General features: G+C 42.5%; 1 protein-coding gene across 3 annotated transcripts; it reads left to right on the top strand.

The window, feature by feature from the left end:
* Window positions 1-16,045: 16,045 nt before the first annotated feature.
* WDR35 (WD repeat domain 35) lies at window positions 16,046-67,169 on the top strand. 3 transcript variants are annotated; one of them, XM_048498993.1, is made up of 28 exons: window positions 16,046-16,195; window positions 18,206-18,323; window positions 20,281-20,352; window positions 22,146-22,238; window positions 24,092-24,220; window positions 25,631-25,764; window positions 28,132-28,297; window positions 28,425-28,456; window positions 32,066-32,191; window positions 33,724-33,909; window positions 36,135-36,167; window positions 38,269-38,329; window positions 39,714-39,858; window positions 40,627-40,696; window positions 40,916-40,969; window positions 42,230-42,339; window positions 45,898-46,108; window positions 47,419-47,499; window positions 47,610-47,746; window positions 49,086-49,289; window positions 50,139-50,285; window positions 50,698-50,830; window positions 52,580-52,690; window positions 53,758-53,922; window positions 55,350-55,490; window positions 59,954-60,110; window positions 65,413-65,653; window positions 66,189-67,169. In XM_048498993.1, exons 1-28 carry the CDS (start codon window positions 16,172-16,174, stop codon window positions 66,337-66,339), a joined length of 3,432 nt encoding a protein of 1,143 aa, XP_048354950.1. In that variant the 5' UTR covers window positions 16,046-16,171; the 3' UTR covers window positions 66,340-67,169. The 3 variants fall into 3 exon arrangements, with proteins under 3 accessions (XP_048354950.1, XP_048354934.1, XP_048354942.1); XM_048498977.1 differs by having other exon boundaries at window positions 28,425-28,570; XM_048498985.1 differs by lacking the exon at window positions 36,135-36,167 and having other exon boundaries at window positions 28,425-28,570.
* Window positions 67,170-72,089: the final 4,920 nt, after the last annotated feature.

The following is a 72,089-nucleotide window of genomic DNA, read 5'->3' as shown; positions in this document are numbered from 1 at the left end:
CTGTGGCAGTTCTGATGAAAGACCACCATCAACCAGTCAGATATGGATTGTTAATGTGCATTTGACAGAAAGTTCTATCTGTTTGCCCCCAAAGAAGCCACAGATTGATGAATCAAAGCAACGCAATATCTTCTTTTCTTGAAACACTTTTCAGAGAGTGATTTCTAGGAGTCAGCACACAATACCTGGGAGGGCTGTGATGTGATCTCCCCACCTTCACATTAAGGCTGAGAAGAAGAAGAGTTTGGATTTATATCTCCCCTTTCTCTCCTGTAGAAGACTCAAAGGGGATTACAATCTCCTTGCCTTCCTTCCTCACAACAAACATCCTGTGAGGTAGGTGGGGCTGAGAGAGCTCCGGAAAGCTGTGACTAGCCCAAGGTCACCCAGCTGGCATGTGTGGGAGTGCACAGGCTAATCTGAATTCCCCAGATAAGCCTCCGCAGCTCAGGCAGCAGAGCGGGGATTCAAACCCGGTTCCTCCAGATTAGAATGCACCTGCTCTTAACCACTACTCCACTGCTGCTGCATGAAGCAAATACTTCTTCATGGACTTTACAAAGGAACGCATGAACATGTCAGTTAGCATTATGCAATGATAATCATGGTGCAATCATATGTACAACCACATCATGCTTTCTAATTTCAGTGTTTTTTGTGCACATTGGTAGCAGAGAGGAAAGGAAAATACAAATTAACTGTAGGAATGGAATGTTGTGGCTAATTTCTCACTTGCACAATGCTCTTTGTATAAATCTTAATTGTTAAAAAATGGAACAATGAAGATTCCTTATGCAAACAGATTATTTAAAACTCCCAGATCCAGGGAGAATTGCACATCATTAATGCAGAGATATCCAAATGAATTTGAAGCAGCTGCAAACTATGTATTCATTGCTTCTGGAATTAATTTTAGAAATTATTGTAATAGCACCAAAATTAATGAGAAGTAAAATGCAGAACATGGCAAAAAAAAAAAAACCAAAGGAACAGAACAGGGGAAACTTGCTCATCCCTAGCATCAAGCACCAGTGTGATATGTCAACTAGGACCTGGGAAATCCAAGGCTGTTTCCACACATGCACAGAAGTGCAGCTCCACCAGCATGAATTGTGCCAGTGGAGGCTCAAGGACCGTTCTCACGCTATCGTGTGAGCGGCCCCGACTTCCCCCCCAGCCAGAGAGGCGGCTTTGCATGGAGCCGCCTCTCGGACGGCCCCCTCCACTGACCTTCCTGTCCAGCGTTGCTCTAGAGGGCTGCAGGGACCTGCCCATGCTGCCCTTCGACCTCCAGGGGTTGGAGGGCAGCGTGGACAGGTCTCTGCAGCTCTCCAGAGCAGCGTGGACAGGAAGGTCAGTGGAGGCGACAGGAAAAGCGGTGGCGTCCCACTGGTGCAGTTCGCACCGCACCGACAGGAAGTCGGCGCTTTGCAAAAACCTCACTCAACGAGCGAAATTTAAAGCGGCGGCTTCACGCCGCTCCTGGGCAGCCAGTACGGCACTTGTGCAAACAGCACCCCAGGGACAGCGTTTTTGCTGTCCCTGGGGCGCTGTATTCTGCCTGTGCGGAAAGGACCTAAGTTCAAATCCCCACACTGCATGGAACTCATGGGACAAGACATATGCAATCAGCTTAAGCTGCCTCACAGGGCTGTTGTTGTGAGGATGAGGAGAATGTTGTAAGCAGCTTTGGGTACCCACTGGGGAGGAATAAATGAAGTAAATAAATTATAAAGTGGAGAAAGTTCAAAAAAATTGCTGCCATTCATATAAATGAATATGGAGTGGTGGTACAAGAATTAGGCACTACTTACCCCATAGCTGTTTGCTTGACAGTAAGTTTTTCCCATGGTTTTTTGTTTACATGAGGATTCTCCTTCTGCATAGTGTCCCTAGCCAAGTAAATCTACCATTTTGCTCACCTGCCATGTTCTTGTTCTTTCTGTGCAACTTGCAGAGATAGATCTGTTGTGTAAATTTAAAAAAAAAATCCCTTCTAATCACTTTCAAATGGTGGCCTTAAGAGTGGGTAGGATTGCTATGGTGTAGGCAGAAGGAGGTGGGGAGGAATGAGAAGACCCGAAGAAAGCCAAACACACAAGGATTTCCGTCACTTTCCTGAAAAGGAGGAGAAAAAGATGTACTTAAACAAGTTTTGGAAACCGTGGGGATTATCTGATCTGAGGATGAGGCAAAATGTGCACGTAACCAAGAATCAAACCCAGTGGAAATGTACATTCAATGCAAAGGAGACCATAAGTGTATAAATGTCCTTAATATAGTGAAAAGGGCAATCTTTAAAGAGTGGCATTAGTGGGAATATAATTTCTTTATCTGCATCTGCAGATCTGCACTGGCTGATTTTCACCCATTGAGGCTAAATCCATTGTTGCTGTTTATGGTTGTCACTTCAAGCATGAAATAATATGTGTTAGCTTGTGCCAGAAAGCATGTGCTATGGGAGGGTTTTAGAAGTCTCAGGTCATAGTACCTGATCCCTATGGAGACTTCTCATCAAGACATTCTGCTTTCTACCAAGTAGGAAGAAGTTCTTGCATCAGCTCTGGTCATTGATAATCTATTCAGCTTCCCATAGAAGACCACTTTGCATGGAGTCAACAGGCACAGACTGATTTCCCACTACAATATGATCATAAGCTTACCAACAGTGAGAGGAAAACAAGGCAACTCTACCCATGATGCCAGAGTCCCAATTAAGATTAAGCCCTTGCAACATTTTAAAATGGCCAGTGTTAGATGGCGGTAGTGTCCCTAGTTGATCTCTCAGTCTATGTGGCAGGGGAGTATTGCCTCTTGCTGGAAAAGAGATTGCCTGAACCAGCTTGCTTCCTATTCATTCTGTGTCAGGTGCAAATTCTCCACAAAACTCCTTCATGTCGCTCTTCCCCACGTAGCTTTCTTTGGATTTTTCTTGTGCTGGCTTTGCCCTGCATCAGCAGTCCACTTCTCCCCACCACTGTGGGGATCAAACTCAAACTTTGGTTGCAGTACTGCACCGCAGGGCTCCCTTGAGCCAGGTTACAATAATTCAATCAGACAGTTAAGGATATCCAAAGCATAGTGCAGTGGAACTTGGATTTCACAACTGTAAAACCATCAAACAAGCAAGCAACTATCCAAGGTATGGCATACCATAATAGTGGTGTGGCAGAAGTGCATGCTTCTGCAGTAGAAAATAGTCCCGAAGGACAATGAGCAGTCATGCAAGCAAGCGAGTGATGAGTTGGGGGGGGGAGGTGGTCCTGGCTTGGTTCTTAGGGTAGGGGGAGGGTCCTTTATCTCCCACTGCTTTTCTTGCTCTCCTGCTACGGCTTCGCTCATTCTCCTGCCACTGCCACTGTTGCTCTCCTGCTACCACTTCTCTCATTCTCCTGCCACTGCCACTGTTGCTCTCCTGCTGCTGCTTCTCTCATTCTCCTGCCACTGCCATTGTTGCTCTCCTGCTGCCGCTTCTCTCATTCTCCTGCCACTGCCATTGTTGCTCTCCTGCTACCGCTTCGCTCATTCTCCTGCCACTGCCACTGTTGCTCTCCTGCTGCTGCTTCTCTCATTCTCCTGCCACTGCCACTGTTGCTCTCCTGCTGCTGCTTCTCTCATTCTCCTGCCACTGCCACTGTTGCTCTCCTGCTACCACTTCTCTCATTCTCCTGCCACTGCCACTGTTGCTCTCCTGCTGCTGCTTCTCTCATTCTCCTGCCACCTGCCACTGTTGCTCTCCTGCTGCTGCTTCTCTCATTCTCCTGCCACTGCCACTGTTGCTCTCCTGCTGCTGCTTCTCTCATTCTCTTGCTGCCACTTCTCTAGCTCTTTTGCCATCACTTCTCTCATCCTCCTGCTGCTTCTCTCACCACCACTTCTCTTGCTTTCTCACTGCCACTTCTCTCATTCTCCTGCTGCTTCTCCCATCCGCCCCAATTTTGGGGTGGGGCAAATTTTCATTGGAGCCTGGGTGCCATTTTCCTCAGGTGCACTGGCCCCACTGGACCTGGTTTGGTGCTTGGGGCAGGGGGAATATTGCAGGGGCCTTGGGAGGGCTAGTGCTGGGTCAGCAGGGCAGTAAGTTACTCACCGCCATTGCCCCACCAGGCCTGGCTTGGTGCTTGAGTTGCGGGGAGGATTGGGGGACGAAGTGGTGTTGGATGAATTCACAATTCTCCTTAGATCTTACAGTAGGACAGTAAGCCCCAAACTTGAATTTCAGTCTTTTATTTAATCATGGACACCTTTTAAAAAGCTCCTCTTCCTTTCTTGTTACCTAGAAAAATGTCCCATTGAATCCCAGCGTGCTTGAGAGCAAATGCAGACCTAGAATGCTGTAACTCCTCTCTCTAAGGTATATATTTTCTCTCTATCTTCTTGATGTATTTCTCTATTTAGAAAAGATATTGCTTTTTGAGTTTATATGAAAAATAATGAGGAATGACTGTCATTTTGACACTAGGTGACAAACCGAAGTTGTTCTTATTAATCGTTATTCTGTCAGCTTTAGTCCTTGCAGAAATTTTTTACTGTATATATATGTACGTAATGGAATGGTCTGTTCTTCCCCAATTATCTCTGTGATTGAGGCCCTTCCCACACAAGTCACCTGGGACATTTCCAAACTTTTTCGACCCCCTCCCTTTACCATGATGTTTGTCCGCAGTTATCTCCTCCAAACACTTCATGGCTACTGTGAGAAGGGTTTTTAATAATTTATTTATTTACTGCTTATTCATTGAAACAATGGCCCCTTCCGCACACGCAAAATAATGCATTTTCAAACCACTTTCACAACTGTTTGCAAGTGGATTTTGCTATTCCGCCCAGCTTAAAGAGCACTGAAAGCAGTTTGAAAGTGCATTATTCTGCATGTGCGGAATGAGCCAATGCTTCATTGATTCACTGCTTTAATGCTCTGTAGCTCCGTTTAATCAATGTTTCAGATTCACCCAAAACGGGGGGGGGGGGGGCGGGGGGGGCAAAATGACAAAAATGAAGAGGCAAGGGGGAAAGGAGAAAATTGAAGGATGCAAAAAAAGTGTGGAGGGTAAAATTGGGCGATGGCACAGAGGCATGGAAAATGGCAGCGGGAAAGATAAAACATTGTAATTATGACCTCACTGAGAGGGAAACTGGCTCCGAAGTATTTCAGACAAAAGAATAATTGTAAAAGGGCTTTTAAAAATGGAGAAAAAGCTGCTTGGGGAAACTTGGGCAGAACCAAAGATAGGAAAAACAATGCGGAACTCAACAGAGGAAACTTTTCTTTTCCAGCCCGAAAAAGTAAGTTTCTTGCAGAAAGTTTGGCTCCATTGCGTCTAGCTCTTGGTTTCAGTGGTTCCCAGTGTTTGGATGTAGGCTAAAGCTAATGGTTGCAAGAGTTCCCCTTCTTGAAGATAAAAAGCTGTCGTTTTGAACCAGCTTGTCTCTGCTGAATGGACTTGTGAACCAGTGCCTGAGTGAACACTATATCCAAGGGATACTACACCATAAGGGCATCAAGACCCTTTCAGTCACTTGCTGCTGAAGCTCAGGCCTCTTCCACACATGCAGAATAATGCACTTTCAATCCACTCTCACAATTGCTTGCAAGTGGATTTTTCTATTTCGCACAGTAAAATCCAGCTGCAAAGTGCATTGAAAGTGGATTGAAAGAGCATTATTCTGCATGTTTTTCATTTCATTTGACCTTTATTGGCATAAGATTATTCTGCCTGTGCAGAAATATGAACAATTTTCCTCCATGTTCACCCCCCAGCCCCCAATACACTTCCTTTTCATTATAGAATTCTGGCCTGGCAAAGCTTATGGCCACATCTTTATCATGTGTACATCACATTTGCAAAAGAAATAGCGATCAGCTAGCTGCAGAAAAAAACACTCTAATTTTCAACCAGCTAGCAATGAAAAACAATCACATCCACTTGGACTCTATGCCATGGGCACTCCTAATACCATTGCTAGCCTTCATAAAGTCAGAATCAGACATCTCATTCTAAAACAAAAAAGATTTCTCCAGTCTTAAATAAAAAGGGGCAAGATAAACAGTGGAAGGGAATTAATTTTAATTAGTACCAGAATTGCTCAAATTCATGTGAACGATTTTTTTTTTTGCATCGGCCATTTCAAGCCAGTAATTCTTGGTCAGCTTTGCTACATGACTGTGAATGCATTAAAATGTGTTCTGTGCAGGGAAAATTAGGTACTGCAGACTGGCAAATCATTTGTCCATTGTTAAAGTTCAAGTAACATCTGGCCAGACAGAAAACTCAGCATATGGGCCACATTATATAAGCATCTTGAGCCCCAATTCAGTCTCTTCCACCTGCTAGATGGAAAGATGAACATTTAAAAGTTAAAAAGCGAATGAAATCATCTCAATCATGAGGCCAAAAATACAGAACATTACAAATTATGAAATGATGCAAAAATATAACCATATGTGGAAGAAAAGGACCAGGAGAGTGATTTTTAAACACCTCCCTGGAATACTGCTCAAGAAGTAAATCAGTCAAGCTGTAAACATATAAGTATTTCCTGAAAATAAGCTCTGTTATACTCAGCAGAACTTTGTTTTGAATAAAAGTGCACAGGATTGACAAGAGGAGTTCGGCATGCTATTGCCAACCTTAACAGTTGCCAAACTAACCCTACATCAGGGCTATCTCCAAGTCAGTCAAAGGCCAACTCGCATGGGCCAATAAACACGGGTTTAGAACAGGAAAAAAACCATTGGGGGGGGGGCACTTCGCACAGATCCGCCCCTAAAGCGAGTCTCCCCTGTGTTATTTCCCCCAAACCGGTCTTTTTGAGAATCGTGCTATTTGTGAGTCTTTTGAAAAATCCCGGGTTGCAGCAACTTGTGAGCGAACGGCCGGGCAGGAGGCACTTTATTCGCCTCCCTTTTCCTTTTTAAACAAATTTTGTGGTTTACATCTGCATAGCCACACAGGTGCAGATGGTCGTACCATGGTATCGTGAGACGTCAGAATGGCTGCGGTGCTTGGGGCAGGGGGAGGTACGCATTGGTGGGAGGTAAATAAAAAAATAGACATTCCTCTGTGCGAAGGCACAACAGCAACCTGCATGGTTTCCGTGGCCTCCCATCGCTGACTGCACGGATGCATGCGAACACAAGAACAGGAAAATGAGTTGCTTTATCCTGACTGCAACCTACTGTACGTTTGCTGTGCAGACTGGGCCAAAGTCTTCCCAGAACAATCCTTGGACCTCTTTTTAACATTGTGAATTAATTGTCAGGAATGTAATGGAGCCTGCCAGATCAGGGTTTAAAAAATATATATATATATCATTCCATTCCTTGGAAAACTGCATTTTTCCCAGTCAATCTTAGCCCTGGAATTGGTCAGAAAGGTTGCCTTGACCAATAACAGTCTTTTTTGGTGAGGAGGGAAATTTTAAACTGCAGCCACCCATTATGTGGCCAATTTTGTGCCACATGTTAGCTGCATGTGTATTTTGGGAGAGATACCTTGCTTGGATTTTGCTAGGCACCAGCTGGCCAAACCCTTGGCAGACTGCACTATCCTTTAGTACAGTGGTGGTGAACCTATGGCACTCCAGATGTTCATGGACTACAATTCCCATCAGCCCCTGCCAGCAGTGCCACAGGTTCACCACCACTGCTTTAGCACAACAGGGGAGTGTTAATGAGAGTGGGATCATTTGGCCACTGGTGGGAGTTCAGGAGAGGTTTTTCATTGAAGCGGAACAAACCAATCCCTTTGTCCCCATTCTTCAGGCACATTAGCATGAATTCCTTTATTACTGTCCACATGGACTTCTCAGCTGGGTCTTTCAGTTGGGTCTTTCAGGGGAAAGATACTGCCACAATATGAGGAAGAGAAACAGAAAGTTATGGTCTTCAAAAGAGGACCCGGTTGTTCAAGAAGGGAGAACAATTTCCCCCTTATTGCTTCTCTAGGGCCAGCAGTGATCTTGAAACACCAATGTGATCAAACAGTACCATCACGATGTCGTACAGTTCCCCAGTAATGAATAATCTAAGTATTTTATATTGTCATATCCGCCTTGAGTTTTTGGAAAAGAAACAGAAGGAATATAACCATTGTAAAAATAGTAATATTGTAAAGGACATGCATGTATTTTCTTATTCCCTGATGAAAGGCCTGTAGAACTTAAAATATGCTGCATATTTTAAAGCAAAGTTGCATTTATTTTGAAAAGCAGTAGGAGATATTTCCTTTTTTCTTATCATTTGTGATATACATGAAGAATTTCCAGAAAAATGAAAATGACCCTAGAGATAGCCAAGCTGAGGGGCTCCTATATTGTCTGCATCTGTACCTGAATGGGGGTGGAGGTGGATGAAGATAAACTAACTTTTACTCCAGGTGATGAACCTAAACCGGGACATGCATTTATGAGGATCTGATGAGAACCTGCATGAAAATTCATGAGAAACTTTCTTCATTTCATGTAACAGAACAGAGGGAACCGTGTAAGATAATTTGGCATTTTGCATTATTTAGAGCCCTGACAGACGCCTTTCTACCTCAGCTAATTGGTTTTATCGCTGGGTTGCTACAGGCTTGGGCAGATGTGATAGCATATTTGACAGAGCCTCAAAGCTTATGATGCCTGCAGGAAAACGAATGCAGGAATTCTCCAAGATATTTGCATTTTATGACAGCAATTATGCCAGTTCCATTCCAGTGCCCAGAAGTACACCTTGTTCCCAATCATAGGACTCCTTCCAGAATTATTGCCAAAGTTCTGGTAACCTGTGTAGATAAATCATTTTCTTTGGGACAGAATTGTATGTTTTAAACTATAGTTTATAGGACGGATATTTAAATATATTGTTTCCATTATTAAATACATGTTGTTATATTAATATAATACTACTGATGTATTATATCTCTGTGTCTCTGAAACCATCACTTTTTCCATAAGGAGTGGACTAACAGAGGGGGATTACATTCCTCCCTGCTAGTTCCCCTTCCCACAATCTTTCAACTTTTTCTTCCGTGGCCTCACCCTTTCTTCTTTCCCTGCTTTCTGTTTCTCCCACTTACATACAAAAATTTTAGCATCTTCCTCCCATCTGATGACACACCAACCAATGCACTGAAGCCGTAACACTGCACTGAAGCCTTCTGAGAAACCCCCAAATCATCACAGAGATCATAGAGACTCCAGAGATTTCCATTGGCGATTTGGTGGCAGCTTTTTCCAGCCCATTCTCCCACTGATCAGTTCACTTTCTCTTTTCTCTCACCTACCATGGATCTGTCAAGAAAAGATTGAGATTATGAGGAAAGATGGAGAAACAGAATATGAGGTACAATGGCAGCATTTTCTCCTTTTATGTCTCATTGCTTTTATAGCAGGATCTCCAGGTAGAGAGCAAGCAACTGTTCTGCATCAGCAGCTGTTGTTTATTTACTTATTTCATTGATACCCTACCTTTCTCCCCAAAGTAGACCCAAAGAAGCTTACATTGGCCCTTTCCGCATGGGCATTTTATGGCGCCCTGGGGACGGCAAAAACGCCATCCCCAGGGAGCCATTCGCACAGGGGGCGCAGCTGCTGCACAGCCGCGCTGCCCTCGCGCCGCCCAACCGGTAAGCGAGGTTGTTTGGAAACGCCGGCTTGGAGCACGGCAGCGGCTCCAAGGCACCCTCCCCCCCCACTCCCACCCTTCACTTACCTTGTCTCCGGCCCTCCGGCGCGTCGCCGAGGCCTGGGGACACGCCCCCCTGCCCTGCGATGCTGAAGCAGGCGCGCAGGGGCGGGGGGCGTGTCTCCAGGCCTCGGCGACGTGCCGGAGGGCCAGGGGCACGCCAGGTCGGCCGAGCGATGGCGCTCCGCGGCGCCGTCTGCCTGGCTGTTTCTGGGACCGTTCGTGCAAACGGTCCCAGGGGGGTTGGGTCGGCGCGGAATGCGCCGACCCAACCCCCATCGACGCCGTACAGAAACAGCCATTGTTCTCCTCTCCTCCATTTTACCCTCCTCCATTTTATCTTAACAACATCTTTAACAACAACAAAGTAGGTTAAGAGTAATTCCCAAAAGGATATCCCTTTAAGAAGTACTGGACACACCTCTGCAGCATTTTAATGACCCCTGTGTGTTAACTAACATTCTGGTGCCCTTCAGGGGTAAAAGATGGATTCCTGTTGGATTTAACTACTGCTACTGTGCAGTCTTCATTCCTTTTAATGGGTCTTTATGGGACCTGCTGAAAAAAGAGGGTGGAGGAATTACCATTCTTGATGGATTGCTACCTGGGGTGGGTTCCGTGGAATGGACTTTAAATCCAACCTGGAACTAATGAGAGGCCTTTAAGCACAGATTGAATCTTTAAGATCCAATAACACTTCCAGTAATAGAGGCTTGGCGCTCGGGTTCGGGCCAATATTTCACATCACAACTTGCTGTTCTGCAATATAATCTCTTTGATTATTTACTACCTTCCAAGCAACCTGTACCATAAAAATTTCAGGCAACATGAACCATAAATTCTGACCCCCTTCTCATTTCAGGCGTAAAATTCCCCCGTGCTGAACTGAACAGGTCATTATTTACATTTATTGATTTGCTTAACTTTATTAATAGCCCACCTTTCTTGCAGAGACTCAATGCAGATTACTTTAAGGCAATGCAATCAAAAAGTATGAGAACCCATAATGAACAGAGCCTTGGGACTGTGCTCAGAGAAGGTGCAGGGCAGAGCTGACTTTTTGTGGGTTTAGGGTTGTCAGCCAGAGGTTTGAGATGGATCGGGGGCAGAATCAAATAGGTTTGGGCAGTTCTCAGGATGGAGCCTGCTGGACCCAGGGGGCAGAGTCCTACATGAAAACTGTCTATCCAAATTTTATTCAAGGGGGGAAATGTCTCCTGCATTTCTGGCAACTGGCTTAAAAAGCAAACACAAACAAATAAACCTCATCAAACATAGGATGATGCTCTCTCTTTTTCTGTTGGCAGTCCAATTTATAATACACCTTGGAATTCTTCCAGATTTTTTAAAAAATGTTATCGGAGTACAATTCAGCTAGTTCTTATTACCCATTTTAAGAAGTCAAACTACAATTTGTCATCTGAACTGCAGATTCAAGTCTACACAAAATTCTAGTGGCTGAAAAATTTGATTAAAACTGGAAAGCATTCATAGTTTTATGTTCCATATAGTGCTTATAGTGAAATTGTGGGGCATGTGTCCAAAAGGACATCTCGATGCTCTTGCAAGAGAATGGTGTATGTTTTTTTTGCACTGATGACAGCTTTATGATCCACTGGTTTTACGTACAACCCTGTTCACTGCCAACTTACAGATACAATAAAATAAGCCATTTTGCTTGATGGCCCTGTTGATATACTCTCCACACCGCTTAGCCATGAAAAGTTAAGTGCCAAGCTCACCAGAACAGTTTTGTTAAAAACTAACTTTCCTGATTAGGCCATGGGAAAGAATGTTGTGTACAGGCACTCCTTCATCCTTGTTCCCCCTCAATGGTCCTGATTCTGCCATTCTTAACACATCCAAGCTTCATTTATAACCACAGAATAGTTTTTTAAACTTAATTGACTGTTGTGGACTTTCCAGGTTGTGTGGCTGTGGTCTGGTAGGCTTCGCTCCTAAAGTTTCACCCATATATATGGCTGGCATTTTCAGAGGCATGCCACAGTAATATGTGTTTCTCTCTGTGACACATCTTACTGTGACCTGCCTCTGAAGATGGCAGCCACCGATGCAAGGTGAAACATTAGGAGTTAAAACCACCAGACCACTGCCACAAAGCCCAGAAAACGTACCACAGCTAATCATTCCAGCTATGAAAGCCTTCAACAATACGTTGGTTTTTTTAATGAGAAAAGGTTAGGCGGTTTCATTTCATTGGTCATTATTTGTATTATATTGTTTGATTGTATTGTTTCATAATTTAAATTCAGTTTTATTACAGTATTGATTGCATTGTTATACAGTTTTTATTATATCCATTTTTGTTGTAACTCACCTGAGCATCCATGAAATAGGCATCCTATAATTTTTTAAAAAATGTATATGAAATCCGATGCTTCATTTCCCACTGAAGAAAATGGACAATTCTTCAGTAGGGTCTCCTTTAGGGTTGCCAGCTCTGAGTTAGGAATTTCCTGATGATTTTTGAGAGTGAAGCCTGAGGAGGGATCTCAATAGGGTTTAACACCATAGAGTTCGCCCTCCAAACCACCTCAATAGGGTTTAACACCATATTGTTCACCTTCCAGTAGTTTTCTCTAGGGAAACAGATCTTGGGTGTTTGGAGATCAGTTGTAATTCTGAGATATCTCCAGTCACCGCCTGGAGGTTGATAACACTAGTCTTCTTCATAATATAAGTTTCAATAATTTCCCCACCTCTCTGTATAGCTTGCAGAGACGGCACAGACTTTACGGTATCAGTCAGAACAAGACACAGTTGTATTCTGAGGCAAAAGCTTTCAAACCCTTCCTTCCAGCATACTTGAAATATTAGGCCTAAATCTCTGCCCACAACATAGTCTGGATCTCTGCTAAAAATTTAAAAAATGACTTTCTTGTCTCACACAGTAATGTCCCCACATGCCCTCTGAAGTGCTGCTACTGAGGGACAAGATGTCTGCCATGGGAAGGGGGGAGGCTGGCAAAAATCACCCCTTCTGACCATGAAAATTCTTTGTGGGTTTGCAATCCATATTTGTTTAAAGGACCAACACATATAGTTGTGGGGGGTATTTGCTGTCCCAACCTCAGACCTTTGTTGGCTACAATGAACTTTTATCAGACCAGAGAATCTTGCAGGGAAAATACTTCCCTCCATAGGTGATAATGGGGGGATGCCTCCATTGAAACCTGTGGGGAATCATGTGGACTCTGGGGAGGGCACCAAATTTGGATCATACCGGCTGGTGACTCTCCTTAGAAGAACGGCCAAGTTTGGTAAAGATTAGGTCAGGGGGTTCCATTCTTTGGGCTCCCAATTGCAAGAAAAAAATGGGTCCCCATAAAATTGGACTCCCAGACCCAGTCTTTACCAAACTCAAAGATTCTTCTAAGGAGGGTTGCTGCTGGCTCTAGCTTAACAAAACACCCCCTAGAATACCAAAAAGATTTCCACCGGAAGCCTACTATTACTGAATACCCATGTTTTGACCTTTGAACTTTGTTCCGAGGACACTCTTTATATTTCACCTTCATTACTTGCCTGAACCTACATAATACAGAATGGTTCCTCAGAGGGCTAACGGGATGTTAATATATGGCATAAAGGCTGAAGTCTACAGATACTTTTTGCAGGAACCAGTTATGACATTGTGCTCGCCAGACCTAGTAAATGTATTGGACCATACTGGAACCAGATGGAAAGGGTACTTTTTAACATCCATTTGGGTTAAGATTATATAGAATCCTAGATTCTGCATTCTAATTATATCACATACGATTGCCCCAAATATTGGTAACATGCATTTCCAGCTGCGGCACAGTTCTCTTGAGAATTTTTGCAACAGTCTGCAATTATTGTGCAAATAAGAAGTCATCTCGAGTGCGAATGTCCTGTAAATTTAAATAAATATGCAGAGAACTTCAAGCCACCATGCCGTGAAAACACTGCACACAAACTTGTAGATTCAATTATACAGTTCTGAGTACTTGCTCTTGTACGCATTTCAGCAAGCAGATGGAAGGGGGCAGAATCTGCTACATTTCATTTCCAGATCTCAACCCAATATGTATTAACATATCTCCAAGGGCTTTGGAGCATTAAGTTCCACACTCAACAGCTGTGTGCCTGTACTAGTGCATTAGCTTGTACGCTCCAACAGAGCAAATTGTTGTCTTACTTAAACAGAACTTTTTTTCTGCAGTTCTTCAGTTCTGGGAAGTGCTGAAAGGGCCAGAGCAAATCATTCAGTGTGAATGAGACTGGAAAGAACTAGAGCAGTAGTATTTCCACTTTGGTTGGTTATTTATTTTTTTGACTTCTACCCTGCCTTTCTCAACAAAAGTGGGGATCCCTCAGTTCATGACCAGCAGAAATCCAACTGCATAATAGTTCCTCCCATCATAGAGATCTAGGGCTTTTCCATGCTGAGTTTGTACTTGTTTTGCTTCACAAAGGCCCACGCTGCATGGGCCAATAACAGTGCCCCTGAAACGGTTAAAACATCGTTCCAGGGGCGCTGTTCACACGACTGCCAGCTCTGCATCAGTACAGCACCGTGCTTTCCCCCTGTTGGAGGCGCTGCTTTTCGACGCCTCCATTTTCCCCCACACTTACCTTCTTCCCCTGTGGAGCTCCACAGGGATGGGGAGGCATGTCCACGCTGCCCTTCAACCATATGTATGCCTTTGTACTATGAAGCAGGAAACAGAATTTAAAAAAACAACTGCTGACAATTTTCAGTTTTACTAAAAAAAATGACTTCTACTTTTTTTCAAGCCCAGGTGCCAGGGTGTTTCAGAGGTAAGTCCTACTCAGTTTAATGGAGCTTGATGCCAAGCAAGTATGTGCAGAATTGCAGTCTTGAACATATGAAAGTACATTATTCTAAGTCAGACCATTAGTCCAGTCAGCCCAGCATTGTCAACTCTCAATGGACCTAGAATTCTTGCCCATAGAGTGTTCCTTTTGGAGATCCTTTCACCTGAGGGTATTCAAAAAGGCCTTCTCCTCCCTATTATTCCAGCAAAAAAGCTAGTAGATCCCTGTGGAAAATCCAATCTGCAAGAGCATTTGAAGCAAATCTTTTTAGAATTTCTTGAGACTGTAGCTTTGCAATTTTATGAAGCTTAGTCTGGTGATTTTAGATGTTGTGTAAACGATAATGTGTGGAAGTCTAAATGTATGGGACAATGTGGTCTAAAAATCACCCTGAACCATTACAGTCACTTCCTTTAAGCATATAAAAGAAACAAGGAATCTTGACATTAACTTTAGTCCAAGGTTGTAAAAGAGCATGTGCTTAGATTTTTTAAGAAGTTTAATATTTCATTTATCACTTTTCTCTAGTGGACATGATAGAAAGACTGAATAGAGTACCATTAATCTATTTAATGAAAGTGTCTGAAGACATTTCAGAACATTAGGTGAGAAGGTTTTTGGTGGAAGGGAATTGAGGATCTATGAGGAATGGGTGTGTATAGATCCAGCTTTTATTTTTTTCCATTGGAATATAACTCTGTAAAATTCAAATTAATGAGAAAACATAAAGATCATTCACTAAGCTAAATAACAACTCTAATGGATCGGGAACTCCAGCTTTCGTTACAACAGAATACATACTTATATTTAACTATTGTTTATTATATGTAATATAGTTTATTGTTGCTATTCCACTACTGCCTTAAGACCACCTACAAGAACTCAGCAATTGTAAAAAATATTTATACCCAGGGAAAAGGAAAACATAATAATTTATTATTGTAAACCTCTTTCAGCAATGAGGAACAAAGATATAGAAACATAGCAAATAAATACATAAAATACAGTGAATTAAAAACAACAACTCCTTCCAGCCGAGAGGAGGTAATAAGGAAACATTGGGCTAAATTCTAATCCAATCTATTTATCTCTATTAAGAAACCGTAACTTTGCCTCCCTTCCTCCCGAAACCGTGGCTCATTCTGCAGATTTATAACGAGTTGCAACTGTTATAAATGAACTAGTTTTCCCTTGAAAATAATTATTTTATAACGATCGAAACTCTTTATAAATCTTCTGTGCGGAATCTACCATATCTTTAGCTCAGAGCAAGTAGCAAGTCAAAGAATCTCTCCCCCAATCTCTAAAAGCAGCAGCCCAAAATGCAACTCCTAATAAAAATAATAACAGTCGTAATTGCTGCGGGAACCATTGAAGAAAAAGAATGAAGGAAGGTTTATTCAACTCTTTTGCGCGGGAAAGGACAGCGAAGCGACGCGACCACCACCACGCATGCTCGGAAAAACAAGCGCGCGCGGGCGAAAGAAAGAGCAGCAGAGGGATTTCCGCCCTCTCGGTGAGCAAAGCGCTTCGTCTCCGAATTCTCCTTCCGGTGGTGGTGGTTTCCACGGCAACTGGGTTTAGTTGTCATGGCAACGACGGCAACGGCCCTCTCGAAGTGAGAAGGCTGTGTTCAGGCCTCTATTGGATGCGAAGCGAAACCACCTCTGGAGCAGGATGTTTATTTACCTGAGCAAAAAGGTGAGGAGATCTCCGTCCGAAGCGTCGGCGGGCGTTGCGGGAAAGGAACCAGTCTGAAATGAACGGCGCGATCGCTGTACTGTACTGTCATTTCACCGTGACGAGGAGATCCGTGTTCGGAGTTCCTAAAAATCTTAAAGACGTAATTGTTCGGGCGCGTTTTTAGATAGGATATTTAGAGTGAATTAATCTCAGTATTTGTTCGCATCCTTTAACAGAAAGTGCACACCTAGCAATACAGTATTCAGACAAAATCAATGAAGTTTTCTGGCACATCAGAAGTCATTAGATTACATTGAAAACCACACTGTGGCTCAGTGACAGGCCACATCTGTACACAGACCCAGGTTTGATGCAGGATCTCAAGAGGTAGCTCGTGTTGGCAAAGACTTTCTCCTCCTCAGATTCTAGACAGTTACAACAATCTGACAATGCATAAAATAGCATCATAACATCTTAATTTTTTAACTTAGGTGTTCAACTTGAGATATGATATTGAAGTTTATCAGGTGATAAACTTCAAAATAATTTGGGTACACTGAGAGATCTCATCATTTAATATACTTAAGGAGAGCTCAGTTACCCCCAGGAGTTCACACTTTCTGAAAGTTTTTTTTTAATTGATGAGCTCTCCAAACATAGAACTCCAAGTGAACATCTGGATGGGGCATTTTTTTGTCTCATCTGAAGACCATGGAGGTTGGCTGCGTCCTTCTCCTCTGGATAGATCAGTGATGGCGAACCTTTTTGAGACCGAGTGCCCAAATTGCAACCCAAACCCCACTTGTGTGTTACTGAAGTTAAGCTGTGGCAGCCATTTATCGCAAAGTGCCAACCTGGCAATTTAACCTGAAGGCTGAGGTTTTAGTTTAGAACAGAACGGTTGGCTCTCTCTTCCTCTGCCCCACCCACTTGAGCAGGGGCCAGCCTGCTGTACCCCCCAGCAAGTCCTGCGCGCACCGCTCTGTGCCTCTCTAGCATCTCTGCCTCCTCTGCATCCCCCCAACCTCAGGTAGCAGCCACCTAGAGCACAGGCACCAGGACCGCCAGCCGAGTCCTCCCTGCTCACCGCGGTGTGTGCACAGAGGCCCAGGCCAGCCTAGATGTGTGTGGGGTGTGTGTGTGATTTTCCGCCGCCCACATGACGAACTCTGTGTGTGTGTGCCCACAGAGAGGGCTCCGAGTGCCACCTCTGGCACCCGTGCCATAGGTTCGCCATCACTGGGATAGATAGTGACCCGAGACTCCCAATGAACACTTACCCACGTGGAGCCACCTCACAACTAGAGCTTCTCACCATCCTTAATCCCCTGTGCAAGCTGTTGTAGACAGGGCAGATGAAATTGCTGAAAGGAGTACTAGTCAAAATCAAAGGGAACACAAACTTAACTGATCTTTTCAATGGGGTTTACTCCCAGGAAGTTGTGTTATGCATAGCAGCCATAGTAATTCTAAAAGGAAGGTGGACCAACGTAAATTATGGAAGCATCAAATCTGAATTTCAAACCTCAGATTCCCATGCCTCCAAATGAATTCAGAAAAAAAATACATTTATTGTTTCACTATCATGTTCATAATTTTTATGAAACTTGAACAATTGAACATTTTAGTTATGTCTGAGATATTCAGTAATCACTTAGCCTCTGAAAATAGATTGGCAGCTAGCTCCAATCTTTACAGCAGAATTTTTAGATTTAATCTTGCACAAGATGTTTTTTCAATTACATATTTATTGTCTTAGATTTCCTTCTCCCCTTCCTTAACCTGCGAATTGAATCTTTTTAATTTATTTTAGCTGTAGAATTTTGAAAGGAGGTGGTCTATTGACTATTTTGTGAAGTGATTGGAGACTGTTGATTAAATTAGTCTGTAGAATATTGTATACATTCATGGAAGCAATAGTACCACATGATAGTGGTTTTTAAGCTAAAAAAAGAGCATCCATGTTCAGCAAATTCCAATTTAGTTTTCACTTCGTTTTTGTTTTCTTACAAAATGTGTTTCTTTCAGATTGCAATTCCTGGTAGCATTAAACTAAGATGTATTTCGTGGAGCAAAGACCGGGGCTTTATAGCCTGTGGTGGTGAAGATGGTTTACTGAAAGTTTTACAATTAGAGACAAAAGCAGGTAAATTATATCTATTCCTAACAGTAGGTCTTGAATCACTTGCATCTCTGGGCAGACTAATTCTTGTCTTGGGTAAGGTTGGCTTATTTTCCAGTCTAATGCAGCCACTTGGCCATGAGAGCCCTTTACCTAACTAGTCAACTTTTCCATGAAGCCAAGAACACCACTGATTATACATCAGCTTCCCCACCCACCCCCCTTTACCTCCTAACTCTGCAGGCAAGCACAGAGTAGCAAATGTTGAGCAACTGGACAAATTCTATAGATGGGACATATCTAAATAGGAACACTTGGCCAGCTGTCTACATCAACACAATTGCTTTTTAAGAATGTGGGGTTTTTTTGTTAGTTGATATTTTTATTTCTGTATAGTCATTGTTTTAAAATTGAAACAGTGATATGGTTTAACATTACAATAATCCATTAAACGTATTTTGCATTATACAATGATTAATTAAATTAAATTATTCATGTAATAGTTAACAGTTTTTTAAATGACATATCTGTCAAACCGATTAATGATTAAAGTATCTTTTTTGTTTTTCTAAAGTCATGGCTTTAGAAATATTTACAAAATACATATTTTTGACAGTCAAGTGGTACATTCTAACTGGTGTACAGTTTCTATGATTCGCTGTATAGTTCTTATGTCCAGTGAGCCCTTGACTTTTAGTCCTTTTCCCTTTGCAGTTTTGTTTGTGAGTCATTGAAACTATTCAGTTATATTTGTAGGTGACACAGCATTGTCCTTTGGGGCAAAAGACACTGTTAGTGTTTTTAAATGTTCATAGAACTTAAAGTGTAAGTCTGCCCTAATTCAGAGACCAGCTGTTGTCATTAGTGTATTAGGAATGTGATTTTTTATTTTGTAGGATTCATGTTTCACAGACCTCTTTCCATTCTAATGGCGGGGGGGGGGGGGGGGGGTAGATTTCAAATACATATATTATGCAGTCTGATCCTGTATACAATGATCAGTAAAGAAGTCCCACAACACAGTGACTTATTCTGAGTACGAGTGCATGGGATTGACTTCTTGATTAAATGAATTAAATTTTATTCAATACTGTCGGATATGAGATTTAAATTTTTATTTACTTCAATTTACTAAGGAAACTACCAAAGGAAAATGTTGCATTACAGACTCTTTCCGTTTGAGGGAAGAGTCCTCCCCCGCCCTCCCCCAAAGGGCTCAGGGGGGTGAACAACAACAGTATAACACCAAACATCAGTAATCATAACATCAAAATAAATCAATAAACATAGCGATGACTTGGGTTTTCACTTATTTGCTTTCTGCAGCCCAGGTATATGATGCAGCTAGCCCTGAATGCATAACCCCTCCCCCTCTGTGCATTCAGTCAATGCAAGACTCATGCAGCAGACACCACAGCACAAAATTCTTAGCTTGGTATCTCTGGCTGTTGCATGAGCAATATAGACTGAGACCAGTGGTGGCAACCACCAGCACCAGACAACTCATAAAGCTGCAGCCTATTTCCACACACCACAGCAAATTGTCTTGGTGGCAGCAGCCAGCCCTGTGATGATGCATGAGCCAAGTGAGGCACCACACACGACTTTGTTCTGACCATGTGGTGGGGGAGAGCTGTAGCAGAGGAGTTGGCAGGACCTTTCCTAGACTCCCAGCCGTACACTATGTGCACTGGTATTCATGGATTTTGCCATTCATAATGATCCTCTAAAATGATGATTTGAAAACTGAATAAAATGTTTCAAAAATTACGTTCAGAGCACCTTGCAATTACAATACAGAGGAACCTGGCAGTCAACTCTAAGACTTCACTTGAGCCATTGTCCAGAAGGAAAAGGATGTATCTAAGGATGTATCCTAGGAATATATCCCCTGCAAATGGTGACAGTCTTTTGTATATAATAATATGTGCACTTGAAAAATGTTTAAGATTGTTTCCATTTTAAAAATCTTTTTTTGTAGATGACAACAAATCAAAGGGACTTGCAACACCAAGCAATCTCTCAATGAATCAGACACTTGAAGGTCACAGTGGTAAGAGTAGCTGTCAATCTATTATATTACATCTTGCTGAGAAGCAGTAAGTTCCCATACAATTGGATTGCAGGCAATAACTGTTAAGTTTCTGACATCAAAGTGGCAAGAAGAATTCTTAGTAAAATTAATTTGCTTAGCTATCTTGGATCAAAAAATTCCTGAGGTCTTGTAGAGCTGTAATGTGTGTGGGATGAGCCTCGCTTTTACCATATTCCTCACAATTTGAATTTATCCAAAAATAACAATTTAATGGGAGCCCAGGGCGATAGATGAATGTGTCTGTTTATTATATCAGTGTTAGACGCAAATTCTAGTGATATGTTTCTTTGAGTGCCTAGTTTCATTGTGGAGTTGCAGTCCTACGGCAAGATTCTGAGCTCAAATTATGCCCGAGTCAAGGGCCCCTTCCGCACGTGCAGAATAATGCACTTTCAGTCCACTTTCACAACTGTTAGCAAGTGGATTTTGCTGTTCCGCGCAGCTGCAAAGTGCATTGAAAGTGGATTGAAAGTTCATTACTCTGCATGTGCGGAAGAGGCCTAGGTGATTTCTCTTCCATTAAATAGTGATATCAAGAAGTTGTAGTCTTAGATAAAGGCGTATACATTTCCACAAACTACCAACAGTAGTTAGCTCATCTGCAACTGAGCAGGTATCTGGCTGAAAGGTGAATTCTGCAATAACATGAACTTTGAAACGTGGTTAATAGTATATCCACCAATTGTTGCCAAACATTTAGCACCATGAGCTTGGAAAGCCAAGCTGACTTGAAGGCCTTAGCCTGAATAGTGGAAATGGTAAATTTGGCTTGTGAGTGCGTATAAAAGAAAAGAGTTGCAAATGTTTGAAAGATGTAGAATCCATTTTCCAATGCTTTGATTAAAATATATCAATGGTAATAACTGCTCAGCCATTGCCATGTATTCCTTATTTTCTTTCTTTGTGTGTGTGTGTCTGCCCCCTGGGGTTGCATTACTCTTTTTCTTTATGGATACGTGATAAATGAAGGATGAATGACTTCAACCCATGTTCTCTGTGAAGGATTATATTTACTGAAAACGGGTGGTTATTTTTACATTTGGGTGTGAGAAAGGATATTGTCAAATTATCGTTATTGGTGGTTTTGACTGCTTGTTGTTTTGAATCAAAATTCAGAAAACCGTTTAATAGAAGAAATAATCATAGATTAGGGTGAAACTGCTGAATAGGAGTGTATAGTTGCATACTAATGGAATTAGAAATGTATCTACAAACTAGATAAAATCCATCAAATGCTGTTTTTTTCGATGACTGAAATACTTTTGAAAGAAAACACTGGGAAACCTAGGCAATAAATGAACATTGAAATATTCTTGTGAAAATGTATTGGTTATTATAGCTCTTGAGTATGGAGTGTGTGTGTGTGTGTGTGTGTGTGTGTGTGTGTGTGTGTGTGTGTGTGTGTGTGTGTGTGTGCGTGCGCGCGTGCATGTGTGTGTGTTCAAGAAGAGGACCTGCAGGGATTCACAGAACAGAAGACATCCCATTTTCCCTTCCACCATACTGTCTATGACTCCATCTTTCTTCATTGTCTCCCTCTGCTGCCCGTTCAGGTTTCCCCACAGTGACTCTGGCCTCAACCCACCAGCTTTGGTTTGGCTTCCCCTCTTCCACTGCCAGCCCACTTTTCTCCCCTCTTCCTCATTGCAGATGAGATGCTGGGTATGTGAAGGGCAACTGAACCCCACCAAATGTAGAAAACGTGACATAATGATTTTTATTGCAACAACATAATATTCTGTAATTTTTAGGTTCGGTGCAGGTAGTAACTTGGAATGAGCAGTATCAGAAATTAACTACTAGTGATCAGAATGGACTCATCATTGTGTGGATGCTTTATAAAGGTAGGCAATTTCCCCATGATTGGTTACCTCATTATTGTGGTATCTCAAATCTTAAATGGCTTTGATAACGATAGAGTGTTTCTTATTTTTATTTTAAAATGTGCATTATAGAGATTTACTGCAATTTCTCCTTGTTTTTCACCTCTCTTCCCACTAACAGCTTAACAGCGCAATTTTGAGGGACTGGTGCTGAAACCCACTTGTTCTGGCATAAAGGGCATTTATTATGTCAGGGCAAAGGTAGTTATGCTGGCACTGGGGAACTGTGCGACTGCACAATGCCCAGGCAATAGTGCAGCCAAGGCGCTAGTGTTCCTCCAGCACAGGAGCCCATGCTGACACCGAAAGAGGGCGTTCCTGGGGGCATGGCTGGCTTCAGTCAGCTTCCCAAGCCCTTTTGGCCCGAGAATGGCCCCAGCTGCGGGCACAGATTGACCCTGGCAAAACCAGTGGCACAACCCATTGAGCTACATGGGCCACTTTCACGAGGGAAGGGGCAGCATCGCTTTCAGCTTGCTGCCCATGGTGCTGTCCCGTTGCAGACCATGGTGCAGGGCTGTATATAAGTCTTCTCTTGCATCTAGGCACTTGTGCTGACAGTTTACTGCAGGCACTTACAATGTTCATGAACATTCTGTGTCAGTACACTGATCAGGATCTGTCACAAGGAGTGGCTGGGAGGGGAGATACACTCATTTCATATTTCTCCCTTCAGCAAGTAACTTAGAATTAGGTTTGCACAGAAGCTCAGAATTTGCCAGAGTATAGATTTTTAAAATAATTTTTAACAAGCATTGTATAACCATAACAGTTTACACATAGTGTCAAAAACTATGTAAAAAGAAGAAGAAAAAGAGTTGGATTTATATCCCCCCTTTCTCTCCTGTAGGAGACTCAAAGGGGCTTACAAACTCCTTTCCCTTCCCCCCTCACAACAAACATCCTGTGAAGTAGGTGGAGCTGAGAGAGCTCCATAGAGCTGTGACCAGCCCAAGGTCACCCAGCTGGCGTGTGTTGGGAGTGTACAGGCTAATCTGAATTCCCCAGATAAACCTTCACAGCTCAAGCAGCAGAGTGGGGAATCAAACCTGGTTCCTCCAGATTAGAGTACACCTGCTCTTAACCATTATGCCACTGCTGCTCCTTTTAAAATCAGGAGCAACAGGAAACCCATACCCCTATACAACACTGCTAGTATTACCTCCCTTAGAAATGTAGGCTTGCAGACTGCTGACTGCCTTCTTATCTTGATTTACTCTAGACCAGTGGTATGTTTGGTGTTTGGAATATTGGTGTTTGGAATATGCTGCCACAGGAGGTGGTGATGGCCACTAACCTGGATAGCTTTAAAAGGGGCTTGGACAGATTTATGGAGAAGTCAATTTATGGCTACCAATCTTGATCCTCTTTGATCTGAGATTGCAAATGCCTTAACAGTCCAGGTGCTCGGGAGCAACAGCCGCAGAAGGCCATTGCTTTCACATCCTACATGTGAACTCCCAAAGGCACCTGGTGGGCCACTGCGAGTAGCAGAGAGCTGGACTAGATGGACTCTGGTCTGATCCAGCTGGATTGTTCTTATGTTCTTATGTTCTTATGTGAGCCAGGTAGACAAGATTGATTGTTCTTAGATGTTTGTTACACAGCCATCCCAGAAAATTATGATCACAAATAAGAGGACATAGATTGCCATGAAAGCTTAGTGAATTGTTCCCACAGAGGAGGAAAAGATGCTTTAATGAGTCAAAAATAATTTTTTTCAAATCATTGCAATTTTGTTTTCTTGTCAAGTTCATTCAGATGAAGACTGGGTACGTTAAAGGCATATCTGAATTGTTATTGTTTGGCTTCAGGTGCTTGGTATGAGGAGATGATTAACAATAGAAATAAGTCTGTTGTCCGAAGCATGAGTTGGAATGCCGATGGACAGAAAATTTGCATTGTGTATGAAGATGGTGCAGTAATTGTTGGTTCTGTAGATGGTAAGCTATTGATTGTATTAACACCTGCAGTGTCTTGGAGGCTTTTGTAAGTTTATGCTTTTACATTGAACGGTGATCCGCAGATATTCCATCAGGGCCCAGCAGTGAGCTCTGTTAATCTGTGGTCAAATTGAGGCTCCCGAGAAGGAATATTTTCCTTAGAGCAGAGCCAAGAAATTCTATTACAGTTGGCAGATCCTACAATCACCTGGAGGTATCTTACCACAGAAAAATGGAATGTATTTTATGCACTGCGTTTTAAAACATTTATATTCTTACACATTCAGGCGAAAGTTAATCAAATGAACTTGAGTTCACTTGGGAAAAATGAATCCATTGCTGCTTCTGAGAATGAACTGATTAAGGCATGCTAATGCACAGCATTTTGAATGAGGAGATTTGACTTGGGAGGATTTGCTTAGGTTTGGTGAGCTCTTTGTGATTACAAAAGAAATGTATTTAAACAGACACCACTTTCTACATGCGGGCAAAACCTTGTTTTACACCAGGGGTCCCCAAACTTTTTAAACAGGGGGCCAGTTCACTGTCCCTCAGACTGTCGGAGGGCCGGACTAAAAAAAACTATGAACAAATTCCTATGCACAAATGATTGTAAAATGTTTGATTTCACCTTTCAGCCTTTCTGTCATGGTCTATTTTTAGAACAGTGACCAAAGTATGTCAAGTACAGGGTGGGCTCCAAATATTGTTGGGGAGGCTGTGGAATACCTTCCCCTGTAAAAAAAAGCAGAACTTTCCCAATGAAGCATTCCATCTAACCCAGGATCAGGTATCTTCCTGGGTTCTTTCCTCCCTAGCAGCCAGCGAGCGATTCGCCAGCCTGACTGATGCCAATGGGAGTAAGGCGGAACAGAAACCCTGAGAGCAACACATGGAGTAGCCGAGAGGGAAGGGCGGAGCAGGCATTGCCACATGTAAGGTTTCCAACTCTGGGTCAGAAAATTCATGGAGATTTGGGGGTGCCATCATGTAACTGCAATGAACAGCCATTGGGGCCAGTTCCTCCTCTCCCTTGAGCCCCCACTGCACATGAATGGAGCCATCGCTGCCATGCCTGGCGGGCCGGATAAATGCCTTCAGGGGGCCACATTTGGCTCCAGGGCCGTAGTTTGGGGACCCCTGTTTTACACTGTGAGCCAATGAGAGTTTCTAATCAAAAGTGCCCCTTTTTCAAGGCTTCAGCAGTGGTGCTCTTCATTGCCAACTAAATTATGACTTGAGATTCGGTGCGGGGGGAATCATCCATTGCAAGATTGGGGCGGGAGGGGGGGTTAAAAAGCCTCTAGAATTCGTAATCTTGAAGCTCTTCAACTTTGTGGTGTTGCTTCTGCAGTATTTTAAATTTTATTTTTAGTCGCAGGCTGTGTTGAATATATTTTCTGTTAACAGGGAATCGCATTTGGGGGAAGGATTTAAAAGGTACGCAGCTGAGCCATGTTGCGTGGTCTCCAGACAGCAAAACTCTGCTGTTTGGAATGGCAAATGGAGAAATACACATATACGATAATCAAGGGAATTTTATGGTAAGTTCAGGTTACAAACAAGATATTCCTTTTAATCTATTATCAGGTGAATTAATCTACTAAATTCTCATTGTTAAGAATATTTTCTTGGACATTTCTGCCTAGCCAGGCCTCCTACAACAATAAATGCATTGTTCTGTGATGACAGCGCTTAAAAATTATTCTGCAGCACCTACAGGGGTTGAAAATATTTCCATGTTACAATATGTAATGGAGCACCAATATAGGGGCACCAATGACAGTAACAAGTGAAGCTGATTTAACTGAAATCAGTGGCATTGAACTGGATTAAATACAAGGACCATGATTTAATTGATTTGTGGATTACAACCAGAGTCGATCTTTATTATTCCTTGTTATTCATTTTTTGTAAGCTGGAAAGTAGGACATTTTATGCAAGAAGGAAACTTCCATGTACTTCATTTTTTACATACTTGTTTAGTGTCACTATAAAAGTTTTAGCTGACACAGCCTCTTTTGTAGGGAGGTTTTGTGGGCACTTAGCCAACTTTGACATTGAGCTTGTCAGGGCCTGGGAGCTAAGCAGGGTCAGCCATGGTGTAGTGGTTAAGAGCAGATAGATTCAAATCTGGAGAATCAGGTTTGATTTACCACTCCACCTGAGAGGCGGAGGCTTATCTGGTGAACCAGATGTGTTTCCACAATCCTGCATTCAGTGGCATACCTTGGCAAACTGGAACCCTGGGCAAAACCTGGGTTTGATGCCCCTCCCCATGGGCGGCCACCCTCCCCCACCATGACCAAACAATGATTTTTTCCACCAGGTCATTTCAAAATCACCATCACATTATAGAACATGCCCCAACTCACAAATCTGAACACAGCAATGGGCCATGCCACACAACAGAAATATTTTTTGAAAACATTTTCAAAATGCTTTCAAAATGTTTTATTATCGCTATGAAGACATTTTATGGTGTTGTATCCAGTCCCCCCCCCCCATTGGGGGAAACAGCATCACTTTCAATGTTATTTAAACTGGGGCCCCAGATTCTCCCTTTAAGGTTGATTTAAAAGGAGAATCTGGGCTCCCTAGTTTAAACAAGTGATGCTGGAATCCACCCCCAAACAGCATAATTTTCAATGGTGTTTTAACAAGGGAGCCCAGATTCTCCTTTTTAAATCCACCTAGCCAAAGGGAGAATCTGGGGTCCCCAGTTTTGAAATCTAACATTGAAAGTGATGCTATTTTGGGGTGGATTCTCCCCCACCCTGGAACAGCATCACTTTCAATGTTTAAACTGGGGACCCCAGATTCTCCCTTTAAATCCATGCCGAAGGGGGTGGATTTAATAATAATAATAATGACCTTTATTAGGCATTGAGAGAATAAAAGAAAGAAAGAAAACAAGCATTGGCAGGAAGGGGGTGGATTTAAAAGGAGAATCTGGGGAAATTTAGGGGTTGCCTGCTGTCAGGAGTGCAATTATTAAAATAGCAGCACCAAAATTTCAGAGTATCTTCGTGAGACCCCACTGATGATACCACCCAGGTTTAGTGAAGTTTGGGTCAGGGGGTCCAAAGTTATCGACCCTCAAAAGTGTAGCCCCCATCTCCTATTAACTCCCATTGGAAACAATGGGGAATGGGGGCACTCCTTTTGGGAGTCCATAACTCTGGACTCCCTAAACCAAACTTCACCAAACCTGGGTGATATCATCAGGAGAGTCTCTTGAAAAATCCCTGAAATTTTGGTCCTGCTAGCCCTAACCCTAACCCTAAAAACCACGCCCCCTGCAGGCCAAAACCAGAAAAACACTGAAAATACAAAAAAATCCCACAAACGAACCTGCATTTTTGGTGCCCACCACAAGGGAGCGCCCTGGGCAACTGCCCACTTTGCCCAATGGGTGGAATGCCTCTGCCTGCATTCAAGCTGGGTGACCTTGAGCTAGTCACAGTTCTTCGGAAATCTCTCAGCCCCACCTACCTCACAAGGTGTCTGATGTGGGGAGAGGAAGGGAAAGGAGTTTGTAGGCTACCTTGAGTCTCCTTACAGGAAAGAAAAGGTGGGGTATAAATCCAAACTCTTCTTCTACTACTACTTGGACAAGAGACCACCAGGGAGGACTGGGGTTGCTGCATGAAGGCAATGGCAAACCACCTCAGCTCACCTTGCTTTGAAAATCGCATGATTGGGTTTGACTCAGTGGCACTTAAAAAAACCCTAAAGGCTTAGGAGTTATTCCAGTTTTCAGTTTTATACATAGTGTTTTGGAGTAAATGTGCGTTACGTGGGGCTGGGTTTCTGAGCCTTTTGTTAAATTTGTTCCATCTATTTAAATTTAAGCTTGTTACACGTATTAGGCTCATTGTCTGTATATGTATATTAAATCATTATTTTAGATGAAAATGAAAATGAACTGTCTGGTAAATGTCACGGGAGCGTTCAGCATTGCTGGAATACATTGGTACCCTGGCACAGAGGGCTACGTTGAGCCAGATTGTCCTTGCCTTGCTATTTGCTTTGACAACGGAAGATGCCAAATAATGAGACATGAGAATGATCAAAGTAAGTGGAACTTGTTTGTAATGCTGTGAATTCAGCTATTTGAAGTTCAGTGGGAGTCATTTTTCCCCTCACGTTTTCTTAATATGCTCCTTGTCTCACTTTTTCTTTGAAAATGCATAACAAACAGATCCGGTCTTAATTGACACTGTCATGAATGTCGTGAGTATCCAGTGGAACCACTGTGGGAATGTGCTGGCTGTTGCCGGCTTTCAGAAATTAGCTGCTCAAGACAAGGATGTAAACCTTGTGCAGTTCTACACTCCATTTGGTGATGTACTAAAAACCTCTTGTTTTTCCGATTGATTGATTGATTGATTGATTGATTGATTGATTGATTGATTGATTGATTGATTGAATTTATAGCCCGCTCTATCCCCATGGGGCACATTAAATTCCTATGTATTTAATGCTATATTCGTTTTAAGAACCTTTTCATAGTGCCTTTTTTGCCTCAGATAGCGAACCAACGCATCTTACAAAGCCAGCCAAAGCTAGCAACTGGGCGTTAAAATCAAAAGTGACATAAACTTTAAAATGTCAGCAACAGCCCTCCCCCAAGCACATCCGTAAATATCCCATCCTGTGGAACTGGGCCAAAGCAGGCCATCTTCACTTCTGCCAAACTGTTCCAGAGGGCCGCTGCTACAGGGGAGGGAACCCAGATTGTGTCCAGTCAGATTTTAAGAGAGTTCCAATATTAGAAGAATGTGGGAGAGCCTGAGATGGGGCACAGTTTCCTTTAAGTGCCATTGCCAAATGGTTGAACAAAGCCAGACAATTGGATCCCCTGAGGAAGCCTGGGGTCAGCAGAAGCTCACTTCTCTGAAAGCCCATTCCTTCCAGTCTTCTCTTGTAGCATGCAGACACAGTATAGTGTTGAGTGCTGTTCCAGGGCCCTTTTGCATGTTGTGTGGGGAGGGGCAGAGATGCCCAACGAACTTGACAAGATCCCCATGTGAATGAAGTGTTTTCTATGGCATGCTTCAGAATCTGTTGCCATGTGCATGGAGTGCTTGTTATGGAAGTCAGCACAGAAAAGGTACTCTGAACAGAGGCGTATCGGGGGAAATGGCATCCAGGGACAACACTTGCTGCAGGTGCCCTTGGGCCACCCCCCACGCTTGGGGACAAGGCGGGGGCAGCTCGGACAGGCACTGTGGCACAGGCCAGCTCCCGGGTTGGCCTGCTGCTGCAACGCCCATATGAGCCATTGCCCCCACCTCCCTGCAGGCTGCCTCCTGTCCTTTTTCAGGAAGGCGGGGGGCAGGGTGCCATGGCAGGCAGCTGCCACGGTGCCTGTCCGAGCCGCCCCCAAGTCCCACCCCCGAGGACCTGGGGAGGGAAGGAGGCGGCTTGGACAGGCACTGTGGCAGCAGCCGGCTCTGTCTTTAGGCGCCTCCCTTGCGCCGATCCAGCTCTTCCATTTCGCCAAAGGTCATTTGACCCTCCTCCCCGGTCTCCATGGGTGGAACGCCATTGACCACTGACCCTGAACATATGAACGTTGAAATCTATTGATGTAAATTAGGCTACTAGGTGATAGTTTTGTAATGATTGTGTTATGATTATCAGCCATTCTGAATTGTTGTGCATATTGTTATGGCAAGGTTACTCCTACACTTGTAATGCCCTGCTTATTTATCAGTAACATTAGCTATCCTTATCACACAAAATAAATATGTTGCAATTTGTTAAAAGTGAAGATTGGCTTCATAATGTCATGTTTTGTGATCTGTATCAATCCATTCCAAGTATATCATATCAGACACCATTAAATGCATACAGTCATAGAGTTGGAACAAACCACAAGAGCCATCCAGTCCAACCCCCTGCCATGAAAGAACACACAATCAAAGCACTCCCAACAGATGATCATCCAGCCTCTGTTTAAAGACCTCCAAAGAAGGAGACTCCACCACATACCACTGACGAACAACCCTTACTGTCAGAAAGTTCTTCCTAATGCTTAGGTGTAAACTCTTTTCCCATAGTTTAAATCCATTACTCCTTGTCCTAGTCTCTGGAGAAGCAGAAAACAAGCTTGCTCCATCTTCACCATGACAGTCCTTCAAATATTTAAACATAGCTATCATATCACCCCTTAACCTCTTCTCCAGACCAAACATTCCTAGCTCCCTAAGCTGCTGCTCATAGGGCATGAAATGGACCTTTTACCATTTTGGTTGCCCTCCTCTGAACTTCTTCCAGCTTGTCAATATCCTTCTTGAATTGCGGAGTCCAAAACTGGACACAGTATTCCAAATGAGGTCTGATTAGTTTCAGAATAGAATGGTACCATTACTTCCCTTGATCCTATGTTCCTGTTGATGCAGCCCAGAATCACATTGACTTTCTTAGCTGCCACAACACATTGTTGTCTTTTGTTCAGCTTGTGGTCTACTAAAACTCCCAGATCCCTTTCACATGTGCAACAGTACAACAATACAGTACATATCTCAAACCAGGTATTGCCAATCTTATACCTGTGCATTTCAGGGTTTTTTTCCTGCCTAAGTGTAGAACCTTCCATCCCTTCCTGTTGAAATTCATTTTGTTAGTTTTGGTCCAGCTCTCTAATCTTTCAAGGTCATTTTGAATTCTGATCCTGTTCTCTAGGGTATTAGCTACCTCTCCTAAGTGTTTACTATGTCCGAGAGAAAGAATTTTCTCTTAAATCTAATTTTCTGTTTTTTTATTTTTCTTTGTTCAAAATGCTTTAAAGTTAGAAGCAAAGTGCTTTTTCATTCCAGTATATTGGCCTGTCACCAACTATATTTTTTATTTATGTGTGTCAGAAGGGGGTTTCTCCATCACTTTCTCATCCAGCTAATTTCTCACCAGACTGGTAGAATTTGCTTTGTATTAGTTCAACCCAGTGGCATGAATCTAAGGCCTTTTCCGCACAGCAGCGGAAACGCACCTCCACCAGCATAAATTATGCCGGTGGAGGCTCGGGGACTGCTCGCACGGCAGCATGCGAGCAGCCCCGCAGATCCGCCACACCAGAGAGGTGGCTCTACATGGAGTCACCTCAAGTCCATCACCTCCACTAACCTGCCTGTCCAGCACCGCTCTGGAGGGCTGAAGAGCCCTGCCCACGATGCCCTCTGACCTCCAGGGGTTGGAGGGCAGCGTGGGCGGGTCTCTGCAGCCCTCCAGAGCGGCACTGGACAGGCAGGTCAGTGGAGGCGACGAGAAAAGCAGCGTCTTCCCACTGGTGCGGTTCGCACCGCTCTGGTGGGAAGGCGCCACTTTTCAAAAACCTTGCTTGATGAGCGAGGTTTAAAGTGGCGGCTTCACCCTGCTCTGGGGTGGCCAGGACAGCGCCTCCTGTGCGAATGCTTCCCCAGGGACAGCGTTTTTGCCGTCCCTGGGGCACTGTATTCCGCCCGTGCGGAAAGGGCCTAAGATTTTGAGATGGGTGTTGAAGGAAAGACCTGGCAATCCCAAGCTCTGCTATAGTGTCTCCTTCCTTCCTCAGAAGCAGTAATGATTTGTGTAGAAAAAATTAGAGCAAGATTTGGTAGTAGCCAGTCACTATCTGTGGATGCAGAAAATTAGTAGGAGATATATTAATAGAATAAATAGCAGGATCATAAAAGAACCCTCTTAAGGCCTGTTTTACTGTCAAATAGGCATATGTTGTCATGTGCTCACTCGTTCCCTTATTCCTGTCATCCAAAGCCTATTTAACATACTATAAACAATAACTGATTTATGCTTTTGAAGAATTTCTAATCAGTCAATTAATGGATGGCATGATTTCAGCATTTGCGGACACTGAGAGTTCCAGGCAAAGAGATGTCATCCCTGTCTTGGGAAGGAGGAGGCCTGAAAATTGCCCTAGCAGTTGATTCATCAATTTATTTTGCAAATATTCGGCCAGACTATAAGGTAGGTTTTGATGTAACACTGCTTTCTTTGGAAAGCTAAAAGCATAATTGCTGGAATATGAAATTGCACCCTTATTTAGCCCTTATGTATCTTTTGTTGACAAGAGTTTTCTTGAACCGCTAATATCTCAGCTATTCTATTTCAGCACTACCTACTAATTCTCCCCTACCTATTTCCTCTACTTTTTAATCTCCATCTATCTTTTTATCACTGGCTTGTGTATCTAACGTTGCACATCATATAATTTCTATGTTCTGCACTATTCCTAGCATCCCTGATAATAAATAGCAGCAGAAAATGTGTTTCTTTAAAAATATTAAGCTTGGTTATATTGCTTTATTAATTTTAATTTATAAAAATATGTCCAAAGCATTTGGGAATATGAAGAATCCAGAGAGGGAAGTCAAAAGTGGTTTTTTTTAATTGCGTTTTTCCCCCCATTAACCATCCGTTATGCCAAAGTTAGTGTTTCTGGCATCACTGGTGATATTTAAGTAGTACTTCCCTTCAAAGTAAGAAACAACATTTTGCATATCATAACAATCATGTTTCAGACAACAGCTTCATTAATTAGTTACACTGTTAATGACAGTTTCCCTTTGACAAGTTTTCTTTAATTAAGCAGATCTCTAGCATATCCTCAGAAAATAGCAATTTGTTATTTAATGAAGAGTATTGGGTGGGACCTAGTTACAGAGGTAAAATGTTTGCTATCCTCTTTTATTCATGTAACTCAAAACATATGGTTTGTAACCATTTTAAACTATCTGTGGATATCTTGATGGTTTCTTCATCTTTACTGGACAGGAAGTGAGCAAAAAATGGTATTCTCCTTTCTGAATGTTGAACATAGTGGATATCCCAGTCAATATATAAACATAAGAAGAAACCCTTGTAATCTCAGTGTTGGAAAGATGTTGTGTTGTGTTGTGTTGAGAGAGTGGTGAGAATCCTGTAAACAGACAGGAGATTTGTACTGTGTACTTTACATGCTCCAATGTCACAAAACACCTTAGCTGGATTGGATTTGAGTGTCCTGATAATGATCCTCTTGAATTAAGTTATGGAGACAAAGATGTTGCTGATTCCTGCCCCCTTTATTTATTAGTGTTCTCATTTGGAAAAGCTATACACATATATAGGGGTTTGGTTTTGTTTGCAAAAACCTGTTAGAATGATAACTATTTTCAATGATCATCTAACTGATACCGATGTTGAAAGAATTTTGTAATTGGTTTGTTTCTATAAGTTTCTGTGGCAGAAAGTGCTTCTTGGATTTCCTGTTCTTATTGCAGTTCGTAAAGATCCCAAACAATATTCTGTTGGCATTCTCCACAGACAAGGAACTTCTGAAGTAAGGTGGCTGTCCAAGATAAGGCAGTTACTTGGTCTTCTTTAATTACCTTTAAACTGATTGTCTTTTATGTGTGTCACTTGGCAGGACGAATGTCTGAGTGCTCTGTTTGCTCAATGTATTGTCCACATGTTACTCGAACCTACTGAAAAAGTGATAACATCTTCTTTATTGATAGTGGGGTTATTGCTCTAATACAGTGGTTTACGCATACCTCCGATCTAATCGTCCAGAATATTGTGTGGTCTTCTGGGACACAAAGAACAATGAAAAGTACCTGAAATACGTCAAGAGTCTGATCTCTATTACAACTTGTGGGGATTTCTGCATTTTGGCAACAAAAGCTGATGAAAGTCAACCACAGGTATAACTGATTTTCTTTCAGGGTTACATGAAGCATTTTAAATTAGAAAACTGCAGTATCATACTGAAATTTAGGCCACCTGACAGAGACATCGTTCCAAGGGGGCGGGGAGGTACACAACTCGCTGGGCGCGCGCCCCTGTGGGGGCAGGGCGGGGGCGGAGCACGCACCAGTGCACCGGGCGCTTTCCCCCCTTGCTATACCTCTGACATCTGATTAGTCCTAAAAAACTGTGTTCATCGTAGATTTGGAGAATTGTGTGTGAGAGAGAGTGCTGTAACGGAATAGCTATTGCTGAAGCTGACCTGAAAGTTAGATAAAGAAGAAATATTTTTTAAAGTCTTTATTAGATTTAAATTCATTCATCATCTGTTTTTCTTCACATCTGTGATATAACCATCATATTGTATAAATTTGCTTTATTATTACTAGAAAGTATGGGTGCGTAACCAGATCTTGCCATTTTTATACATTTGTTTTATAGAACACTCATTTTTTAATCATTCCTTTCTGTCTGCATGATATTATAAAGCAGCTTTCTATAAATGTCTGAATCTAAAAAACATCTTGAGAATGACATTTTTTTGTGTTTACAAAATAAATGCAACTTCTAAATATTTTCTGGCAGGTTCTTACAATACTTCAAACAACAAACAACAACAACCTTTATTTGGCATTTAAAATAGATTCTAGAACGTTGCTAGACATTTTTGAAATACAAATCAAGAGTACATTCAAAACGCAGACAGGAAGACTGTATATAGCAGTATACATTACTTAGAAAGTTCTGTCACTTGTAAAAGAAATTTTGCTACTTTTTCCAAGAGCATGACATTTGTGTTGTTTAACAGAAGCTCCACAACAGAACAGTCAGAGTCTCTTTCAGATTTGTCTAGGGCCAGCCTGGGGGAGAAATTCCTAATGCTCACATATCTCGGACAGTAAAGAATAATGTGAGCAAGAGTCTCCACTTGATTTTTACAGTGTGGACAAACCCGATCCTGGAGAGGGATGGATAAGTAACGACCCTTTGTAATGGCCAATGGGAAGGTATTGGATCTGGCCCTTGTGATAATCCATCTCTGTTGGGGTTCAGTTAATAATTCAAGATATTTGGCTACATGCCCCTGTTCCGGTATTATTCTGACAGAGAGGGGTGAGCATGATTTATGTGCTTGCCCCAACAAGATATGATATTCCTGTTCTACAAGTTTGCTTTTTAAGGTTCGGAAAATCTCTCTGGGTGTCAGCATACAGAGATCTTCAAATAATAAACCTATTGAGTAAATTTTTGATTTGAGAAGTTGATACCATTCAGAGGCAAATAGGTCTGGGTGTGCAGTGTATATTAAACTGCACACATCAGAGTTAAAACATAATTTGATCCAATGCTTGAATGTATTCAGCCATGCACTTGTTTCAAGTAGTTTCTGACCAGTTTCTAAGCACAGTACAGCATATGGTACACAGTGCGGTAATCCGAGTATTTTATAGAGGAAGCCAGATTGTATTCTTTCAACGGAATTGTTCCATGCAGTTATCCATAAAGGAACTCCATAGAGAAGTTGCTGAGCTACCTTGGAGTTGAAAACCTTTAGAGCTGCTGGGACATATCCCCTTCCCGGGTGTGAAAAAACTTTACAACTGCTGAAACAGTGTGATAACTTCCTTTTACAGCAATATCTCTATGTCTGGCCCTTTGTGATGGAAGGTTAGGTCTAGATATTTAAAGGACTTGGCGTGTTCGACCTTAACCCCGTTAATAAGCCATCTAGAAGGCTTAAATACCTTAGAAAAGATGACAAATTTTGATTTTTCTGGGTTTAAGGACAGGAAATTAGCTGTACAATACATAGTTTTTCTAAGGAGCCTTTTAAGGTCCACTTGAGATCTAGAGATCAGTATCACAGCATCAGCATAAAATAGGAGTGGTATGGGTTTGTTTGAAAGAACTGGGCTGTGTGCGTTAGCATCGGACAATACACGTACCAAATCATTAATGAATAAGTTAAACAAGACTGTAATGGCACTGGAAAAATGTCTTTAGAAATTATATTTTCTAGATAAATGCAGGCAAATGTATTTTGGTTACCCCTCTATACAGAATGAACAGTTCCTTTATCTAACTTGTGCGTGAATTTTCATTATTATCATTCATTCATTCAGCTAATATTTTCTGAACTAATTCAATTATTCCCCATATCTTTTGTACAATGCTTGCAAAGGAGGAGCATGACACTGAATCTGTTGGTACAATGGTAAAGCAATGCTTTAAATTCTGTGTGAAGTCCTTTTAATATACGACGTATGTTATCTACATTTATTTGGCATGAGCACCCAGTTGAAGTATAAGTTTTAGACTTTTCTGCTCAGGGCTGGGCAGTTCTCATTGTAACTGTGACATTTCCTGAAGGCATCCTATATACATGCACTTTTTGGCTTCAGTCTGAAGAGCTTATTGTATGAACTGCAAGCACTTCCACTTGGTCCTGTGGTGAAGGGTGCATGGGAGAGGAACTACCAATCCCCTCCCCCTCCTCCAGAACATTCTAAATATTTTTGAAATATGTGGATGGCTGCCAGTTGGGAAGAGTGGGAGGAGAGCTGAAACCACTGAATATGAGTGACAGTCATCCTATGTGCAAAACACGCTCTTTGGATCGAAACCTTTGTGTCATTCAGAGTAATATGTACCTTATATCTTTGTATCTGCACCGCTTATTTTGCCCCAGGCTGATTGACTTGTATGCTTTGGTTTGAGAACCGGGCAAACTGTTCCTTAAATTGGTGGCTCGGAGCACCAGTGGTGTAGTGGTTAAGAGCAGGTGGACTCTAATCTGGAGAACCGGGTTTGATTTCCTGCTCTGCCGCTTGATCTGTGGAGGCTTATCTGGGGATCTGAGGCCGCTTCCGCACGGCCACACTGGGGGTCGGGTCGGCGTACCTGATGCCGACCCAACCCCCCTGGGACCGTTCGCACAAACAGTCCCGGTAACGACCGGGAAGACGGCGCTGCACTGCGCCATCACCCAATCGACTTACCATCCCTGCGACCGTCCGGTGCATCGCCGAGGCCAGGGGACATGCCCCCCTGCTCTGCGCGACCGCTCCAGAGTCACAGGGCGGGGGGCGTGTCACCAGGCCTCGGTGATGCTCCGGACGGTCGCAGGGACGGTAAGTCGATTGGGCAAGGGGGAAGGGTTGGCACCTTCCAGCTGCTGCCATTCGCACGGCAGCAGCTGGAAGCCACCGTTTTCCAAAAACCTGGAAGCCGCCATTTTCCAAAACCTCGCTTTCGGGGAGCTGGTGGGAAAAATGGCGGCTTAACTAGCTAACTCCTCGGGACGGTAAGTGTTTTTGCCGTCCCCAGGGCGCTGTAAAAGGCCTCTGCGGAAAGGGCCTAAGATTACCATGTGTACTCCAACACATGCCAGCTGGGTGACCTTGGGCTAGTCACAGCTTTTCGGAGCTCTCTCAGTCCCACCTACCTCACAGGGTGTTTGTTGTGGGGGGAAGAAAGGGAAATGAGATTGTGAGCCCCTTTGAGTCTCTTTACAGGAGAGAAAGGGGGGTTATAAAAACAAACTCTTCTTCTTCTTCTAAAGGGATTCTGAAGAAGCACCTACAGCAATCCAAGAGGGCCCTGCAATTTCAACAGTGCTTTTAGCTACAGCCTTCTTCCCTAAGGGGTTGCGTGATGCTGGCAGGGCAAAAGCATTTGGGAATTTGTATGGGACCAGTGTCTTGTTTAAACTGCGCTGCAATTTGTGCAGAGTAACTATGTATGCTTAGTGAACATTCAAGGGTCCATAGCCTGGTCAGGTGTGGCTCTTGATTTTGAGCCAGTTTTTCGGTGGTTCAATTTACCCAGTGGTTTGTTTGTTCTGAAGGCAGGCTGCATTTAGCCAGTGTTTTTAACAATGCTTGATATGAGCTTAATCTGAAGACCACTGTATACCTACTGATTTTCCAACCAAGTTTAGCAAAAATCATGTCTTTTTAATAGAATGTGGGGTATGCTTCCTTCAAGGAGATCAATTTTATATTCTGCCTCTGCCAAAACCTTTTCCCATCATTTAGTTCACTACAAATGAGGGTGTTGGGTAGTGCTTACAGTATTATTCTTGATATAAAACTGAAGTGTTTCTGCTACCCTTACGTAAGCACTACAGTTTAATTTTGTGGAAAACCAATTGGTTTTTTCCTCTAATGAAACATAGGCGTCCTTCTCTTTTCTGCTAAACAAAATGAAAGGATAGGACGTTATTCTGATACTTCTTATAAATTGAGTTCCTGATCTCGGTGGAGCATCCTGGATTTTTGTTTTGTAACTATTTCCTTTTTTCCCCTTTTCTGTAGTATGTACTGGTTCTCTGCAATTCCATTGGTACTCCTTTGGATCCAAAATACATTGACATTGGTAAGGAGACTTTCATAATTTTATCGCTCTTTGTTTTCAGTTATAATAGTTGTGCAAACTATTGTATAACTTTTCATAATAGACAAACTTTTAACTGTCCGTTGGAGGTCTCCAAACAAGCAGAAGCGGAGTTTTGCTCATTCAGAGTGTTTGTGAGTGTGTGATTTGCACCCATGTGATGCCCCGTGCAATAATTTAAGCTGTTTCTGTGGGTCTTCCCACTCTCAAGGATGGCTTTGTTGGGGACTGTAAGCTACTAGCAGAAGAGAGAAGTGGTTTTTGCCTAGTTCCCTCTCATTGTAAGCCCCAGTGGTACAGTAATCCTCGGAACGTGCTGCTCAGAGCAAGCTGCGGCCTGCTGGGAGAAGAAAGAACCAGGAAAAGATCCGTTCTTTCAACTTCTGCATTTTTTTTCTGGGAGAGTCATTGATTTTAATGTTTGCAGGTTCATTACTCGATAATATTTGCCTCTCTCACTTGCAGTCATTCAAACTGCATTTAAGGAACTTAATGTACTGCTTGCTTTTAGTAGCAGAGCTTGAGAATAGGATGAAATCACAGTTCCAGCATAATTTTCACTGTCAGTGTCCCATTGCAGGTTGGTTAGTTGGTTTTCCTATAGATATTATGTATATCAAGAACAAATTAACTAAAACAGTAATCCTAAAAACTGAAGGTCAGCCTTGGAAGAGCAAAAAAGTAAGAAACACCGCTCATCATTAATTATTGTCATATTACCATTCTCTTTTCTCAGGTGTTATAGCCCTTGATGTCATAATGCCCTAAACCATTTAACTGCTTGTTTAACAATTGTTGTAATACCTGCTTTTCAAAACATTATTCATTTTTCCCAGTGTCTCATATCACCTGCAAACCAATCCTTAAAATACATTTGAGCAAATGTATATACAAATTCACTATTCACAATACATGTTTCTGCCTGATTTCCAGGCACATTTGAGCAAATGTATATACAGATTCACTCTTCACGGTGCATGTTTCTGCCTGGTTTCCAAAGATGCAGTAGCACTTTGTCTCATCATTTTTGACTTAACGGCCATTCCCACACCACAAAAGGCTTTTGAAGCTACCCTTAGTTTCAAGCTTTATTTTATTTTATTTATACCCCGCTTTTCTCTCCGTTGCGGGCTGGGAGCAGCTACATTTCCACCTTCACTATTTTAGCATTAAGCCTGTGTGGTAAGCTACTGCTCAGCTATTGCTTATTCCTGGGAACCCTGATATCTTGAGTTCCTTTGCTTGCTAAAGCTTCCTGTTCATAAAAATGGAGTGGCCTTATATGCATGCAAAGGAATGTTTGCACCAAATGTGCCTGTTCAGTGTGCCTGTTCAAACTGTGTTTCTTATCTGGATTTTGTACTAGTGCCCCTGTTTGTTACCATGACCAAAACCCAAGTGATTGTGGCTTCGAAAGAAGCATTTTATATCTGGCAATATCGTGTTGCCAAGAAGCTGACAGCCATGGAGATTAACCAAGTTGCCCGGACTAGAAAAGAAGGCAGAGAGAGGTTTGTTTTCTGTTTTTGAATCCCCTTTTCCTGTGCGATATCATTTGCTTCTTACTATTCTGTTTCCAACATTTGATTTACGAGCCAGGAAAGCTGTTCAGTAAACGATTTGAAATTGTTTGTGAACGTTTGCGAAAAATTCACAGAACGTACATCCTGACATCCATTTCATATCACCCTTTTTTAGGTAATGTTGAATACTTCATTTGTAGTCAAGATTTTCAAAATGTAAACTTCTCATTGTATTTGATCAGCTAGCAAGACTCTGCCTCATTCTTTGTTTTTCTTTTATCCAGAATTGTTTTTGGCTTAACTCTCGTGAGAAGGGGGGTGCAAACTGTACCGCCACCTGTCATTTGTCATATCAAACGCTGCTGCACTTTTAATTGAATTCCTATGCCTCTCTATGTTATCTTTTGTAAATTGGCTGATATTTCCATTCACACACTATTTACTGCATTTTATTCTCTGTTTAATATATCTCAGTCCTTCGTAACCCATCTTCCCTTTTTTTTGCAAAACGCTTTTTTTGTGCATAAAGTGCACAAAGTGCATAAAGTGCACAAAGTGCATAAAGATCAGATTTATTTAAGGAATAATGATTGGAGCTGAGCAGCGTTTTGCCCTGATAATTCCTTCTCTTACAATAAAAATCTTGTCCCTCTTACCAGTATAGCAGTTATGTGGATTCCCTCTCCTTACTCCCTCCCCACCCCAGACCCAGTTTTGTGAGCAAATTAGCTTTTTTACACACGTGCTTTTCTTCAGAATTTGTCACGTCGATGATACTTCTTCTGGAGCAGCAGATGGAATACTTGACTATGCTAAAGCCCTCCGGGTAAGTTATAATTTTAACAAGTACTGCCTGATGCCAGTCTGGATGAAAGCTTGGAGTTCCTGGTTCAGATATGCATGTGACCAAATGTGCTGTTTTTCAAAAGAAACTACTCAGTTTACTATCTTCAGAACAACTTCTTCAATATGAACGGTATTGCTGTATTTCTGAAAATAAATGGTGACATCACGGATTAAACTCAGGCCACTTATTTGGTTTCAGGGAACGAGGGATCCAATTTGTGCCATAACAGCATCTGATAAGACACTCATTATTGTGAGTACCAACTGGCGATTTGTAACTTGGTTAATGCTGGTGGGAAACTGGCGCTGCAGGGGTTAACAACAATAGGCATCTCCTCTACGCATCCATTGCCCTGCGGGGGGAGGTCCCCAGGCTCCCCATGGTGCATGCTGCCTTCACCTGGCCCCAGAACCAGCTGTTTTTTGCCTTCCCCCTTTGAGCAGTTGTTGGGCTCCTTCAGGATCGTGGCTGCTGTGCCGGGTCTTCTCTTTTTCCCTTTCCACCCAGACAAACACGTCTGCTGCTTCTTGCTGCTCAGTCACTCACTCAGGAGAGCAACCGAGTGAGCAGCAAGTGGTCAAGAACAGGATGGTTGGATGGTGCTCTTTGGCGATACTGTCCATTCACCATCCCCATTCCCCCCCCCCATCCTTGATCAGGAAGTAAAAGATTGGCCCAGAGATAACACTGCAGTACAGCTTCATGCTTCTTCTTTTGGGAGATAAATATGTAACACAGTTGCTGTGTTTAGTTGTATGAGTTCCGTAGGAGGTTAAGAGCTCGTGTATCTAATCTGGAGGAACTGGGTTTGATTCTCCGCTCTGCCACCTGAGCTGTGGAGGCTTATCTGGGGAATTCAGATTAGCCTGTACACTCCCACACATGCCAGCTGGGTGACCTTGGGCTAGTCACAGCTTCTCGGAGCTCTCTCAGCCCCACCTACCTCACAGGGTGTTTGTTGTGAGGGGGGAAGTGCAAGGAGATTGTAAGCCCCTTTGAGTCTCCTACAGAAGAGAAAGGGGGGATATAAATACAAACTCTTCTTCTTCTTCTTCTTCAAGCGTAACTGGTGGCAACAGATCTAAAAAGAGTTCCCTTTGACTTTGCAAAGGTCTCTAGAACAATATTCCATTTCCTATGAGAGGGATGTCGGATGTAATAGAGCATGGTTCCTTCATGGTCCTTTTAATCCTGCCAGCACCACTGGAGCTTGAAGGAGAGACAGTGCTGCTAGAAGCAGATACAAATTATGATTCATCAGCACATAGACAAAAGTGATAGTGAAAACTATGAAAGAAAAGCACTGATTCGTTTAAAACGTCTTTATACATTTTAAACATTTACTTTTTGCGAATGACGTTCATTCAGAAGTTTGCCTAATTACCCATACTCTCTCCTTACCAACTGTATTCTGGTTATCCTCTACCCAGAATTTATTACCACCATCTAATATATACAGGAACATTATTAAGAGATTTATTGCCTCGGTAATCCAAAGCTGTGTTTTCCTAGGGACGGGAAACTGGAACCATCCAGAGATACAGTCTTCCCAATGTGGGCTTCATTCAGACATATGTCCTAAACTGTCGGCCTTATCAGTTGTCTTTGAACTGCAACTCCAGGTAAGGGAGAAATTTGGTTGTAGAATAGTTCTCAATTTTGACAAGCTGGGCCAGATTCAACATGGAAAGGCAAAGAGCTTCCCCGTGCAGCTTTTCCGCAGATTCACTGTCTTGTTTAAATTGGGCTGCAAAGTAGCTAGATGTTTCTAGTTAGGGAAGCAACATAATGTCTGCAGGGCTACGGACCTCTGGCTTGCAAGCAAAGCACACACAGCAAGTTTATACGCACTGCAGTTATGCTGGAGCGCTAGCTGCTTCAGTTCATGCGCTGCTTTCCATGCGTGAGCATGGAATCAAACATTCAGCAGATAGAAGTTGTATACGCTGAGTTTTTCTATGAATTCTGTTGTTTCACAGGATTAGATGACTCTCACATGACTTTTTCACAGGATTAGATGACTCTCCCTGCCCTGTTCATCTGTGACCTCTACCTGCACTTTCAAAGGGGACAGATAAAAGTAAAGGTAGTCTCCTGCGCAAGCACTGGGTCATTACTGACCTAGGGAGGGACATCACATCGCAACATTGACTAGGCAAACTACGTTTACAAGCTGGTTTACCATTGGCCTTCCCCAGTCATCCATATTTTACCTCCAGCAAGCTGGGTACTTAATTTACCAACCTTGGAAGGATAGAAAACTGCATCAACCTTGAAGGATAGAAAACTGCATCAACCTTGAGCAGGCTGTCTGAAAATGACTGCCATCAGGATTGAATTTAGGCTGTGCGCAGAGTTTGAACTGCAGCGCTGCAGCTTACCACTCTGTGCCACAGGGCTCTTCTAAACAGCACATGGTAAAAAGAAAAAAATAGGTTTGAGATTTTTTTAGTTTAGACTCACTCGTTAGGTGTCTAAAAAGGCAATCCTGCATAGTTACTTCAGTTTTAAGTGACCCATTCACTCCTGTGAGCTTAGTCTGAAGTGGCTCCTCATAAGCAATGTCATCAGGTCTTCAGGGTCTGCTCATGAACTCAGCAAACACTGCACTCAGTTCTTGCCATCAGCCAAATGCAGGCAAAAAAGCAAGCAATGAAGGCAGTGGGGGGGATGGTGCTCGGGGCAATACTTGCTCCAGTCGCCCCGCACTCTGCCGAACACCCCCCCACCACACCCCACTTACTTTAGCTGGCAGGAGCCTGCTGCGGGTCACCCCTCAGCTCGTCCCCGCCAGGCTACTCTTTCAACTGGTGGAGCCTCTGCCAACTGAAGGAGCACCCTGGCAGGGCAGGCCCGAGGGGAGGGGTGTGGGGGAGCGATTCTCTGCCCCCCCCCCCACGTGACCACCGGGCGAGTGCCAGGGGATATGCGACCCCACATGTCCCCGTGAGCGCTCCGCCTCTGAGTGAATGCCATCTGATGTCACTCATTTAAAGGGCACAGCCAAATACACAGATGCAAAGAAGGAATGAATTGCAGGCAATTCCGTATTGTCACAGGTTGGTTGGTGTAATGTCTCAAATGGTCATGCTTCTGCAGCGTACTCCCTCTTCTCCAACAAATGAGATAGTTCTTGGGCTAGATAAAAACAGCCACTAGCTGCAACAACTGAGTGGCTGCGGCACAAGCACAAAGCTGTTCAGGATGAATCCGTGCCTGAGATGAGCTTCACAGGCAACAGTGATAGGATCTGACCAGGAACTCACCTTGTGGGTAATTAATTAAGGGAGTTGAAACAAGGTATGTTTTCCTGGCAAGCACGGTTACCACAAAGTTCTTCACGTGTCTCATTGTAGCACAGCTTAAACGAGATGCTGAGCCAAGCAGGGAAGCTCTGTGCTTTGCCACCATCAGATTTAAACAAGGCCCAATGCAGTTAGAGTGCATTTGAAGTATCCTGAGAGACAGAATTGTTTGCAGATTATGTTCTGTCTTGGAAACAAGGTGGCTTTTAGTAGGACATTTCACAGCTTACTAAAACATAGATGAAATGGTTAATGTTACAATTTTTTGCAGTCCATATTTAATTGAATGGATTCCCTAGCTTCCTGTTTTTATGATAAATATGGTGGCTGTTTCCATTGGTTCAGGGATGATTCATTCTTTACATCAATCTCTACATGTCCGTGATATCACTTCTGACTCAGGTCCGCTAATCTGAGTCTTCTGTATTTATGCCCACACATTGAATTCCTTGGGCACATGGCAAGTCTAGCTTTAGAATAGCAGAAGCTATCAGAATTGCTCTATTAGTGCAGGGTTAAAGCCTGCACAGGAGTACTGTGTGGAGAAGATTTCTGGGGGCATGGAACACAGTGGAAAAGTATGTGGGGCTTCCTGCCACTTTTTAATGAAGCCATTGAATTTGGAAATGCCTCTATCACTTTAATGCCGTCCGAAGATTGCATAGACTGAAGGCACAGGAGAGACAGGATCTGTTTTAGTGATAGAAATCCAAAATGTTAGTCTGTAAATTACCACACTAATAGTTTAGCTCTAAGGAGTGAAGTCAGTGAGCTTAAAACGATGTAGCTCTGCTTAGAACTGCTGTTATTTACCCAAAGTTTAGCATAAAAATTAGTATTAATAGAAATGAATTTACAGAAATAAGATGATTTTAAAAGCACAAAAGGAACATTCTTTGGATTATTCTGGAAAGCATCCTTTCAGCAGTCGAAGGATTAACGTATAAATTAGGTCAGTTGTTAATCAGACTCAAAGCAGGGCAATTTTTATTTATTTTGTTTGCTTCATTGATGTCCACTTTTCTCCCCAGTGAGGACTCAAAGAGAGCCAGCATGGTGTAGTAGTTAAGAGCGGTAGACACTGATCTGGAGGACAGGCCTTGATTCCCAACTCCTCCACGTGAGCAGCGGACTCTAATCTGGTGAACTGGAGTTGTTTCCTGCTCCTACACATGAAGCCCACTGGCTGGCCTTGAGCTAGTCACAGTTCTCTCAGAACTCTTTCAGCCTCATCTACCCTCAAAATGTCTGTTGTGGGGAGAGGAAGGGAAGGAGTTGTAAGCCACTTTGAGACTCCTTGTGACAGAGAAAAGTGGAGTATAAATCCAAATCTTTTTTTTCTTTTAATTCTGTTTATTAAATTCTTCATTTATTAAATTATTTATTTATTGAAACATTTGTACCCTGACTTTCTTTGTGGCTTAAGGCATCTATTCTCCTCTCCTCTAATTTATTCTCATAACAGCTCAGTGAAGTGAGGTAGATTGAGAGTGTGTGACTAGCCCAGGGGTAGGGAACCTGCGGCTCTCCAGATGTTCAGGAACTACAATTCCCATCAGCCTCTGTCAGCATGGCCAATTGGCCATGCTGGTAGGGGCTGATGGGAATTGTAGTTCCTGAACATCTGGAGAGCCGCAGGTTCCCTACCCCTGGACTAGCCCAAGGTCACTCAGCAAGCTTCCATGAAAGAGTGAGGATTCGAACCTGGATCTCCCAGACTACACATTACACTGCAACCATGGTTTCCCAAATGTGCTTTTACTGGGTGAATGCGGGGGCAAGGGGGCCTTTGTCATGAACCTTGGTGGGCAGAAGCTAAAGAAATATTCTGATTTTTTTTCTTTCTTCCACCTTTTCCCCCAATTCTGTTTTTAGTCGTCTTGCTATCATAGACCTCTCAGGAGTACTGACATTCTTTGACTTGGACACACGGGTAACAGACAATAAAGGACAATATGTAATAGGTGAACAACTCAAACTGGAACGGAAAGATGTTTGGGGTATGAAATGGGCCAAAGATAACCCAGACTTATTTGCCATGATGGAAAAAACAAGAATGTATGTGTTCAGAAACCTGGACCCTGAGGTAAAGCAATAAGTTAAGACAACCTTTATTTTAATCAGAGGCAGAAAGTGTGTTGCCATTCTCCCTTCCCCATAATCCCCTCCTCCCTTCCGGTCCCTGGGAACAGGGAGAAAGTAAAATAGCGGAAATGTGTGTATTCTTTTGCATATACAGTGGAACCTCAGTTTTCATCCCTTTGGTTTTCATTGGTTTCAGTTTTCATCGATTTTTTCAGTGAAAAATTTGTCTCGGTTTTCATCGATTTGCCTTGGTTTTCATCGATTTGCAGTAAAGTGCAGGGGTTTGTGGAGAAAAATCACCCGGACAAAGCTATTGCAGGCCGTGTCTGCAATTTGTTTAATGACAATGTCTTGCCCCATTTCAGACAAATCTTAAAGAGGTGTCAGAAACAGACCTCTTTGGACAGCTTTTTGGTGCGACGTTGATCCACTGGCTCTGAAGCTGATCCTAGTCTTATTGTTGGTTACTGTTTTTCAGCATTAAACACTATGTTTATTCACCCAAAATGTGTTTTTGGTATGTTTTTTGGAGTGCCTAGAATGGATTAGTTGGATTTACATTGATTCCTGTGGAAAAGTTTTCCTCTGTTTTCATCGGTTTCGGTTTTCATCGATTCTTTTTGGACGGATTACCAACGAAAATCGAGGTTCCACTGTACCGTATTTGCCCTTGTGGCTGGGTCTAAGTATGCCTTATCTGTCTATGTTCAGACAGGTAACTGAATGGAATTAAGTCCCTGCTTATCAGGGATTTACAATGTAAATTGGCTATAAGCTCATCATTTTAAAGCTTAAAGTTTTGCCCCCACCCCACCCCTGGTGCTCCTGAAAGCTGCATAAAACTATAGGAGTTGCCATGCTGAGTCATTATAAATATCCATCTAGTGTAGTGAAGTGTTTAAGAAAGGGAGCCAGATTCCTATGGAAACTGCACATAGGCCATAAACATGATAGTTATCTCCAAGGTGTTCCTCCAAAGAACCTGGTTTGCCAACCTAAGCTGCCTTTCTGTATGCAAGGTCCAGTCTGCTGTCCAAGTTAACTGCCATTAGTAAACTTATCCAGACTACCAATAGCCCTCAAGCATCCTGAATAGTCATTCCTGAAAACTGAGTGGCAGTCTGTATAGCATGTTGGACTGCAATGGGAAGCACAGATATAGCATAGGGGCACACATTTCTGCTCTCATGGGGCTCTTCGATCCTGTCCTTCGCTGGAAGACATAAAAGAACCCAGACATCATATGACATTAAGGTTAATTGTTATATTGATAATTTTGCTTTACTAATCCTATATGATGTACATTTTAAGGAACCTATTCAAACATCTGGATACATTTGCCACTTTGAAGATTTGGAAATTAAATCTGTTTTATTGGATGAAATATTGAAGGTAAGATTTCTTTGTAAGAATACACCATCTATACAGTGTGTGCAACAGCGCAGATATACTTTTGAACAGAAATGCTCAATAGTTAGAATATTTTTTTCACATTTTTACAGAGCCCTGAACATCCTAATAAAGATTTCATCATTAATTTTGAGATTCGATCGCTTCGAGACAGTCGAGCATTGATTGAAAAAGTAGGGATTGAAGAGTCTTCTCAGTTCATAGAAGACAACCCGCATCCAAGGCTTTGGTGAAACTCCGATATTTTCTGACTTCATATACTTCTGTGAATTATAGTTGTATACAGCTTTTCTGGATTAATTAACAAATTCTGTTAGCTTTGAATCAATAGAGACTGCATAGAAAAATTGTCCTGGCTTAATGAGAACATTATTCAATAGTAATTTACAGTGCAACCGCTAAAAATGCTGCAGTTAGGAAAGTTTAATTAAATATTTGATGGAAGAACAAGTGTAAGAATTTGTGTTTATAAAAGTGCAGTCAGAGGTCCATACATCAGATATATTTTTTCAGAGAAATCTTTTTATTAAATAACTGTAGAAAACTTTATTTACTTTGCTTATACCCCACTTGTCTCCCCAGTTGGGACCCAAAATGGCTCACAACATTTTCCCCTTCTCCATTCTTAGCCATTTGACACAGATGTGTGTCATTTTCCTTTAAATGTTCCCAGAGCCAGTTCCACTGTTTATGAAAACATCTGTCTCATATCAAAAACTGTGAGCCCTTTGCTCTAGTATGCATGTATCATTTAGAACAATTCCCTTCAATTGAATGGGCACCCTTTCTACAAAAGAAAAACTCTGCATCTTTTTTTTAAAAAGCAGGTACATCAGCGACGCTTAAGAAATGCTACCGCTTAATTAATTAATATCTCTTAATTCTGAATCAGCCTCAGTGTTGAGTGGCTTTGTAAAAGTAGTACCCTGTCCAGTTTCAATACAGTTAGTCCCTTCTACACTGTTCACCAGCAGCTTCTTAAAGTTTCTCTCGTTCTTCTCTAGGATTATGGCTTATCACATACTGTGCACTTTTTTAGTAACCTTACTCCAGGGTCCTGGCTTTAGACCTCTCACCTGGACTTGTCTCCCAACTCTCGGTCTCCTGGCTTTTTAACCTGTATCTGTGTCTGCCTCTTCTTCCCCCAACTATTGCACAGGTGTTTCACAACTCTTTAGCTCATGTCTTCTGGGCTACGTCTGAAATTTTCTTCCCAGCCAGCCACACAGATTTTTCATTTTGGAATCTAACTTGTTCTTATCACTGACACTTTCCCCCTAAATAGTTATTCTATCAGTGAACATTTGGTGACATCACAAAAACCATGCAAATTTGTTAAGGTGTGCAACAAAATTTTGTTGCCCAGTATATTTCAGTTCTGATTTCATATAGTCACTGGGCTTTTTGCATGACATTCAACAGCATCCCTATTGAAAGAACAAAACTAAAAATATATATATTTGCAAGACTTGGGAAGAGAGGCTAACCATGCTCTTCTGTAAGGGGATCAATGAAATGAGGTAGCTTGAGCCCAATGTAGACTAAAATATCTGTATTATGGTGTGTAGGCGTTTGCTGGCTGAAGCAGCTCTCCAGAAGCTAGATCTTCAGACTGCCGAGCAAGCGTTTGTGCGCTACAAGGATTACCAAGGCATTAAGTTTGTGAAGCGCCTCGGCAACCTGAAGAGTGAATCCATGAAGCAAGCTGAAGTGGCAGCTTATTTTGGCAGATTTGAAGAAGCTGAACGAATGTACCTGGACATGGACCGAAGGTAACTGGCATACGATACCCTTGGGTGGGTGGACAAACCGCTCGAGTGCGTAGTACATGACTAATGATCAGAGGCAGAGCCACCAGGGGCAGGAGGTGTGCGTTGCACCGGACGCTCACCTGGGGGAGGAAAATCACTCCTCCACCCCCACTTATCTTAGTGAAACAGTGCAGGCTGGAGAAGTGGCCTGTTCCCTTCAGGCTGAAAACAGCCCAGAGGGAACTACCCTTCCCAGGAGACCTTGCGAGCCCCAGGTCTCATGAGAAGTGTAATTCCCACCAGGCCATTTTCAGCCTGAAGGGAACAGGCCACTTTTCCAGGCTGAACTAAGGGGAGGTGGGGAGGGCGCCACGGTGGGGGGGGGGGGGGACAGAGTGCGCACCGGACCCACTCTGGCCCAGCTACGCCTCTGCTGATGATGAAGAGAACTATTCGTCTTGACTGTGGGAGCACCAGGCAAAACAAACTTGTAGTCCATGTTATTTTGTTGATGAAGAACAGCAAAAAAAATATTCAGGCAAAGGAACTAGAAAGTAACAGGCCAACAGATTTAAATGTGGAAGAAGCAAGAGGACTGCAAGCAAATATATTCATACTTAACGTGCTCTTAATTCACCTAGAAGCTCAGAGCACGTGAAGGAGACTCTGTTGCTGCTGTGATAAAGCTGTGGTGGTAACTTGAGTTAATGGCTTCAAGCCTGAGGCAAATCTGAACCAGGAGCTTCTGGGCTCTAAGCTCAGTTTCATAGCCATTTTTCTTCCCTCGTCCTCCATTCTCTTTTCCTCTGTCTTTCATAACAAGTGCCATTTTTGCATTCACTAAAATTGTGTACTTGTTAACCTTTTCAGGGATCTTGCAATTAGCTTACGGATAAAACTTGGAGATGGGTTTCGGGTCCTGCAGCTTTTGAAAACTGGTTCAGGACATGCGGATGACAGCCTTCTGGAACAAGCCCATAATGCAGTTGGAGAGTACTTTGCTGATAGGCAAAAATGGTATGGTCATAACTGGAGTTGTTCAATGACTAGCTGCCTCCTTATGCAACCTCATTCTGATTAGCTTTGCCTTCCCCATAGAATGGAGATTGAGGGTTAATATTATTCCATGTTAAGTTGTCCCAAAGTTTTATTACTTGGTTTATGTTGAAAAAACAAAGAGCTATTCTTCTTTATTAACTAAAGTATCCAGCTATTTCCATCTGTTGCTAGTGCAACATAACCTTTTCAAAATAAATGATGTTCTATGATGTGTGGTTGTGTGTGTATGTGCATAAATTGAGTCTTCCAGTTATACATGTTTGAACACACTGTGGAACACACTTCCAGTTATACATGTTTGAACACACTGTGCCAGATAGCCGTGTGAATAGATTGACAGAGATCTTATGGGTTCTTCTTTTCCCCTTAGGGCAAATGCAATTCAATATTTTGTGCAAGGAAGAAACCAGGAACGTTTGGCTGAATGTTACTATATGTTAGAAGACTATCAAGGGCTGGAGGATTTGGCTAATTCCCTCCCAGAAAACAACAGATTGCTTTCTGTAGGTATAAAAAGCTGCTTACCAGTGAATACCCTAAGAGTAGCTTTACCCAAAATACCTCTTTTTTTTTCCTATCTTGGCTATTAGTCTTCTGATTTACTGAGGATAGAAACACCAGCATGTTTAGAATGAAGTGATGGCCATAGGAATTGTTTATTTTAAAAAGGAAACCTTGTTAGAATAATCCTGTGTGACTAGGAGTAGTTACTAGGTTGTCACATGCTGCTTGTCACTCATGAGCTATTTTGCAATTTTAAAAGAAACTGATATAAAGATCCTTCTCATCCTATATTGCCTTTTGGTGAAAAAAATATCACACATCTCTTATTAATTCACTGATAGTTACATTTGTAACATTGAATGCCTTAATTCTAGAAAAAATGCCAATTGTAAGGCCCCTTTTGCGCATGCAGAATAACGCACTTTCAGTCCACTTTCACAATTGTTTGCAAGTGGATTTTGCTATTCCACACAGCTGCAAAGTGCATTGAAAGTGCATTAAAAGTGCATTATTCTGCATGTGTGGAAGGGGCCTAAGTAAATACACACACAGAGAGGAGGCAGAAAGACAAAAATCATCCCCTTTTTCAGTTTTCACTTTTCAGTTTTCAGCTTTTAAGTTTTGTTTGCTTGTGTTGCTTGTTTAACATTTTTGTTTTGCTCTGATTTTTCTGGCCATCACTTTTTGATGATTTTGGAAGCAATGCTGCCATCCCATCCCTTGTTGAAATATAGGCTCCTTCTGCACATGCAGAATAATGCACTTTCAATCCACTTTCACAATTGTTTGCAAGTGGATTTTGCTATTCTGCACAGCTGCAAAGTGCACTGAAAGTGGATTGAAAGTGCATTATTCTGCATGTGCAGAAGGGGCCATATTTAGAAGGCTACCATTTTAGAAATTTTCTTAATCATTTAAATCGTATATTTACAGTTATTACCGCCCAGAACCCATAGTATATAGGTCAAATGAGACAATAATGATAATAAAATAATAAAGTTTTCAGAATATGTCAAAATATTCATAGTAAAATGTGGAGATGTTAGTTACATGTGTGTGTTGATAGTGTATGAAAGGAACATGGCCAGCATGGGATGAAAGTAGGCATCTGACGAAGTAGGCTCAAACCTGCCAGGTTTTGGAAGGGCCCTGGCCAGAACATACCCCTCCACCTATCATCAGCTCCCCCTTCAGGCTTCCTTTTCTACCCACCTCCCTTCCCCACATTTGACCGTGCATCCTTCCCCTGCTCATAAGTCTTCTCACCATCTGCACTCACAGGTGCCCACATTGCATTCATGCCCTTCTCCCTATAGCACTGACTGGTGCCAGGAGTGCCACAGCTGGGAAGCTAGAACCATGTATCCTGGCATGCTTGCAACCAAATGGGCAAGTTAGCAGGAGAGGTACATGGTAGGGGAGACAAGAAAAGGGGGCCATGCCAGAGCCCCCAGGCACTGATAGTGCCCCACTTCTGGGTATGCTCATCCCAACTCTGCTACAGAACATATGCCAAAGTATCTTTTTAAAATATTTTTATTTTTTAAAGGATTTATGGGTAGAAAGGTACAGGCTGGATACCAAGAGACTTCTTTTTTTTATATAGTAAGAGTAGTTCAGTAGTGGAATCAGCCACTAGGGAGGTGGTGAGGTCCCACTCAACTGATTGGACTTGATGGCCTGTATACTGCAAACAACATCCAAACTACAAAGTCTGCTTTTCTAGAATTTCATTTTTTTCCTTGCAGGATATAGCCCATAAGTTTGTGACAGTGGGCATGTGTGAACAAGCTGTAATGGCCTTTCTCAAATGTAACAGACCAAAAGATGCAGTAGATTGCTGTGTACATCTCAATCAGGTATAAGAGGGCCTTTGACGATATGTAACTTTTTATGATTCTACTATCATTTTGGGGAGGGGGGAAGCCATTATTTTATAATTACTGTGTAGTAATCTAGGCATTTCTGCTAACCAGCTGTAACCCCCGCTCTGCTATGAGTATTTAATAAGTGTTATTTTTATTGATAAACCTAATTTGCATAAAATACAAAATGAGGTTTGCATCCACGCAATGAGTGCAGCAGAGCACGCTTATCAAGGATATTGGCTGTCATTCCTCATGAACTGATCCTTGATGGTCATTTTTAGTTATCCTCTGCATAATGTGCAAAACAGCCATGAGATCTTTAGATAGCCTGCTGTTTAATGTTGCTACACATTTATTAATGTTAAAAATGAAAAAATAAAATATAAAGTTGCTCTGTGTTGACTGATATGAAATACTTAAATGCCATTTTGGGGGACATGAAAGTAGCGTGGAGTTCGAATCCTGAAAGGTAGAGAAGGTTTAGAAGTGGACCCCCTACTATTTGTACAGTCTGTTTTTGCTTTGTTATGGTGTGGCAGGCTGAATGATGTGTATCTCAGTGTTGGTTTCTTACACAGGGACCTCAATCCCATTTACAGAGATATGAGCACTGGATTGTGTTGCCAAGTGGCAGTCATATCTTATTCCAAACAGGGAAGACCAAGGTTACTTGCTGTCTAAGTTACTTCCAGTTTAAGTCCCTTGTATCTCCATGAACCTGAAATGTTCCTAGGGGTTCATATAAAGTTCAGTGGCCTTAGAGCTGCATCCTTAAACAACAATGATTGCTATCAGGAGCCTTGGTAGAGGATGACTTGCCAGGTGGAAGTGTTAAATCCCAGCATATCAGCTCAAAGTGGGATCTACTGGTGGCCTTGAAGCCTCCAACACATGCAAGTCTCAAACTTCCTCAAGAGGCATTTGACTTAGGTGTAAATATTTGAAAGAAACAGATAAATAGGAGTTTCATCAACAAAGCACTTTAGTCCTAGTCTTCTGCTGCCTGATACATATTCAGCCTCTTGTGTAATATTAATGATTGCTTCCTTTTTCCTTAGTGGAGGAAAGCTGTTGAACTGGCTAAGCAGCACAACATGAAAGAGATTGGTTCCCTGCTAGCTAGATATGCATCCCATTTATTGGAAAAGAACAAACCCCTTGATGCTGTTAAACTGTATTATAAAGCCAACTATTTCTTTGATGCTGCTAAACTTATGTTCAAGGTACTGCTGGCATTTGTTTATTATTGTTTGTTGTTTGGATTTTGCAGTGCATAAATGTAATAAAAATCAAACGAGTTAAAAAAGGGGGGGGGATGTTTAAGCCAACAACAAAATCTAGTCTGTATAACAGAAGCAACCCCAGACTTAGAGATTAAAACAACAGATAAACAGTGTGTATATCACCTAGTGCCTGAAGAGTGGTAATGTAGGTGGCAAGCAAAGTTGAGTAGGGGATGAATACTGTAAGCAGGGCAGCACTACAGAACCATCCTGTCTCAGGCCAAAAACAGCAGTGTGAAAACAGCAGTGGTGTAGTGCCAAGGGGGCGTTCCGGGGTGGGGGAATGGCAGGGGCGCAGGACGCACACATTTTTCCCCTCGCTCCGCCCCTGGAAAATGGTGCAAACTCTTTTACACCCTTTTAAACCATTTTACATTGTTTTCAGTCCGCTTAACCTCTAAAGGCCATGGGACAGGTGTCAGTAGATGAGTTAGTTTAAAGGGGGTGTAGCTGGTCCTTAAGCTCCTTGTCCCAGACCCTTGTATGAGCAGAGCTCCACTGGCAGAAGGCAGTGATTTAACCCTCCTTCACCTTCCTCACCACAACTTCCTAACCCATACAGCTGTTACCCCCAGATGGGTCATGGAACCTGTGGAATAAACTTTCCCAGAGTCAGAAATGGCTGCTAAGGGAGGGGAGAGATGGGAAGATCAAGGATCCTTGCACAAATATCACAAGGTCCTTGTGTTGATCTCATTTCTATACCAAAAGTAGCCTATCTAGAATACCAATTGAAAGTGCCCTTGAGCAACTGAGGAGCCAGCTGTTAGGATGAATTGAAACTCACTTCCAAGCCACAAGCCTTATCTGTAAGGAGGAATGTATCCTTCACCCAAAATAACAGAAACTTCATTGCACTAGGCATATTGTGGGGAGACTAGGATACTTGGGAAAATTATATAGGATTTCTATGGTGCTTTTGATAATACATTATTCTTACATGTTTGCGCTGTGTGAATCTTTGTAGTTTTGTTTTCTGCAATAGTAAATCTTGATTCTGTTTATGGGAATAAATCTATTCATTTCATGGGACACATGACTTTTTTGCACTAAAACCCTTTATATTCAGATGAGGGTTTCTGTGCATGTAGGTATGTGTGCATTTATTTTTTTTAACAGCAGTTCCCCTATATTACCTCAGAAGCTGCATCTGACCTTGCATCTCTTTTCTTCATGTTATGTTTTTTTCTCGTCTGCCTTCTAATTCCGAGAAAAGAGGGAGATAATTAGTTGCAGAACTAACTCGCTTGTAATATAAATGCATTTTTCACTGCATTCCATTCATCAGTGTTTCAGCTCTCGCAAAGAGGGGGGGGAAGAGTTTGTACATCTTATCAATATAATGTTAATGTACTTATCTTTAAAAGATTGCAGATGATGAAGCTAAAAAGAGGACCAAACCTTTGCGAGTTAAAAAACTCTATGTCATGTCAGCTTTACTTGTTGAACAGTATCATGAACAAATGAAAAATGCACAGAGGGGAAAGGCTAAAGGAAAGACTTCAGAGGTACAGTACTGAAACGTCTGCTCATTCCCTGACATAAAAGCAAGGTTTCCCTTTACAAGATAGTGCTGTTCAAATGTAGATACACAAAAGGTGATGTGTTTCATCCGCATAATGTCTCCCTAGAACATGCAGTTTATTAACCTACAAGTGTGGAACCGTAACAAAAAAGTTGGCCTTCCTTTTCCTGCCCCTTCCCTTTTTCTTTCCTTTCCTTGGGTATTGAGTGTGTCCTTTTATTATTGTTTATTCCTTCCCAGTGAACTTTCACCTATTAGTTAGGGTGCAGACATGTAGTTACATAATGTATTGTGATGATAATGGTAGATTTTATTGTCATGTGATTGTTGTGAGCCATCCTGAGCCTGATGATAGGGAAGGGCAGCCAATAATGGGTTGGAAACAGCCATGTTGTGAGCCCCCTCGAGCCCTTTGGGGATGAGGCGGCCTATAAATTTAAATAAATAAATAAATCATATAAACCAAAGGGAGGGAGGGAAGGAAGGAAAGGAAAGGAAAGTGGTGATGCCAGTGGTGTTCAGTTTGGAAGGGGCGGGTGGAAAGTTGTGAATTCCCATCCAGCCCCAAAACTGCCATCAGTTAGCCGCACCAGGGGAGCGAGAAGAAAGAGGGGTTTTTTTTAGAGATGGGGGCTGAGCACTAGCAATGGTGGAGAAGGCACATAACTGCCTGGACTCCCTCATAGCCTAATCCATATCCATAGATGAATAGAGGGAAGTGGAGGCAGCAGCTGCAGCCCAAACACCTCCAGTGTTCAACACCCACATTCCCCAGCCATCTCTCTCTTTTCTGCCCTGACAGTCTTCTCCCACTCTTTCCAATGCATCTTGGATGCTGCTTAGCAGCTCCTGAGATGACAGGTGAGATCTCGCAGTAGAATATCACAATATCCTTTTTATTTTTTAGGTCCTCCTTTTTATTTTAAAATCCCGCTTGCCCCCCCCCCCAGTTTTTATATTTTTCTACCTTGCCATTTCCCTAGGTTTACAGAAAAGTCTCTCCTATCTGCCCTATTGACAGGATTTTTTGATCCACGTTCTAGTGCTATTGTTTGAAATTAAATACTTTGATTTAGAAAATAGTTTCCATGGGGCATGGAATGCAACAATAGGGTTTAAGAACTGTGGAAAGAAGTTTCAGTAATATCGACGCAAACACATTCTTCCTCAGTTCACAACTCTTCAGGATCCACACTGAGCATTTCGTTATGTATTATCTCATTTAGAAAATTTAATTAGTTGAGGGAGGGGCAGGATTTTGAGTGGAGCATCTTGAGCACATTGTTAGCACTTCAATGTACTGTGTTGCCTCCCCCACCCCCACCCCACCTCTACTTCCCCCATATTAATGTCATAAACAGGAAATATAACCTGTATATAAGAACCCAAGCAAACGTGTTCAGTTTTTGAAAACTTTTCCCATAGTGTACAGCATGGTGTAGTGGTCAAGAGCGGCAGCCTCTAATCTGGAGAACCAGATCCGATTCCTCACTCCTCCACGTGAGCAGCAGTCTCTAACCAGGAAACACAGATTAGATTCTCCACGACTCCTCATGCAACCTGCTGGGTGACCTTGGGCTAGTCACAGTTCTTTCAGAACTCTCTCAACCCCACCTACCCCACAGTGTGTTTGCTGTGGGGAGAGGAAGGGAAGAAGATTTTGAGCTGTTTTGAGACTCCTTAAAGGTTGAGAAAAGTGGGGCACTATTCAAGTTCTTTGTAGCTAAAAAAATAGTATCATGACCTGTAATTACAATGTATGGAATTCATACACGTGGGTAGCTGTCTACATTTCTTAATGAAGAAAAGGGAGTAGGGTTGGAGATTCGGACAGTCCAAATCCGAATTTTTACCGAATCTGCACGGATTCGGACGGATTCGGACGAGCAGGGGCTGAATCTGAGCTGTCCGAATCCTAACAGATCCGAATCCATGGGATTCGGATTACCAGCCGAATTGCGTTTTTATTTTTTGGTGTTTTTTTCACATTTCGGCCTGCAGGGGAGACATTTTTAAACATATCAGCACCAAATTTTCAGGGTATCATCATGAGACTGTCCTGATGATACCCTCCAGGTTTGGTGCATTTTGGTTTAGGGGGGCCAAAGTTATGGACCCCCAAAAGTGGTGTCCCTATCCCCGATTCTTTCCAATGGGGAACTAAGGAGATTAGGGCTATCCGCTTTTGAGGGTCCATAATCTCTTGTTCCTTGAACTATTCTGCACCAAACTTGGAGGGTATCATCAGGACAGTCTCTCTGATGACTACACTCGAAATAATGATACCGATACATCTACAAATGCACCCCCCTGCAGGCACCCCCAGAAAATTTGCCCAAGATTCTTTGTTCTGCAGTGACTTAGCTGCATTGCTTTTGTCAATAGGGAATTTCTGAGGGGGCTGTGGAGTGCACATTTTTTCATGAGTAGGGACCCACAAAACTTTCAGAATTACATCTTCAGGAGAGTCTCTGGATGACACCATCCAGGTTTGGGAACTTTACTTCAGGGAAGTGGGAGATGGGCCCTACCCTTTTTGGGTCCCATAGAATTAAACCCCTGAAGAAAATTTCCCCAAACCTGGATGGTGTCATCCAGACTCTCTCCTGAAGATACCCTGGAAAGTTTTGCGACCATACCTTCAGAAATGTGCACCTCACAGCCCCTCTACCAGAAATTCCCCATTGACAAAAGCACAATACAGCTAAGTCACTGCAGCACCAAAGCAATCGTGGGCAAATTTCTGGGGGGTGCCTGCAGGGGACGCATTTTGAGATGTATTGGCACCAAATTATCAGGGTATCATCAGGTGACTGTCCTGATGTTGCCCACCAAGTTTGGTACAGTTTGGTTCAGGTATGGAGCCTCAAAAGGGGTGCAACTATCCCCCATTGTTTCCAATGGGAGCTGATAGGGGATGGGGCCACACCTTTTGAGAGGATCCATAACTTTGGCTCCCCTGAGCCAAACTGCACCAAACTTTGGGGGTATCATCAGGACACTGTCCTGATGTCACCCCTGAAAGTTTGAGGTCACTAGCTTTAAAAAATGCTGGTTTCTTGCGTGTTTCACTGCTCACTCACTCCAGCAGGCTTCATGTGCAGGAAGCGGTGAGAAACATGAAAACCGGAATTTTTAAAGCTAGTGGCACCAAATTTCAGGGAATCATCAGAGAGATCGTCCTGATGACACTAAGTTTGGTGCAGTTTGATTCAGGGGGGCCAAAGTTATGGACCCTCAAAGGGGCCTCTATCCCCATTGTTTCCAATGACAGCTAAGGAGATGGTGGCTACGCATTTTGAGGGTCCATAACTTTGGCCCCTAAACCAAACTGCACCAAAGCGTGCGGGGTGTCATCAGTGACCCGGTCTCCCCTGGATGATTCCCGATATTTTGGTGCTGATAATGTCTAAAAATGTGCCCCTGCAGAGCACCCCCAAAAAAATTTGCCCAAAGGTTCTTTTTCTCCGCAGTGATGACTTCTGCATTGCTGTCAATGGGGAATGTCTGGTGGAGGGCTGTGGGGGGTGCACATTTATCAAAGGTACTGTCACAAAATGTTCAGGGTATCTTCAGGAGAAGTCTTTGGATGACACCATCCAGGTTTGAGGGAAGAACTTTGCTTATGGGGGGCAGTGGGAGATGGGTTACCCTACCCATAACATTGAACCCCTTGAAGCAACGGTCACCAAACCTGGATGGTGTCATGAAGAGACTCTCCTGAAGACACCCTGAAAGTTTTGTGGGTTTACCATGAGAAATATGCACTCCACAGCCCTCCCACAGGAAATTTCCTATTGCCAGCTGCAATGGAGCCAGCCAGCCACTACAGAGCACAGAATCTGGGGAAATTTCTTTGGGTGACTGTGAGGGAGTGCAGTTTTAGAGCTACTGTCACCAAAATTTTGGGGTATCATAAATGTACTGTCCCTATGATACTCCCCAAGTGTGGTGGAGTTTGGTTCAGGGGTCCAACGTTATGGGCCTTCAAAAGTGTAGCCCCCATCTCCGTTTAGCTTCCATTGAAAACAATGGGGGACGGGGCACCTTTTTTGCGGGCCAATATCTCTGCCCCCCCTGAACCAAACTGCGCCAAACTTGAGGGAGAAACTATCAGGACAGCCTCCAGATGATCTCCCGAAATTTTGGTGCCGCTAGCTTTAAAAATGCGTCCCCTGCAGGCCAAAACGTGTAAAAACACCCAAAATTCAAAAAAATAATAAAACGGACCCGGATTTTTCGGATTTACCCGAATTTTCGGGTATATCCGAATTGGCTATGATTCGGATTCAGGCATACAAATCATTTTATGCCCCAAAATACCCAAATCCGAATTTTACCGAATTTTTTTAGTATTGACCAACCCTAAAAGGGAGACAGTCACTCAGAATACAGGGAAAAAAAGCTTTGTGTTCAGGCTTCTCTTTACTGTAATTTTGTTTTCAGGCTACTTCAGCATTAGCTGGTTTGCTTGAGGAAGATGTACTTTCTTCAGACAATCGCCTGATTGATAATGCTTGGCGAGGAGCCGAGGCGTACCATTTTTTTATTCTTGCCCAAAGACAACTTTATGAAGGCTATGTCGATACAGCCATGAAGACAGGTAGGCTTCATTCTTGTTGCTGTTCTCTATTTTGACTTCAGATTCCCAGCTTGGTAAATACCCTAAAAATTTGATAAAATTTGGATTTGGATTTATTTGGGCATAAAAGTATCTGTATGCCTGAATAAGACAAATAACATATTCAGAGATACCCGAGTGGTGGTATCATCAGGACAGACTCTGGATGATACCCTGAAATTTTGGTGCCTCTAGCTTTAAAAGTGCACCCCCTGCTGGCCGAAACACGAAAAACTCCAAAAAATACCCCCCAAAAGCCCGAATACCTTGCATTCAGATTCGTTCATATTCGGGCAGGACATAATCGACCAATTTTTGCCTGAATATGCCCGAATTTGCCCAGATTCAGGATGAATCTGGTATTTGTTTCATCCGAATCTCCAAGCCTATTCCCAGTCGACTGTGTCTAAACAGCTCAGGTTGCAGTTTTCACCTGACTTCAACATCTGAAATATAATTCTCAAATATAATTCTCAAACGATATTTGACCACGATCCCAAAGGTCTACTGCAAATCCTCTGCAGGGCTCAAATGCAAACATAGGCGATTGCAAGGGCTGGTTGGTTCTCTTCTGTATGACAGAGACTTCTCTGCATAACAGGGAACCCATTGAAACCCCTCAATGTCCATCCGTACGTCTTACGTAGGGTATGTGTGAATTGATATTGCCCATTCCAGCAGAGTTGATAAAGCTCTGCTCCAGTCTGATTTGGTAGATGCACAAGAGCTTGTGTCCATGCATACCGTTCTTTCTGCTTGCACTAAAAACTGCTTCCATTAATTTGTATGTTTTATTTATTTATTTATTTATCAAATTTCTAAACCGCCCACCCCCGAAGGGCTCTGGGCGGTGTGTACACCAGGCCAGAAACAGTATTACATACAATAGGCCAAAACAACAGTACACAGAATAAAATAAATTAAATCAAAACAATTTACAAAATTCATAAAACTAGCAGCATCAATACAGTGCAGTATGGTACAACAAGATTATAACAAAATTATAAAAGTGTGGCGCCCGAACCCAAGGCCAGGCGGGGGTAGCAGTGTAGATTAGATGTTATATTGGGCGTGCCGATGATGGAATGGCACGCAACACAGGGGCATCCCAGAGGGGGAATCCGCGGCCAGCCTCACCAAAAGCCCAGTGGAACAAAAGCGTTTTACAGGCCCTGCGGAATTCACCAAGGTCTCGCAGGGCCCGCACATCTGATGGAAGGGTGTTCCACCAGGCAGGGGTGATGATATGGTGATGATATGAAAGGTATTTTTAAATTGATCAAAACAGAGCCTGCTCTTCACTCAGTTGATTAATCTTTCTTCCGGCCATGCTCATCCAGTGGCTCTACTACTACTGTGGCAGCAACTAGTATGGCTGCAATAACTTTGCAATAGTTGGAATCCAATGCATTCTCAACAGCAGTGTTTTGCAGCAACATAATATTACTTTAAACAAAGCATAGCAAAAGTGAGCAAAAGTCTATCCTGTGGAGTGTCACAGGGCACGGTCCTGTCCCCCATGTTTTTCAGTCTCTTTATATTTGTCCCAGTCTCTTGGGACAAATCACCCATAGCTTTGGGGTTGGACGTCATTGTGGAGATGGATCAGAATGTATAAAATTTGTATTTAATCAAGAAATATGGATTCTGTTTAGAACCAAAGATTTGAAGAATCAAAATGGTTTCTGTGTAAAGAGACAGCAGGTTTGCTTGTAAACAACAGGTCAAAAGGAATGTTACCAGCTTGTTAGTGAGTATGCTGGCAAGCTAAGATAACATCTTTGAGATCTTGTCACTGAGGGCCAACGTGACAGCAGAAATATGCATTTTATGATCTTGTTTTTCTGGGTTAGAACCAGCAATAGGAGATAGCTAAATCAATGTGATTAATTAAATAAGGAAAAAAGTGTTTTTCTATATTGTTGAATGAACACAGAAATGATAATGAGAGATTCACATGCATTAGTATTTCACTATAATTGTTGTTAGAATCAGTGTATGTAAAATCTTTTAAATGTTTTAAAACATTTCATGCTGGGAAAGGGAAGTTTTATGATCCTAAGGAATCCTGCATAGCTTAAAAACAGAAGAACAGGTTTTTCTTGGAGACAGCAAGCTAGTTTTATGGCTGCCCTTTGTATATGGATAGAGGTAACAGTAGGCAGCGTTTGAATAACAAAAGGAATGTGAATACCTAGAATAGAGGCTGTCTTACTGTGACCAGGAGACAGATTCTATCCAATGAGATTTTTAAGGTACATGCTTGTAGCACGTGAAAGGGGTATGGATTAATACGTGAAACTTAAGGGGATGGATTGTGTGATGTCTGTATTCTGTAACTATAAAAACTAAGGTTCTTCCTCTACTGGGCGTGTCTCTTTCGAGAGCCACCCGGGAGGGGTAACCTTCTGTAACTTTCTAAATTCTGTGTCTCTCACTTGAGAGCACCAAGGCGTGCCTCTCCCTCAGGAGAGTTCACCTTCTGTAACTTTCTGTATTTTTGTGTCTATAAAATTGGTCCTTTTGAATGAAGTGTGGGTGCCTCTTATCCTTAAGGGGACACCCTGGTCAGATACTTTTGCTGTCCAGTAAACTTATCTTCTGTTTCAAAATTGCTTCTTGGGTGTTTTCTAACTTTAAGTTTTTCTTAAACTAATGCAGCTGTGTAGGACCAGGAACGCGGTCCTGGCCCCACATCATCAATATGTAGATGATACCCATCCTTATATATTCTTATTCAAATCCCCCGGTGATGGGGTAGAGGACTTAAATCGCTGGCTGGTTGCTGTGGTAAATTGGCTGAGAGGGAACACATTGAACTAATCCGTGAAAAGCCAGAGGCAATGCTGGCTGGAAAGGCAGAGACCTTAAAGGACATTGTGCTCCCCATTTCTGATGGCGTTTAGTTGACTTTTGCTGACTCAGTTAAGAGCCTTGGCTTTTTGCTGGACCCAACATTATTACTGCAGATACAAGTTAATGCAGTTTCTAAAAAGGCTAATTCCGATTCATCCTAGCCCAAAAGACGGCCTTGTCGTGATACGGCTGATCCGCCACCTGGATCCATGCCACAGTAGCATCAAGACTAGACTACTGCAATGTGCATTGATTTCCCCGCAAAATCAATTTGGATATTCCAGCTGGTGCAGAATGCTGCAGCTCAGCTATTATCAGGAGCTAGATGGCATAATACTCACACCCTGCAAACACTTCCCTGGCTGTCCATCAGTTGCCAGGCACAATTTAAAGTTTAAGCTATCACATATAAAGCCTTGTCTGCGAGACCACTTCTGTGATCCTGCATGACAGCTTTGTTCATCGGAGCAGGGTCTTCCCCTCCCCCTCCCTCCCCTCCCTTGCATGCCACCCCTCATTCACTCCCCTCATTCACTCCTCTTCCCTTGCATGGCCCCCCTCCTGCTCCATCCGCTAGGGTAAGTGGGCCATGTCCAGATGCCGGGCCCCTCCCCCTCCCTCCCCTCCCTTGCATTCCACTCTGCAAATGGGCAAAATCAGCCACTGCCTATTCTTGTGCTTTCTCCATTTATGACCCCCATCTTGTAGAATGGCTTGCTTGAGAAGGTCAGGAAGGTTCCCACTCTCATAGTTTTCAGTAAGATATGCAAAACTGAATTATTCAAGAGGGCTTTTCTACACAGGCGATAAACTTGCACTGTACTATATGATTCACAAAGTTACTTTAAAAATTATTCAAGACTGTGGTCTATACTACTGCATATAGCTTGTTGAAACCAGGATCCAACTATGGAATTTTCCATCATTTTTATGTATTGTGTTGATAAATATGCTTTACATCAGTTCTGTTTTTAGACTTCTGGTTGATTCTGCAACTTGAATCCTATTACTTTGTTTATTGAATGTCCAATCATTCGATTGTATTTCACTCAATGTAGTCCAATTTGAGTGCAAGTGAGAAAGGCAGATTATAGATAACATAAATTAATAAATCTTCAGCAACAGCATTAACATGAGCTAAACAGTATGTCGCATGTGAGGACACTGCCCCATCCTCCAGCCGAGACACCATTGAATAGTAGGGTCCCCCTTTTATTTTAAACTTATAGTTGTTGTAATAGGTGCTCCCTTTTAGACTTGGGAGCCTCATAAAGGCACCCAGGTTCAGTCATGTCATTGGCAAGTTCTAGGAAAGAAAAGGAAGGGTGTGCTGGAATCAAAAACTTATTTAAGTGCAACACCCCAGTGCAGGAGGAGGGCATGCCTTGTTTCCATCATGACTCCCCAAATCCATGCTGCCATGATTCATGTTCAAGGCAGGCCTCTGCAGTGCTGCCAGTTCCACTATTCCAGCTAGTGGAGGCAGAGATGACGGACCTGTTATGACCTCCAAAACCTGTTCTGTCACTGGCTGGCTCCAGTGTGGCATAGTGTTTTAAGGGTGGCGGATTCTAATCTGGAGAACCAGGTTTCATTCCCCATTCTTCCCCATAAAACTCTCTAGGTAACCTTTGGGCTAGTTACAGTTCTCTCAGAACTCTCTCAACCCCACCTACACCTCATAAAGTGTCTGTTGTGAGGGGGAAGGGAAGGTAATTGTTAGACACTTTGAGACTCCTTAAAGTTAAGATAAAAATTTGGTATAAAAACCAACTCTTCTCCAAGCCAAGGCCCTAACGTGCTGGCAGAGCAATTGATAGTGTAGTTTTAGCCCTCCCTCTTCCACTTGCACTGAGCTCAGGAGAAAGGCTGGAAAATAAACAACCTCCCAAGCTCAGCCCAGGATCTGGCAAAACCTTTCGTACACCTTTGCTAGGCTCTGGTGAGCCCAGAAGCAGCTGTGAGAAACAGGCATATCAGGAAGCTTCAGTAATGGGTGGTTGGCTGCCCTGTTATTAGCAGCACTCAGCAGACCCTGCCCCTGTGCTGTCATATCTACATTAGTGGAGGGGAGGAACACTCATTTTTTGGCTTGTCAGTAGTTTCAATATTGGACTTGGATCTTTCTCTGTTGCTGGGCGTGGATCAACCACAGGAGAAGACATGATGCTGACAGAGCCGCAATTCGTCCTTCTCCCAAGGCTGTTCATGCTCATGTTGTTGCGGTTGTGCAGCTGTAACCTTAGAGCTGCGCTAACATAGATTCACAATGCCAGAATAAATTTGAATGCACCAAAAGGTTTTATCTGGGTCAAAACAGTCCTGCTTTTTGGGTATCCTGTACTCCTCTGGCTTGTGTAAATCAAGAATAGGGAGGAACTGTTACGTGGAATGTTAGCATGTGTGAATCTTGTCCTCTCTTTTACAGCTCTTCACCTGCGGGATTATGAAGGTGTTATTCCCGCAGTAGAGATTTACTCTCTGTTGGCTCTTTGCGCCTGCGCCAATAGAGCATTTGGTACCTGTTCAAAAGCTTTTGTGAAACTCGAGTCTTTAGAAACCCTGAGCTCAGAACAAAGGGAGCAGTATGAAGATCTGGCCCTGCAGATATTCACCAAGCATTGTCCTAAAGATAGCAAGAAGTCAGACTTGGATGGTCTTCTGGAAGAGTAAGCTTGCTGCTTGTATTCTTGGAGTGACTTTGAGAATCTTATGAGTTTAGATGCTGCATCTATTTGCTGAAGTGCTGCTAAAAATACCTGTCATGCATCACCATTTATTTTAATTTCTGAATGGATATTAGAAGGTGTTCTTGATTCTCTACTAAAGTTGCCAACTGCCTAGAGAGAAAATGTCCCTTCAATAGAGGGTTAATGCAGTGTTATTTGCAAAGTGCTGTTATTTACCTTTATGCCATGAAAAATTCCACTGCCCATTTCCACACAGTAACTAGTGCAATCCTAAACAAAGATGCAACCTTCTACATCCAAGGTCTTAGAAAGATACAACTCTGCTTAGTATTGTACTGTGAGCCTTTGTTAAAGGGACAGGTAATTTTTTTTCTCCAGGACAGTTGGAGCCATACTCTCAACTGAAATGACCCTTTCGAATAAAGTGGTTCCTTATAATTGAATAAAATGGTTTCTTATTCTATTGTGTAGATGCCCTTTTAATGATAATTGTTTTTCTTCCTTTGTTCTACAGGGGAGAAGGAAAGCTTCCGACCTGTGTTGCTACAGGAAGGCCCATCACAGAGTATCAGTTCTGGATGTGTGGCGTGTGCAAGCACTGTGTGCAGGCCCAAGAAATCAGCAATTACAACTTCTGCCCTCTCTGCCACAGCTCAGTGGCCTAATCACAGGAAAGTGTGTGTGCCCATGTTGGTATTCAAAGCAAGTGCAAGGTCTGAAATGTTTAGAAACCCTATTAAGATGAGTACAGGGAGGAATAAACTCAAAAGCAAAAGTAATTTATGCCTCATTCCAGCCTATAAAAAAACAGAACTAATTTGAATCCTTTCTCTAAAACAGCCTCAAGCTGGCAGGCTACTTTCCAAGTGTAAGATCGAAAGGAAATGAATAACGGCCTTGTTTTCTCTGTTTTTTGGAAGGCTTTTGTCTTTTATTTTTATATATACTATACTCGGTAGAATAGCTTTCTAAAATATAGGGGAAAAGACTGAAGGAAAGAATTTCATGATGGCTAACCAATATTAAAATAGCATCCTTGGCCCCCAAAAAGAATGGTTTGGATCCTACCACTCTGGCCTGATAATCTTCTAGCACAAGAAGCCCTTTACCAATAAAAAAGGAAGGACGACTTCATGGGCCAGAGGAATTCTCCATATGTAGCTGACCAGAGTGATAGAATCCTGTCCATTTTCTTTTTGGCTATTTTGCACAGGAAGGAAAACAGTGCAACTGCATTGCATGAAAAAATCATACTGTTATAACTTTCAGGCACAGCATTGATTGAATTGTAATTCGGTGTAACTTGGGAGACCATATGTTTACAGATGTGTAAATTTCCTGTCTAATGCAGATGGTTTTAAAGATTTCTTGAGTGTCATATTTACATGTACAGATACAAACGTTCTCTCCAAATGTAATGGGAGGTATGATTTGTTAATCTTGTTCACATAAATGCGGCCGGTGTTAGAGAAATAAATCAATATTTTGCTTATTATCTACTCTAGTTATGTGCTGCTTTTCTACAGCATTCACTCAAGATTGTTTGTGAAGAAAAATTAAAATATACAGAATGGATTGGCTCCTATGAAGTACCAATTCAAGGCGTTTGTATAGGTCGATCACCCCTGCCCTCCCCTTCCCTAAAAAGCTGACACAAAGGCTGGAAGCATTTATGATCTCCAAATTAAAGACCGGGAAAGCCCCAGTAAATGATTTTATGATTTTATCTCCCCAGAGCTTTTGAAAGTCAATATTGATTGATGGGCCACAATTCTAGCTGAACTGTTCACCTATATTAACCGTACAGGCTATATTCCAACAGATTGGAAAGAAGTCGCAATAGTACCCATATTGTCGAAGGCTTTCACGGCCGGAATCACTGGGGTTTCCGGGCTGTATGGCCGTGTTCTAGCAGCATTCTCTCCTGATGTTTCACCTGCATCTGTGGCTGGCATCTTCAGAGGATCTGATGGTAGGAATGGAAAGCAAGTGGAGTATATATACTGTGAGGTCAAAAGGTCCTCACCTTCAGAGGGCCTCACCTTTTGACCTCACAGTATATATACTCCACTGCTTTCCATTCCTACCATCAGATCCTCTGAAGATGCCAGCCACAGATGCAGGCGAAACGTCAGGAGAGAATGCTGCTAGAACACGGCCATACAGCCCGGAAACCACACAGCACCCCAGTACCCGTATTTAAAAAAGGGATGATCATGGACTCAACCCATTATAGACCAATCAGTCTACTTAATGTTATAAGTAAGTGTCAGGATATTGAAAATTGCAAGGTGGTCATATGCTGGTCTAGAATGACTGGAATGTAACAGTCAGCAGAATTGTAAAGGTCGGAGCCTCTCTGTCTGGGTCTGCAGTGATTGGCATGTAACAGTCAGCAGAATTGTAAAGGTCGGAGCCTCTCTGTCTGGGTCTGCAGTGATTGGCATGTAACAGTCAGCAGAAGTGAAAAGGTCACAGGCCAGGATGATTAGATCATCTAGCTAATGATTTGCTGGACAAAACTATATAAGAAGACTGCATACCCAATTCAGTACCTCTCCTTCACCTTCAGGTTCGGGCTCAGATTGTTGTCAGAGTAGAGAGTGGATAGTTATTGTTATTTTTGTTCCTTTGAGAAACAAGAGATAAAGTATTCCTGTTGGAACTAAATCTACTGTCTGAGTGTTTCTTTTTCTTATACTGCAAGCAGTTACCTCCTGTTCTAGCAAGGGTGAGTTGGCACCTAGTCCTGGCTGTGCATCTCGAAATAAATACAGTAAGCTTCATACCAACTACCCCAGCAATGCTTCTGGCATGGCTTGAGGAAGAAAAGCTGTTAGGAGATGTACAGGCTGGTTTCTGAAAGGGACGATCAGCAATGGACCACTGCTTCATTTTAAACCCCAAAGGATTTGAGGAAATGTGTTCATAATTCTGGGGACGTGGATTTTATGGCACATATTTTGCTGCACTGCATGCTGCATAAGGCAGAAAGAGAGCTCTTCATTTTACCTCTACTTGTTCAGCATGGTCTGATAATTGCAAAGGATCTGATCAAGAGATTAGGAAAATGTTGTTGGAAGACAAAGATGTAACCACCTCTCAGCAGGTAGCAAAGTTTTGTGCATTAGCATATAAAAACGCAAGGTCCTACTTAGCCAGGGAACGAGCTGAAAGTCAAATATTTATTCAACTAATTGTTGTAATCTGTTGTTATGGATGTTTGTTGTTTTTTCCCCTTGTTTTTGTGTGTGTGTTTTTATTAGCCTTTGATTGGCTCCTATAAAGTACCAATGCAAGGTGTTTGTACAGGTGGATCACCCCTGCCCTCCCCTTCCCTGAAATGCTGATGCAAAAGCTGGGAGCCCTTGTGAATGAAGGACAGCGGGAAAGAGGGGTGAAACTGGGCAAATATTACCTACACACAAATTAGAATAGCTATTTCTCAGAAGAAAAATTGTGTATATTTCATGTACACATAAACACACTGTGGAGAAGAGGAAAGGCATTAAAAAAGAGCAACTACATATACAAAGAATAATGGAGGGACAAGAACTACAAAAGGAAGACCCTATACCTCTATGGAGAAGAAGTAAGGAAAGAAGCAACCTGCAGTTAGAAATCCATGTCCAATTTAAGAGAGACACACTTAATAACAGAAGAATCTTAAAATGAGATAAAATACATGAATTTGGCAGGCGAAACAGAGATTATGGGGAAATATATGGATGTTTTATCTGTGTTCAATACAGTGCCACACTAGATGCAGTGTCTTTGAAATGGCAGCAGCATCCTCATGACAAGTACAACGATAACATCATTCTTAGTTTGCTTTAACAGAATAGAGAGTTTAAGTGGAAGGAAGACATTTATTAAAACAAAGCCTCTCTACCCCTTTATCTTTAACTGACACTCAACTGCTCTCAACATTCTATACTCCTAAAGAATATTTAGTCCTTATCCGGCCAGCTTTGGTCATCTCCCCCATCTTTGTTTGTTTGTTTAGATTAATATAAGAAGTACTAGCGGGCCCAGCCACGCGTTGTTGTGGCAATTGTCCTTCTCATCACAGTCCACAACCAACACAGGTCCAATGATCCCCAGCATAGCCTTTTGGGGTGGTCAAATGGAATCCCTCTTTCCCTTTTCAATGCACATCATTATATGGTGCTGTCTTGTTTTTATAGTATAAGGTAACCCTTCCCATTGCACAACGGAACTGTCCAGAGTGCAAATCCCACTGTCCAAGAGGCTGGTTGACACGCACAGTCCTGGCTTGGGTAAGGCAGAACTGGGGCAAGGAGACTATCCCAGTCAGGCAGCAGAGGCAGGGTGGTGAGGTGCTCAGATCGAGGCCAGCTCCCTGGATTCTTAAAGGGCCATGTGCAAAAGAAGCGGAGCTGGTAGTGTTGGTTGGCCCCCCACCCCGTGGATTTTCTTAGAAGAAAAAGGCAAACTCCAGCTTGCTTTTAGTAAAAGAGAGCTGTGGCGAATATGGGTGAGGAAGTGGGTAACTGGTGGTTGGATGTGAGGAAGGCAAGAGTGAGATGTGGTAAGAGGATGAGCTGGATGTGTATTGTGTGGTAGCAGTGGGTGAGGCACAGAGAGTGAAAGTTACCTGCGTGTGAAGGGGGGAAACCCCACCTGATGTCTCACACGGCAAAGTGTGTATGTGTTTCACTTCCACTCATATTACCTAACAGTATTACCTATGTACTGTTTTCACTGCTCATCTCTGGCCATCTGCGCAAACATTCTAAGAGCATACCAACCCCTCAGGCCACAGACAGACAGGCTGCACGAACATTCTAAGGATGACAGTTAAACACAGCCAGTTTCATGGCCTGGTGCGCCAGGAAAAAGACATTTTACCTGGCTCAGGTATGGACTTTCGGTGATTTGAAGGTCCAACTACCTGCCCGCAACAGGGAGGGACGTCCTGTGAAAATTTGGGGGCGATCCGTCCAGCAGCTTCTGAGGGAGACCATCAGGGACAAACACACTGTTAGATTTCTATATATGTAGATCTTAGTTTCAGGATATACCTGCTATCACTCACAGAATGCAAAAAAGACTCTCAATTGCTGTCAATATCCTATGTTTCTTGAAGTATTTTCAGTCTTCATCTGCATGCTGTAATTTATTTTTCTTTTTTTTAATTTACACCCTAAATTTGTTCATCTACTAAAGTGTTTCTGTAAAACTTGTCTGTGGCTGGTTCTTATGTACTGCTTTCATGATCCACATGGGACTACTTGTTGTAGAGTACTATTAGTACCACAGAGTATTAGAGTACTAATAGTACCACAGAGTACTATTTGTTGTGGTGAAAAACTTAAACTCACAGATTTCGATAAACGTAGTTACATAATCTTCAATACTTCTGGAATCCCTTTCAAAATGTTATTTTTCCCCTAATGTAATTCTATATGCAAATCATATTCAACTGTACTCAGAGAATTATTTTGAAGCATGTCAGTCTCGCTCTTGTGCAAGTCTATATTATTGCAGTCCCTTCTATTGGTTTCATACTCTTCATTTATTTTCCGAATTATTTTTTCCTGACTAGCAAACCTGTTATCTGTCACTGAGATCTATTATCTATCCTCTTTCATACTTCTGACTGCATCTCCATACCAGCACATATTGGTCTGAACACTCATAAACTACTCTTTAAGCGCTGGTTTAATTTTAGAATCAGTTTTAAGCTGATATGAGTCTGAGGGAGTTGCTTTGGTTTTTCATTACTCTTTATTTTGGCTCCATTCTTTTGCTCTTCAGAACTCTTTTCCAGAAATAATTTCATTCCCTTTGAGTATTATCCATGAATTATATATTTGACATCTCAAGCATGATGTGACTTAATTATGTATATCAGAAAGTCTAATCTGGACCTCCATTAATAATTTCAACAAAAAGAATAAAGGTTTTTGTGTTTTTGTTGAAATTATTTATAAAGGTTTTCTTACAAGACTGATTAAGTACATTAATCAATTGGGCAGAGAAACAGAATAGCGAGGAAGATAATAAAGTTTCTTTGAATTTCACAGGTTAATCCAGCAAGTTAGTTTCTAGCAGTATCTTATGGTCTCTCAGGGTAAAATCTGTACATCTTCAGGAACATCCAAAAATTTGGAGACAAATAGGGGGCAATAGGGATTTTTGACAGCTGTTCTTTGTAAGTGACTTGTAGCAACAAGTGAAGCAGAGTTGGTCCCATGCTGAGTTCCAAGTTTCTCCCACAGGCCCTTAAGGAAATACCATGTGAAAAACAGAAATCACACCTAACATTTAGATCTGTGTCCAGTAGCACTTTACAAACCAACAAAAATTTGGGAGTAAGATTTCAAGCGTCACAGCTCACTTATTTAGACACAATAGTCCTAACATTAAGGAGTTATGTTAGAATGATTGT

Source organism: Sphaerodactylus townsendi, linkage group LG01, assembly GCF_021028975.2.
Source record: "Sphaerodactylus townsendi isolate TG3544 linkage group LG01, MPM_Stown_v2.3, whole genome shotgun sequence".
NCBI lineage: Eukaryota > Metazoa > Chordata > Lepidosauria > Squamata > Sphaerodactylidae > Sphaerodactylus > Sphaerodactylus townsendi.
This window is presented reverse-complemented; position numbering and strand designations above follow the sequence as displayed.

Coding starts and splice junctions, on each gene's coding strand:
- WDR35 (XM_048498977.1), top strand. CDS start 16,172: ATGTTTATTTACCTGAGCAAAAAG. Junction 24,221..25,630: donor AATTGTTGGTTCTGTAGATG/GTAAGCTATTGA, acceptor TTCTGTTAACAG/GGAATCGCATTTGGGGGAAG. Junction 46,109..47,418: donor TCAGAAACCTGGACCCTGAG/GTAAAGCAATAA, acceptor GTACATTTTAAG/GAACCTATTCAAACATCTGG.